The sequence below is a fragment of the Aegilops tauschii genome, chromosome 3 (assembly GCF_002575655.3).
Source record: "Aegilops tauschii subsp. strangulata cultivar AL8/78 chromosome 3, Aet v6.0, whole genome shotgun sequence".
In the NCBI taxonomy this organism is placed as follows: Eukaryota; Viridiplantae; Streptophyta; class Magnoliopsida; order Poales; family Poaceae; genus Aegilops; species Aegilops tauschii.
In genome coordinates, this window is record NC_053037.3 from 548,701,364 (window position 1) to 548,773,452 (window position 72,089).

Here is a 72,089-nt window from a genome sequence, read left to right on the forward strand (position 1 = left end):
CAGCGCGCCCATGCGTGGTATCCCTTGTTTGTTTGTCCTGAAAGTTACTGAGAGTGGGCCAATCGTTGATGGTTACAAACAGCAACGCGTGCAGGTTAAATTCCTCCTGTTTGTGCTCATCCCACGTACGTACACCGTTTCCATTCCACAGCTGTAAAAGTTCTTCAACTAATGGCCTTAGGTACACATCAATGTCGTTGCCGGGTTGCTTAGGGCCTTGGATGAGAACTGGAATCATAATGAACTTCCGCTTCATGCACATCCAAGGAGGAAGGTTATACATACATAGAGTCACGGGCCAGGTGCTGTGATTGCTGCTCTGCTGCCCGAAAGGATTAATGCCATCCGCGCTTAAACCAAACCATACGTTCCTTGGGTCAGCTGCAAACTCAGCCCAGTAATTTCTCTCAATTTTTCTCCACTGCGACCCGTCAGCGGGTGCTCTCAACTTCCCGTGTTTCTTACGGTCCTCACTGTGCCATCGCATCAACTTGGCATGCTCTTCATTTCTAAACAGACGTTTCAACCGTGGTATTATAGGAGCATACCACATCACCTTCGCAGGAACCCTCTTCCTGGGGGGCTCGCCGTCAACATCACCAGGGTCATCTCGTCTGATCTTATACCGCAATGCACCGCATACCGGGCATGCGTCCAGATCCTTGTACGCACCGCGGTAGAGGATGCAGTCATTAGGGCATGCATGTATCTTCTGCACCTCCAATCCTAGAGGGCATACGACCTTCTTTGCTGCGTATGTACTGTCGGGCAATTCGTTATCCTTTGGAAGCTTCTTCTTCAATATTTTCAATAGCTTCTCAAATCCTTTGTCAGGCACAACATTCTCTGCCTTCCACTGCAGCAATTCCAGTACGGTACCAAGCATTGTGTTGCCGTCTTCGCAATTGGGGTACAACCCTTTTTTGTGATCCTCTAACATGCAATCGAACTTCAGCTTCTCCTTTTGACTTTCGCATTGCGTACTTGCATCGACAATGACCCAGCGGAGATCATCATCATCGGGCACTGGTTCCTCTTGATCTTCAGCAACTTCCCCCCTTGCAGCATCATTGGGCACATCGTCTGGTTCCTCTTGATCTTCAGCAGCTTCCCCCATTGTAGCATCACCCTATTCAGGGGGTACATAGTTATCATCGTCCTCTTCTTCTTCGCCGTCTTCCATCATAACCCCTATTTCTCCGTGCCTCGTCCAAACATTATAGTGTGGCATGAAACCCTTGTAAAGCAGGTGGGTGTGAAGGTTTTTCCGGTCAGAGTAAGACTTCGTATTCCCACATATAGGGCATGGACAACACATAAAACCATTCTGCTTGTTTGCCTCAGCCACTTCGAGAAAATCATGCATGCCCTTAATGTACTCGGAGGTGTGTCTGTCACCGTACATCCATTGCCGGTTCATCTGCGTGCATTATATATAATTAAGTGTGTCAAAAACCATTACAGAACATCATGAATAGATAATTAAGTGACCAAATTAATAGAAGTTCATCATCGCATTAAAACCAACGTACATACATAGTTCTCATCTAACAACATATATATAGCTCTCCAGAGCATCTAATTAATTAAACCATACATTGAAACTATGTAAAACATTTCAATGCGAAAACAAATGCGATCATAATCGCAACCAAGGTAACAATTGATCCAACGGCATAATGATACCAAGCCTCGGTATGAATGGCATATTTTCTAATCTTTCTAATCTTCAAGCGCATTGCATCCATCTTGATCTTGTGATCATCGACGACATCCGCAACATGCAACTCCAATATCCTCTTCTCCTCCTCAATTTTTTTATTTTTTCCTTCAAGTAATTGTTTTCTTCTTCAACTAAATTTAACCTTTCGACAATAGGGTCGGTTAGAATTTCCGGTTCAACCACCTCCTAGATAAATAAAATCTATGTCACGTTGGTCGGCATATTTGTCATAAACAATAAATGAACCAAATAGTTATAAAAAGATAATATATACCACATCCGAATCATAAACAGGACGAGGGCCGACGGGGGCGGATACCAAAACCATCGCACTATGTAATAAGAAGGAAAAATAAAAGTAACAAAATTAGACAAGTATCTATCTAAAGTAAGATTTTTTTTCTTTCAAAAAGAAGATAAGAACAAGAGGCTCACCACGGTGGTGCTGGCGACGAGATCGGCGCGGGCGTTCGACGACGGTGAAGACGGGGACAGGACGTGACGGACCGCTAAACCTAGAAAAATCTCGGGGAAAATGGAGCTCGGAGGTCGAGTTTCGAGAGGAGAAAGATTAACTAGTGTGGCTCAGACATTTCATCAAACACCTCATGTGCATAGGAGGTGAGCTAGAGCACCCAAATGCCCTCCCCTCGCCAGCCAGAAAAAACAGAGCACTGTGGAGTGCTCTGCTGTGGCGATGGGGTATATATAGGCAACTCATTGGTCCCGGTTCGTGGCACCAACCGGGACTAAAGGCCTCTGGTCCCGGTTGGTGCCACGAACTGGGACCAATGCCCCCTTTAGTCCCGGTTGGTGGCACCAACCGGGACCAAAGGCCTTGTGCTGCCCCGCGTCAAAAGTTTAGTCCCACCTCGCAAGTTGAGAGAGCTCGAGAGTGGTTTATAAGCGTTGCTGCGCCCACCCTCTCGAGCTCCTCTCAACTGCAGGCTTTTGGGCCTAACCGTTCTCTTTGCCTGTGGGGCCTACTGGGCCTTCTACGGGCCTGAATCCTGGCCCATGGATGGGTTTCAAGTCGTATTCAGGCCGTGGTGGCCTAGTAGGTGGCATAATTATTTTTCTCTATTTTTTGTTTTCTCTTTTGCTTTATTTATTTTGTTTTGTTTCCACTTACAACAAAAAACTTATTTATTTTATTCCATTTTGTTTCTAATTACTTATGTATTTTACTTTATTTATTTTATTTTTATTTATTTTACTGCTGCTATTTATTTTATTTTATTAAGGTTTATTTATTTTAGTTACTATAGTTTATTTTATTAAGGTTTATTTATTTTATTAAGGTTTATTTATTTTATTTACTATAAAAAATGAACATAGATGCGCCTATAGAGAAAATTCAACCTAAATTCATAACAAAATTTCTATGAAATTCAAAGAAATTTACTGTGAATTTAGGTCAAATTCCCTGTATAAGGGCATCTATTTTCACTTTGAGAGGAGCTCAAAAAGGCAGAGAGGGACGGGCTTATAAACCGGTGTGAGCGCCCTTCGGTTGGCGAGGTAGGACTAAACTCTGACCGCTACTAGGACCAACCCTTTAGTCCCGGTTTGTGGTATGAACCGGGACTAAAGGGTGAGCCTCTGGTCCTGGTTCAAGCCACCAACCGGGACCAATGGTGGTGGGCCAGGAGCGAGGCCCATTGGTCCCGGTTTGTCCCACCAACCGGGACCAAAGGGGCCGGACGAACCTGGACCAATGCCCCCTGGCCGCACGAACCGGGACCAATGCTCACATTAGTCCCGGTTCGTGACTGAACCGGGACTAATGTGAATATTGCCCTGTGACGAAAGCCCAGTTTTTTACTCGTGATATGTTATTCAATGAGAACTATGTATGTACTTTGGTTTTAATGTGATGATGAACTTCTATTAATTTGGTCACTATCTATTCATGAGAGCTATATGTTGCCTTCAATTTCAGGGTCTTATAGCTCAAAATAATCAGTAAATGCATGAAAAATAACAAATGAAGTCAGAAAGGGTTGAAAATTGTTGATGTGGCTTTGAATGGTGCATTTTGAACATAGAAAAACTATGGAGTTCAAGTAAGTTTAAAAAAAATGAAATCCCTTTGTAGCAGACGAATTTCCGTATGAAACCCTGATACTTCGAAAGAGATTGTCCGTTTTGTACACGAAGTGCATCCGGTTTTTGCCGTAACCCTCTCTACGTTCTTACACATGCTATGTGGGTGAAATGATGATACCATGCCAACTTTTAACATTTTCATAGTTGATTTGAAATGCTTTTCAATTTCAGGGTCTTATAGCTCAAAATAATCAGTAAATGCATGAAAAATAACAAATGAAGTCAGAAAGGGTTGAAAATTGTTGATCTGGCTTTCAATGGTGCATTTTGAACACAGAAAAACTATGGAGTTCAAGTAAGTTCAAAAAAATGAAATCCCTTTGTAACAGACGAGTTTTCGAATGAAACCCTGATACTTCGAAAGAGATTGTCCGTTTTGTACACGAAGTGCATCCAGTTTTTGCCATAACCCTCTCTACTTTCTTGCAGATGCTATGTGGGTGAAATTGTGATACCATGCCAACTTTTAACCTTTTCAGAGTTGATTTGAAACGCTTTTCAATTTCAGGGTCTTATAGCTCAAAATAATCAGTAAATGCATGAAAAATAACAAATGAAGTCAGAAAGGGTTGAAAATTGATGATGTGGCTTTGAATGGTGCATTTTGAACACAGAAAAACTATGGAGTTCAAGTAAGTTCAAAAAAATTAAATCCCTTTGTAATAGACGAGTTTCCGAATGAAACCCTGATACTTCGAAAGAGATTGTCCGTTTTGTACACGAAGTGCATCCAGTTTTTGCCGTAACCCTCTCAACTTTCTTGCACATGCTATGTGGGTGAAATTATGATACCATGCCAACTTTTAACCTTTTTAGAGTTGATTTCAAATGCTTTTCAATTTCAGTGTTTTATAGCTCAAAATAATCAGTAAATGCATGAAAAATAACAAATGAAGTCAGAAAGGGTTGAAAATTGATGATGTGGCTTTGAATGGTGCATTTGGAACCCTGAAAAACTATGGAGTTCAAGTAAGTTCAAAAAAATGAAATCTCTTTGTAACAGACGAGTTTCCGAATGAAATCCTGATACTTCGAAACAGATTGTCCGTTTTGTACATGAAGTGCATCGAGTTTTTGCCGTAACCCTCTCTATTTTCTTGCACATGCTATGTGAGTGAAATGATGATACCATGCCAACTTTCAACCTTTTCAGAGTTTATTTCTAGTGCTTTTCAATTTCAGGGTCTTATAGCTCAAAATAAATAGTAAATGCATGAAAAATAACAAATATCATAAAAAATAAATAAGTAATTAGAAACTTAATAAAATAAACTTTAATAAAATATATAAGTATAAACAAAAAAAATAAACTTTAATAACATAAATAAAATTTATGAAACTAAAATTATCAACATATTTTCTGTTCAAAACATTATAAGCAACCTCTAGTATTACTGAAACTAAAATTATATAAAATTGATGCAACTAAAATTATCAAAGTTTTTTCTGTTCAAAATCATTAAAAGCAAAAAGAATTTTCATAAAGAACTTTTTTTGATAGAAACTTTAATAGCAAAAAGAATTATCATAAAATAAAATAAATAAGTAATTAGAAACAAAATAAAATAAAATAAATAAGTATTTTTGTTGTAAGTAGAAACAAAATAAAATAAATGAAGCAAAGAAGAAAATAAATAAACTGGGAAAAAAAATAAAAAAACGCCACCTACTGGGCCACCACGGCCTGAATACGACTAGAAACCCACCCATTGGCCAGGCTTCAGGCCCGTAGAAGGCCCAATAGGCCCAAAGGCAGATATAGTGTGTCTAGGCCCGAAAGCCTGCATTTGAGAGGAGCTCGAGAGGGCAGTGGGAGTGGGGCTTATAAACCACTCACGAGCTCCCTCAGCTAGCGAGGTGGGACTAAACTTTCGTGCCGCGATGCGGGCAGCACAAGGCCTTTAGTCCCGGTTGGTGCCACCAACCGGTACTAAAGGCATACATTGGTACTGGTTCGTGGCACCAATCGGTACCAACGCCCCCCCTTTAGTCCCGGTTTGTGGCACAAACCGGGACCAAAGGCCTCTTCTTCCCGCCCTTTGGGCTGCTGAAAAGAGGCCTTTGGTCCCGGTTGGTGGCACCAACCGGGACTGAAGGTGGGCTTTGGTACCGGTTCGTGCCACGAACCGGGACTAAAGCTTTTCCTATATAAGCCAGCACTTAGCATTTTTTTCAGATGTTATCGTCAGTTGCCGCCCGACGACGCCGACCTCCTCGACGCCGCCAGGCTGCCCCGCCGCCGTCGCCGTCGCCCGTGCCCGCGAGCCCACGCCGACGCCGTCCACCGCCCTCGAGCCCATGCCGTCACCGGCCGCGCCCCTGCGCCACGCCCCGACGCCGTCCCGCCCCGCCCCGACGCCGTCGCCGCCGCGCGCCGCCCCTGCCCCGACGCTGCCTCCTCGTCGCCGTCGCCATGCACCCTGTGAGCGCCGCCCCGATCCCCTCCTCCTCCTCCCTGTAATGGCCGCCGCCGCTGCTGCCGCGCCGCCGCGCCCCCTAGCTATTATATATGTGTAGTTTAGATTTGTAATTTAGTTGTATTAATTTGGATGTGTAGTTAATTTAGTTGTTGTAATTTAGATGTATTAATTTAGATGGGTAGTTTAGATTTTTTTGGTGATATTATTATTGAATATGCAAATGTTTGTATGTTCATATATATGCAAAGAATATATCTATTTTTTCATAGAATTTTTTTGATTTTTTTCTGTTGTAATTTTGTTCATAGAATTTTTATGATTTTTTTTGTTCATAGAATTTTCTTTGTCAATTTATGTATATGTTCATATTGTGTAGGAATCTGAAAATTGTGTATGATCAAAGTCATTTATGTATGTTCATATTTAGAAGAAAAAGAAGGAGAGAAAAAAGGAAAATAAGAAGAGGAAGAAGGAGAAGAAGAAGAAGAATAAGAAGAAGAGGAGAGGAAGAAGAGGAGAAATAAATAAGATGATGAAAAAGAAGAACAAAAAGAGTAGAAGAAGAAGAAATAAAGGAGAAGAAGAAGAAATAGAATAATATATTATTCTATTTTTTCTTCTTCTCCTTTTTTTCTTTTTTTTCTTCGATCTCCTCCTCTATTCCTTTCTTATTCTCCTCTTTTTTTTTCTTCTTCCTCTTCTTATTTTTTTATCGGGTATGTCGTTGTCGATATACGTACCCCCTCCTCGATAACTTTTAGTAAGTACTACTTAGAAATTGTTTAATAGAATTAGTTAGGAAAATAATAGAACTAGTTAAACTAGCTAGTTTATTTTTAGTAAGTACTACTTTATTCTATTTATAGTAAGGAAATTAATAGAACTAGTTTGTTTTTTTAGTTAAAGCAATTATTCCCGCATCGACATCGACGATGCCTATCCCGCATCCTCGTCGTCGACTCGGCGGAGGAGGCCGGCTTGATCAGAGGGGCCATGTCCGGGACTGGGCTCCGCCGGGCTGGTTTTGGGAGGTGCTACCTTCCGGGGGGCGTAGGTTGGTGAGGAGCCAGCCCGTCGTTGACCCGATCCTTGTTTGGTGGCGGTCGCGTGGGCCAGTGACGGTGTCGAGGCTTCCGGACACCGCGGAGGTGGTACGTCACCGTGTCAGCAAGGAGGACCAGCACGTCCGTCGCTACATGGTTGCGTTGGAGGGCAGGTTCGACAATACCTGACAGGTTCTTCAGGGATCTCACTGGAGCTATGATCCTATGATGGTTCCTTCCCTTTGGGTGTCCACCGCCCGCGCCGATACCCATCGGGCGCTACGGTTCTAGCTGTACTAGCGATATGTATGATAGTATTCGAGGTGTATTAGTGATAATATTCGACGATGTACGGACGCATGGAGATGATGTAGTTTTGCTTATAATTGAATGCATCCTAATTTGAATACTAATTTATTTTGCGATTTGATTTTGCTTATTGAATGCTCAAATTGGAAAACTACTCCTACTTTGAATGCTAAAATTGGAGAGCACTATGCAAGGCATATGCATATGATTAGTTGATAGCTTATAAGGTTTTTGTTTTCGCAGAAATCTAGGAGCCCCCGGCCCCTCCATCATCCCCGCCGTTGTCCCCGTCACCGACCCCCTCCGACATCGAGGTGAGACCAGCCAAATCCTCTTTTAGAAAGATAATTAAACGGTATTTCAGGTTGACTTTAAGTTTGTCGAGTCTCCACCATATATGAGAGGACGAAGAATCCCGACTGTTGTCGTGGGGGTAGCTTCGCCTTCGTTCCCGTGTGCTAGACAATTTGGTGTCATGCACTCGGGAACGAAAGGAGGAGCTACCATCACCGACGGTCGCAAATGTCAGAGAGGAATCAGTGAGGGAGAGTTCCACCATATATATATATATATATGAGAGGACGAAGAATCCCGACTGTTGTCGTGGGGGTCGCTTCTCCTTCGTTCACGTGTGCTAGACATTTTGGTGTAATGCACTCGGGGACAAATGGAGGAGCGACCATCACCAACGGTCGAATGTATACACCACGTGAGCTGAGAGTTTTCAAGAAAAGACTCGACAAACCGATAGTCAACCCGTGATAAATAATAATGGTCTAATTTAGTTTTTGTAGTACATATATTTAATTGTACAAGTTTAATCTTTGAATTATGAACGTATGAAATGTCATCATCGGACGACGAAAGTCTCCCGGGGGAGTGCGGGTGGTGCCACGACGATCGAGGTTTGTGCGACAGGCCTCACCAGGACGATGATCGGGGCTTCAGCATTAAGCTCGAGGAGACCTTCGATGTTGAAACGGTACGCAACAGCGGCAAGTGTTTTTTCGTAATTAAGCATGACTTCAACTATTTCAACGTGTAATTTTCATCTTTTACAATTCGAGTATAGCTTATCCCATGCCATGCAAGACGCTATGTCTTGGAGAAGATGGATTTTGAAGACCATGAAAATTTTGAAACGAAGAAAATTCACCTAAGGACCCATCATGACGTGGATTTTGAAGTAAATCTGTATAATGCTGAGAGCGTAACCCATTTTGGTTGCAAAAATTGGGAAGCATTTTGCAAGATCTATGGTTTTGATGAGAATATGCTTGTCACAATGGATCTTGGTGATCCTGAAATTGAGCAAGACAATATGGACATTTGGGTCCTTATTGATACGCCTCCAGTTCTACCGCTATGTAAGTTTCTCAAACATAGTTATTAGCTAATTTATATTGTTTATTTCAAAATAGCTGACAGCTTATTTCCATTGACAGCTTATTTAGATTGTTCAAACAATGTGCGGAACATGGTAGACAAAACCCACTACACCGATGGCTCCGAATTAACTTATCAGGAGAAAAATCATCTGGTCGGATTTTGTACTGATATTGAGAATTACAATATCTACAATCAAACTCCTCAACATTATGGTCAATACGTGCCACTAGTGCATGTGTTGAACTACGGTAACTACCATGGAGATACCCTGGTAAGATATTTTACTATTACGACATCCGTGCATCTTTTGCCTACACTAGTGCAGAACCGGGCTTTAGCGCCGGTTCGTAAGGGCCTTTAGTGCCGGTTCCGCAACCGGCACTAAAGAGTGGAGACTAAAGGCCCCCCCACCTTTACTACCGGTTCGGCACGAACCGGCGCTAAAGTGCCACCACGTGGCACGAGCCAGGCTCGGGTGCTGGTAGACCATTAGTACCAGTTGGTAGCACCAACCGGTACTAAATGTTTGGGGGGTTTTGGTTTTAATTTTTATTTTTCCATTAATTTTGTGTTTTCCATTTAATTCTTTTTTGTTTGCTGGTATTTTACGATACTACATATTGTACACATTATGCATATATATAAATAGATTTTCTCGTAGAACCGATCATATATATATATAATCGAATGCCTCACAACCACCATTAATTATTAACACATACACATGTATATATATACAATTTCTCCTACATGTTGCCTTGGTGCCTTTGGAGCACGATGACAAGTGGTTCATGGGGGCGGTAGCGGGTAATAGTATTCTCCTTTGGGATCTATGACCTGGTCGAGCAAAAATCCCGCTATTTCCTCTTGAAGTGCTCGTATGCGCTCCTTTGGTAGTAGCTGGTCCCGCACCTCTTTGAACTGTTAAGAAGGAGATCAATATGCATGTGTATTAGTTGTGTGACTAGATATCGACAATCATGTAAGATTTGTGAATAGTGTTCTGGCAAACGTACGCAGTCCTGTCTATCAAATCTGCTCCTTTCGGACGCCATCATGCGAATGTTCTCGCAAACGTAGTATGCACACACTTCAGTCCCCGGCGCTTGCTTCAGGGCCTTTACGAGAATAGAATTTAATCAGATAATAATTAATCAAGCATGTTAATTAATTAATGGTATTGAAACAAGAATTAAAGAGATGGTAGCTAGCTAGCTAGTACTACTTAATTACTTACCTTGGGTCGATACCAACATAGCTTTTGTCGCCATTTTCCTGGAGTCACCTTGATGTACTTTGCCCAAGCCCTTCCCGCCGGCAAAGAAAATTAATAAAGGGGTTATTAAAAATAGTTCATATCAGGAAATGACGAACTAAATAGGCCGAGATATAGTTAATAATGATTGAAATTACCTGTTGACTATCCCCTTCACGATGCTGTAGTCACTATCTTTTTTAAGTAGTGAGTCTAGTACTTCAACTTTTCCTTCGTCAACTCTAATGTCTAACAAGATCCAGTGGAAGCTGCATGCGCATACGTTTGCATGTATAAATTAAGCGGGCATGTGCATAACACCAATCAACTATAACCCTAAACCCTATACACTTATTAACATCTAGCTACTAAGCAAAAACAGAATTTGTAGTACAAGACAGTGTGACTCACTCAAAGTTGTAAGGAAGTAGTATATCTTCATTGCTATTGAGGCGCTTCAAGAACTCTAGCATGCATTTCTCTACATCTTGTCTACACCATTCCAATTTCCATGTGTATTCATTAACGGTATTTGGGTCAATGAACCCAATGCCATAGCGTCCAGCTTTTTTCATTTCATACATCTTCATCCTGCATAATGCCACAGAAAAGAATATATAGTGAGGATATATAATTACAGGTAATTAATGATCAATCAATGAGCACTAGAGCTAGCTTGAGACTTAAATTACAGAAAGAAATCACTTACAGACAATAGCAACTGACGATAGATTTGTCGAGTGCATCTTGATTGAATAACTGAAATAATTCTGAATACTCAAAGGACAGAGCTTTCTTATTGAAGTAATGATCTTCCTCGACTTGCACCATGAGGGACTCTCGATTGGAAATCTTGGTAATTTTCATGTACCAATCATGCAATTCATACATTCTCGTTGGGAGGTTCTTGACCTCCTCGGGCTCGACCAAAGGTTGGCCCGGACATATTTCCGTTTTATTTCCTCCTCTCTAAGCGGAGACATGGGCTCGATCTCGAGGAGTTGTCCAACAGTGATCTTGAGCATTTCAGCCTGCATTATATGCTCCTCGGTTATTACCACATCGCCCAGCTCGGGAACGTAAACTGTTTGCCCACAATAATATTGGGCGCGCGTACTCTCATGTGTTGTTGGCACAACAAGCGGGGGGGGTCGATTGCGCCGCCTGCTCTCCCAGCTGGGGAACGGTTTTCCCACATTTTTTGACAGCTGCTTGTTGGCTCGAGCTCGAGCTCGCTTCTTTTTGTAGTCGTGCTCGATGTGCCTTCCTGATTTGGCACTCATAGTCTGAGTCAACAGGCTTGGGAGCTGGTGGTCTAGCCATACGAATGAAGTGGTCAATCTTTTCCTCAGGCACTTTCCCCCTCGGCGGCGTTGCCAGTTTCGGTCGAAAATGAGCGTCCACTTCGGCCCGCACTATTGCATCGTTTTGCTCCTCGGTCATGTCGTAAGGCCTCTGAGGAAGAGGAGCGAGGCTGCTTGGACCATATTTATATCGCTTGTCTCCGCCTGTACTTTCTGTACTACCTCGACTCGTACCGCTACGCACCATAGCTGCGGCGTGTCTCTTCTGCGATTGCTTAGGCGGCGGAGACGGCTGACGTGGCTTAGTTGGAGCAGGAGGAGTTGCCTGATGCTGTGCCGGACTTGAAGCAGGAGGTGTGGCCTGACACGGTGTCGGACTTGAAGCAGGAGGTGTGGCCTGACGCTCTGCCGGACTTGAAGCAGGAGGTGTGGCCTGACACGGTGTCAGACTTGAAACAGGAGGAGTGGCCTGACGCTGTGCCGGACTTGAAGCAGGAGTCTGCTCACGCGTTCGTGGACTTGGAGGAGCGGGAGTCTGCTGACACGATGGCGGACTTCGAGGAGGAGTCGGCAGACGCGGTGTCGGTGGACTTCGAATGATGATGCAATCCTTTCTCCATAGGATGGTACGATGTATGGCCTCTCCCAGTGTGTGCTCGTTGTCACATCCAGAAATGTCAAGATCTAGCCCCGAATATGGGTCCACCACCTCATCAACCAAGACACGAGCATAGCCCTCTGGAATCGGGGCGCAATGGAAGGTTGCTTCGGGGGTAATTGTAAAAGCAATGGCGTCCGCCACCTTCATGGATATGTTCTTCATTTTGAAGTGTAGCTCACAGTTAGTGTTCTCTATGATGTCATCCACAGGGTATGTATCCAGAAGTGTGTCGCCCGGGGCAGAACCAACGCTGCTTCTCGGCATGGATGGGACGGTGCTATCCAATGCTGGATGATCATCCGCTTGCTGCTGCTGCTGCTGCTGAGACCCCTTTTCCTGGCTAAGTGAGTCGATCTGCTGCTACTGCTGCTGGAATTTGAGTGCCAAGTCCGCGTGCCTTGCTTCTAGGCCTTGAAGGCGTTCCGCGTCCTGCTTCCACTGCTCCTCCTCCAGCTTCCTCTTCTTCTCCTCCTCCATCTTCTTCCTTGCACGGTTCCTATAGTCGTCGTTCCATTCTGAAAAGCCCTCATACCAGGGAATAACGCCCTTGCCTCGTGTTCTTCCCGGGTGTTCAGGATTTCCCAGGGCGCGCGTAAGCTCGTCGTTCTCTCGGTTGGGCGTGAACACCCCCTTTCAAGCATCTTCTATTGCGTCAAGTAACTTTTGTTCTGCTCCTTTTAGAGTTGCCTTCTTCGAAACCAAGCCTGTCTTCGGGTCCAACGCCCCCCATGCGCATAGAACCAAGTTCTGCACCTGGGGGGGGGGGGCAGCTCCTAGTAACCGGAGTGACCCCTGCATCCTCCATCTCTTGCTCGGACTTATCCCACTTAGGCATTGCCACCGCGTAGCGACCTGGACCCAGCCTATGGAACTGCGTCTTTTTTGCGGAATTGGCCTTGTTTTTTCTCGACCGTTCCTTCGATAATTCTGATTCCTTGAATTTCACGAAAGCGGGCCAGTGTTCTCTTTGCTTCTCCAGTGTTCCCTTGAATTCTGGAGTCTTCCTTTCTGCAACAAGGTAGTTGGCCCATACAGTTTTCTTGTGGGTGTTGAATGCAATTGCCATCTTCTTAAGAGCAGCGTCCTTGACTTTCTGCACATCTGCATCAGTGAAATAATCTGGTAGGGTGAAATGTTCCATCAGAGATTCCCAAAGCTTTTGTTTTGCTCTGTCGTCCACCCAAGTAACATCTGGGCATTTAGTTTTTGGCTCTTTCCATTCTTGAACGGAGATCGGGAGTTGGTCCTTCACAAGAACTCCGCACTGACGAACGAACTTGTTCGCAATGTTCTTAGGCATGAGGGGTTCGCCACTAGCTTTGATGGAATCGATGTTGTACTTTACACCCTCCTTCAACTTTTTGCCCGGGCCGCGCTTTGTCCTGCTGTCTGTAGAAGCAGATTTGCTTGATCCGGAGGGCTGAAAGAAGAAAGATCGATTCGTTAATATATCTTCAAATAAAAAAACATGTGATGATCACTAGATGCCTGCTTATATAAATATACCTCGCCGGTAATCTTTGTTATTTCAAGATCAACACTGTATTCGTCATCATAATCATTGTCTGCGTCATCATAATCATAATCATAGTTCATGACTTCATCAGCTCGGTCGTCGAGATCGAATATCTTATCATCACCCTCCCCGGTATTGTTCAGATATTGGGAGCCGTCATTTGCTTCATTCAGATCATCTAGCCTGCTAGGGCTGCGTATGATCTCGAACAGGGCCTCTTCTCCCTCTCTGCCGGTATTGTCCGCCATAGCTTTTATTTAACTAATACCGAAGAAATATAAAACAATTTAGTATTCAAATTACAATGCATGGATACAATCAATAAGGAAAAACTGAATCATATAGTACATAATATGCATCGTCTCGAATAATATATAATCTCGAATACATCGTCTCGAATAATATATAATCTCGAATACATCACTGGCTAGGTAGCTAATAAAGCTCGAATACTATAGAAGAATCTAGGCCACTCACGGTTCCTGGGGCGCGGGCGGTGGACACCCAAAGACAAGGAACCATCACAGGATCATATCTTCGGTCATCTGCCCAAAGAACCTGCCAGGTATTGGAGAACCTGACGTCCATAGCAGGCATGTAGCGATGGACGTGCTCGTCCTCCTCCCTGACACGATGACGCACCACCTCCGGCGGGGCCGGCTCCCTCTGCACCGAATGTGGCACACGCGAACGCCACCAAAGGAGATCAGGGTCGACGACGGGACCCGAGGCCGGGTTCCTCACCAAGCGGCGCGCCCCTCCAGGTAGCACCTCCCAGTGCCAACCCGGCGGAGCCCAATCCCGGACATGGGTCAGCCGAACATCGTCGCGAACGGGTCGACGGCGAGGATGCGGGCCGGGCATCGTCGAGAACAAATACTATATGCCCGCAAAAGTAACATTTTTTAAATGATTGGATTGTGATAACTAAAATTATAAGAAACTGGAAAAAACATCGATCATCGTCTAACAATTTGACACTAATCTAATTCATCTAGCTAAAACTAATTCTAAAATTTCTAACATTTCTATATATATATATAACTAACATTTATATAACATTTCTAACATTTCTATAACCAAAAAACAGAAAAATTGCTAACATTTCTATAACTAAAATTATAAGAAATAAAAACTACCATTTCTATAACATTTCTAACATTTCTGTAACAATTTGAAATTAATCGAATTCATCTAGATAAAACTAACATTTTTAAAATTTCTAACATTTCTATATACTATTTGACATTAATCTAATTAATTAATTAATTCATCTAAAACATTTGTATAAAAAACAGAAAAAACAGAATCGTGTGTGTGTTTCTGTGTGCATGTGTGTGTGTGTGTGTGCGTGTGTTTGTGTGCGCGTGCGCGTGTGCACCCTACGGCGCCGGCGGCGCAGTGGCTTCGATTGGAGGGAGGAGAGGGGCCGGGAAGAGGGGCTCACAGCGCGGGCGACGGCGACGGCGAGGCGACGGGACGGCGAGGCAGAGGGGACGGCGACGGATGGCGACGGGGACGGCGACTGGGGCGGTGGCGACAGGGGCGGCGACGAGGGGCGTCGGCGACGGGGCAGAGGAGAAGAAGAAGAGGGAGAACGAACTGCCGAATTTTTTTGAAGTGTTTTCTTATATAGAACCCACCTTTAGTACCGGTTGGAGCCACCAACCGGTACTAAAGGTCTGTTTTGGCCAGGCGAAGCGGCGGGAAGTGCACACCTTTAGTACCGGGTGGTGGCACCAACCGGTACTAAAGACCCCCCTTTAGTACTGGTTGGAGCCACGACCCGGTACTAAAGGGGTGCGGTGGCGCAGGTGCGGTGCGAGCAAGTTTAGTCCCACCTCGCTAGCCGAAGGGCGCCCGCACCTGCTCATAAGCCCCGTTGCGGCAGCTGTCTCGAGCTCCTCTCTATTGCAGGCCTTGTGGGCCTACCTGTTCTATGCTGCCCTGTGGGCCTATTGGGCCTTTGCGGGCTTGCATCCTGGCCGAACAACAGGTCGGGTTTCTAGTCGTATGCAGGCCGCTGTGGCGCAGTAGGCGGGCTTTTTTATTTTCTTATTTTTTGCTTTATTTATTTTTGCTTTATTTATTTTTCTTTATTTATTTTTGTTTTATTTATTTTTGAGTTGTTTTTTGCTGTATTTAGAGTTTCTTTGTGAATATTTTTGCTTTAGGTACAAAAAATTACAAACTTTCTATTAGTGCCGGTAGTTTACAAATTTGAATAGTTTACATTTTGAAGTATTTGAAATTTGTGTGAATCACTAGTTTGTGAATAACTTAACTTTGAAAATAGATTTTCTGTGATTCTTTTTTCTTATGTTTAATATTAGTGTGTTTTATCATTATATTCAATTTGGTAATGCTTAGGTTATTTAAAAAATGAAATGCCTTTGTAACGGATGAGTTTTCGTCCGAAACCCTAATACTTCGAAAGAGATTGTCCATTTTATACACGAAGTGCATCCAGTTTTTGCGGTAACCCTCTCTACTTTTTTGTACATGCTATGTGGGTGAAATTATGATACCATGCCAACTTTCAACCTTTTCTGAGTTCATTTGAAATGCTTTTCAATTTCAGGGTCATTTAGCTGAAAAATCAGTAAATGCATGAAAGAATTTGTTTGCACATAAAATTTCTTCGCGTTTCAAATGCCAAAACACATAACTACCCTAACTATTACAGAGATTCCCTCCTGGGTGTGAAACACAGAAGAAAGTGATGATAGTGAAGCCGATCACATCCCAGATCTTTGGATGTGAAACTTTTTCTTCGCGTATGTCCCTTTGCGCCGTAGCCGTGGAAAATCTTCATCATTTAACTGGATGCTCGGGGTCAATATTCACTGTGAATGGAGCAATTTCATCAAACTTTTCATAATCTTCTGACATGTCTGACTTGTCATCCACTCCCACGATGTTTCTCTTCCCAGAAAGAACTATGTGGCGCTTTGGCTCATCGTATGATGCATTCGCTTCCTTATCTTTTCTTTTTCCCGGCTTGGTAGACATATCCTTCACATAGAAAACCTGTGCCACATCATTAGCTAGGACGAATGGTTCGTCTGCATACGCAAGATTGTTGAGATCCACTGTTGTCATTCCATACTGCGGGTGTCATATTGACCCATTTGCACCGAAACAAAGGGACCTTCAAACCACGTTCATAGTCAAGTTCCCATATCTCCTCTATGTAACCATAATATGTTTCCTTTCCCGTCTTGGTTGTTGCATCAAAGTGGACGCCACTGTTTTGGTTGGTGCTCTTCTTATCTTGGGCGATCGTGTAAAATGTATTACCATTTATCTCGTACCCTTTGAAAGTCATTATATTCGAAGATGGAAACTGGGACAGCGAGTACAGGTCATCTTCAATAGAGGCGTCATGCATGGTACGTGTCTGCAACCAGCCGGCGAAACTCCTGGTTTGTTCACGTGTAATCCAGTCATCAGACCACTCCGGGTGTTTGGAGCGTAGAAAATTCTAGTGTTCGTCCATATACGGAGCCACCAAGGCGGAATTCTGTATAACTGTGTAGTGTGCTTCAGTGAGAGAATGTCCGTCCATACATATTTTTTGATTCCCTCCTAGCGTGCCTTTTCCATCTAGTCTGTCCTTATGCCGCGATTCAGGAACACCAATCGGCTTAAGGTCAGGAATAAAGTCAATACAAAACTCATTGACCTCCTCATTTTCATGGCCCTTGGAGATGCTTCCTTCTAGCCTAGCACAGTTATGAACATATTTCTTTAAGACTCCCATGAACCTCTCAAAGGGGAACATATTGTGTAGAAATACAGGACCCAAAACGTTAATCTCTTCGCATAGGTGAACTAGGACGTGCGTCATGATGTTGAAGAAGGATGGTGGGAACACCAACTCGAAACTGAAAAGACATTGCACCAAATCATTCTCTAACCTTGGTATGATTTCTGGATCGATTACCTTCTGAGAGATTGCATTGAGGAATGCACATAGCTTCACAATGGCTAATCGAACGTTATCCGGTAGAAGCCCCCTCAATGCAACCGGAAGCAGTTGCGTCATAATCACGTGGCAGTCATGAGACTTTAGGTTCTGGAACTTTTTCTCTGCCATGTTTATTATTCCCTTTATATTCGACGAGAAGCCAGACGGTACCTTAATACTGAGCAGGCATTCAAAGAAGATTTCCTTCTCTTCTTTGGTAAGAGCGTAGCTGGCATGACCCTGATGTATGCCGTCTTTTCCATGCATATGTTGCTGGTCCTCCCGTGCCTCAGGTGTATCTTTTGTCTTCCCATACACGCCCAAGAAGCCAAGCAGGGTCACGCAAAGATTATTCGTCACGTGCATCACGTCGATTGCAGAGCGGACCTCTAGATCTTTCCAATAGGGCAGGTCCCAAAATATAGATTTCTTCTTCCACATGGGTGCGCGTCCGTCAGCGTCATTCGGAACAGGTTGTCCGCCAGGACCCTTTCCAAAGACTACCTTCCAATCCTTGACCATATCATGTACATCAGCACCAGTACTGTGGCGAGGCTTCGTCCGGTGATCCGCCTCACCTTTGAAATGCTTGCCTTTCTTTCTTACGGGATGCCTGCTCGGAAGAAATCGACGATGTCCCAGGTATACATTCTTCCTACAATTGTCCAAATATATACTGTCGGTATCATCCAAACAGTGCGTGCATGCGCGGTATCCCTCGTTTGTCTGTCCCGAAAGGTTACTGAGAGCAGGCCAATCATTGATGGTCACGAACAGCAAGGCCTTTAGGTCAAATTTTTCCCCCATGTGCTCATCCCACGCACGTACACCTGTTCCATTCCACAGCTGTAAGAGTTCTTCAACTAATGGCCTTAGGTACACATCAATGTCGTTGCCGGGCTGCTTAGGGCCTTGGATGAGCACTGGCATCATAATGAACTTCCGCTTCATGCACAACCAAGGAGGAAGGTTATACAAACATAGAGTCACAGGCCAGGTGCTATGGTTGCTGCTCTGCTCCCCAAAAGGATTAATGCCATCTGCGCTTAGACCAAACCATACGTTCCTTGCGTCATCTGCAAACTCCTTCCCGTACTTTCTCTCATTTTTTCTCCACTGCGACCCGTCAGCGGGTACTCTCAACTTTCCGTCTTTCTTACGGTCTTCTCTGTGCCATCACATCGCCTTGGCATGCTCTTTGTTTTGGAACAAACGTTTCAACCATGGTATTATAGGAGCATACCACATCACCTTGGCAGGAATCTTCTTCCAGGGGCGCTCGCCCTCGACATCACCAGGGTCATCGCGCCTGATCTTATAGCGCAATACACCGCATACCGGGCAAGCGTTCAAATCCTCGTACTCACCGCGGTAGAGGATGCAGTCATTAGGGCATGCATGTATCTTCTGCACCTCTAACCCTAGAGGGCAGACAGCCTTCTTTGCATCGTACATACTCTCGGGCAATTCGTTGTCCTTTGGAAGCATATTCTTTATCATTACCAGCAACTTTCCAAATCCCTTGTCAGATACACCATTCTCTGCCTTCCACAGCAATTCCAGTGTGGTGCCCAACTTTTTCTTGTCAGCTTCGCAATTCGGGTACAACAATTTCTTGTGATCCTCTAACATGCGCTGCAACTTCTTCTTCTCCAAATCACTTGTGCAGTTTCTCTTTGCATCGGCAATGGCCCGACCTAGATCATCAGCGGGCTCATCTGATGCCTCTTCTTCAGCTTCTTCCCGCATTGCCAGCTCAGTTTCTTCCCCCATTGTTGTATCATCGTGTTCAGGGAACCCATGGCCAGGATAGCTGTCGTCGTCCTCTTCTTCTTCATTGTCTTCCATCATAACCCCTCTTTCTCCGTGCTTGGTCCAAACATTATAGTGGGGCATGAAACCGGACTTAAACAGGTGGACGTGAATGGTTCTTGACGTAGAGTAATTGTGATCATTCTTACAGACTAAACATGGACAAGGCATAAAACCATCTGCCCGCTTGTTTGCCTCAGCCGCAAGCAGAAAAGTTTGCACGCCATTAATGAACTCGGGAGAGCATCGGTCATCGTACATCCATTGTCGGCTTATCTTCATTACACAACACCGAATAGACCAAATTAATACAAGTTCATACATAAAGTTCATACAAGACTTAAATGCAACAAACAAATAACTCTCTAACTAAAGAATTTAAATGCAACAACAAATGCGATCAAGATCGCAACTAAGGTAACAATTGATCCAATAGCATAATGATACCAAGCCTCACTATCAATGGCATATTTTCTAATCTTTCTAATCTTCAAGCGCATTTTCTCCATCTTGATCTTGTGATCATCGACGACATCGGCAACATGCAACTCCAATTCCATCTTCTCCCCCTCAATTCTTTTCAATTTTTCTTTCAAATACTCGTTTTCTCTCTCAACTAAATTTAACCTCTCGACAATAGGGTCGGTTGGAATTTCCGGTTCACAAACCTCCTAGACAAAAATATCTATGTCAACTTGATGGGCACAATTTGTCATAAACACGAAATGCAACAACTAGTTTTAAAAGAGAATATACCACATCCGAATCATAACAAGGACGAGGGCCGACGGGGACGGATATCAAAACCATGGCACTATGTATAACAAACAACGTACGGGTAAGATAATTATACGAGTAACTATATATCCAAATCACACAAATATCAATTTGGTAATGTAAAACATTCATGAACAAGAGGCTCACCACAAGGTGGTGCTGGCGACGGAACGGTGCGGGTGATCGACTATGGTTACGACGGAGATTTAGAAGACACTAAATAAACCACACCTACATATGCAAACTAAGTGTTAGTTTTGACCACAAATTGCATATAAATCAAATACTAGCACATATATTTTCTACCAAATTACTAAACTCATAAATTAATCACTATACAAATCATTGCAAGAGCTAATCTAGCAATGAGAGATGAAAGGACAAAGTTGCTAACCTTTGTGATCATTTGAATGGATGGGGGCCTTCAAATCTTGACAAATTTTGGGCAAAATGTGTGATGAGCTCGAGAGGAAGAGGGGAAGAACAGAGAGGAGAGGGGAAAGGGGAAGAACAGAGCGAGCTCGGGTGGACGAAGGGTCTATGTAGGACGACCTTTAGCACCGGTTCGTGCCATGAACCGGTATTAAAGGTGCTGGAGGGGCCCCGGACTGACAACATCCTTCCACCACTCACTTTAGTACCGGTCCGTGGCACGAACCGGTGCTAAAGGTCGGCCACGAACCGGTACTAATGAAAGCGGCTGGCTAGCCGTTGGAACTGGCACTAATGCACACATTAGTGCCGGCTCAAAGAAAACCGGCACTAATGTGCTTGACATTTGACCCTTTTTCTACTAGTGATACTTCAAAAACTAGTACATCATTGCTAACAAGTTATAACTATGTTTTTCAACAGAGAATCCCAGAGGATTGTGTGCCTCATTTGATGTATCAGAATGGCAGCCTTCGTGTTTTGAACATATATCCAGGTCATCCTACGAATCTCAACTGTCCATACCGGATTTCTCAAAGAAGTGGAGACATGCTAATCAATAAATGGAAAAATGTATGGACAGTCGTAAGGAGGTTCTTGGAAGCAAAAGGAAGCGAAGCGCAAGAATTGGAGACAGGATGATCTCCATTCTCCATAATGGAGAGTCAGGGTCCATATTGTTTTATGCTATTTTACCTTAAAGAGGGTATTTAGGTCCTACCTAATACTGATGATCATGTGCTAAGAACAAAGTAGGGTTGGTTCGATGACTATCAGGATGATGATCGTATGACTTGTTATTAATAACGAGTAGAAGTTGTATGATGATGATTAGTAGGACTTGTTATTATGATGATGCATGATGCGAGCATGAAGAGTTATTATATATCTGTGGATGAAATGAACATGGATTGGATTGAAGTGAAGGCAACATGCATGTGGTGCATGTCGAAAGTAGTACAATCCAAACTTGATCAAGTTAGGATTAGTATTACTTTCGACATGCACCACATGTTGCCTCACTTCAATCTAAGGCATGTTTAGGCATAGCAGTAGCAGTAGCGCGGAGATAAGAGAGGACACATCTCTCTATTAGCTACCTATACCAACCTAAATTAACCCCCAAAACCCCTAAACCACCTCCTTTCAAAAAAAACAGCCACTGAAATGCTGACGCGTGGAAGCTTATTGGTCCCGGTTGGTGCTACCAACCGGGACCAAAGGCCCTCCTGCCTGGGCTCGCTGGAGCGGCCACGTGGAGGCCCATCTGTCCCGGTTTGTATAAGAACCGGGACTAAAGGCCTAGGGCTTTAGTAACGACCCTTTAGTCCCGGTTCCCCAATCGGGACAGATGGGCCTTATGATCCGGGACAAATGGGCCTTTTTCTACTAGTGCCCGCACCCAGCAGTGCAGCGCCTCCGAGCTAGGCGCCACACATGTAATGTGCAGCGCCTAAGAGCTAGGCGCCACACATTTAAAGTGCAGCGCCTAGCGCGTAGGCGCTGCACTGTGACTTATCCAGCCACTTGGCTAGCCCCCCCTCCCCCACTCCCCCCACACCACACACTCTCCCACTCTCTCCCCGAGCTTTGCCCCCTCTCCCACTCTCTCCCCCTCTCAAATCCTCTCCCAAATCTTGCAAATTTGAAGAATTTGTTCGTGGATTTCGAAGTCAAACTCTCCCTCAAGGTAATATTCTCCGATCCCCTTGTTTTGATCCAAGTAATGTTCTCCCATTGCTCATTTGTTGCTAGTTTGGGGAAACCCTAGTTTTGTTTGGATCTAGAGATTTGCATGGAGATGTGAGATGTTTGTTTGCCAATTTCCTATGATTAGGCTTTGTTAGTATGCTAGGGTTATTCTTATGGGTGTTCTTATGTTGGTGCTAGGGTTAGGTTTAGGGCTAGGGTTATGGTTATGGTTATGGTTATGGTTAGGGTTAGGGTTAGGGTTATGGTTAGGGTTAGGGTTGTTGTTTGATATATATTAGGGTTTGTATTCCGTGTTAATCCTTGGATTAGTACTCATGGAAGCAATGTTACCTTGTGTTCTTTGAATGCTTATAGGGATGGGAAGAACATGTGTGTTTGTTCATCATGGGGACAAAGACGCCTTTTTGAAAGGCAATATAGAACCGGACCCGGATGAGCTTGACATGGTGTTTGATAGTAGTCCTAGCTATGCGGAGCTCTTGCAACAAGTGAGGAAAGATTTGAATTGGATGGACCCTATTGATATCGTTGAGTTGGAGGGAAGGCATAATGTTGGTTTTGGAATGCACATCCGTTGGAAGACAATGCGTGTCAACTCGGAGCAACGTTGGGTTGCATACAAGGAGATGGTGGGCGAATCACTAGACAAGGCTCTTGAGTTATTTGCAACGAAGAAGGTTGATTCAAGTTTGCATTTGGACTTGAACCAGAACCCCTCCCCTTTGGTTGCTAGTAGCCCCCCACCCTTGAAGCGAGATGAAATTGTTGAACCTCTTTTGACCCAAGAAGTGAGGCCAACATTGAGCCTGTTTACAAACAACCAAGATGAAGCTTTGCAAGAGGAAAATGATGAGTATGCGAACGATGACAATGAAGTTGATCTCCATGACAACAATGTGGGTGATCTTGACAAATATCATTTGCAAGAGACAATGGACCATTCCATCCCTTTTTCCCGTGCATATGCATCGGACTCGGATGACGTTGGTCCCGATGAACAAGTTGATGCGGAGGGGTTCACGGTAAAGGAGGCCGAAGCTTTCGAGAAGGTATTCGGTCGGGATCATCGGACTACAATGTTCAAGGATGTTAGTCTCGCGGATGAAGCCGTGGTAGATGGTGGCCAATGTGTACCTCTTGGGGTTAGGCCAAGCTCTCACCGTGATTTGGGGGACGACAAGAACCGGATTGCTAAAGGTTCTAAGTTCGAAACTTTGTTGGAATTGAAGATGTGGCTCGACAACTACTCGGTTATGCATTATCGTCCACACAAGGTGGTGAACTCGGACGTCAATGTGCGCTACACCAAACTGGCTGGAACAAACCAAACTGGTAGAACACCCGATGTGGCAGGTGAAGCTCAACCGCCCAGTTGCATATCAGTGGGCACCGCATATGCCAGAGATCCCTATCCCTAGTGCACATCGGATTCAGCCTGAACTCCATAGGGTTACCAAAACTCTCTCCTTTTCCATACGGCTCCCATTCCACCTGCAAAATGGGATAGAATGCAAAATTGATATCGAGTTACGATACAAGCATGATAATCACTTATGCAATGTCGGTTCACCTGCTCAGGCGTGATCGCGTCCAGCTCGCTCTTGTACAACTTGTACATGACCGAGGGATCATCCGTCGTCTCATTTAACACATCCCACTTGTGAGCCCAAGTGGGGAGCCGTAGTGGGTCATCTTTGTCGTCCCAATCCTTGTACTTCACGGTCTTCGGTCGTCCAACCGGCAAACTCTCCCAGCTCCATATGGAAAGTGCGAGCAGACAACCACCAATACCTCCAGTGTGCCTACAACAGGCTTCGTCCAACTGCACATAAAAGAGAACATGGTCAAATTTGCCGCAAGAGCGCATTGATAATGTATCAATGAAGTGAAATGGAAACAACTTCATACCTGTCGATACAAGTAAGCCAGTGTCGCCGAACCCCAACTCCATTTGCTATCGAAGACGGTCAACGCCTTGAGCCACATCCATGGAGCATTCTTGCATGTGCCATCAGCAAACATAGTCCTGGATATCACGTACCACATGTAGACACGAGCATATGTCTTCACCGTGTCCTCATTAGTATCCTCAGGGCAAGTACTGAAGTTCGATGTAATCTACGTGAAAGGAGCACCGGCTGCGACTCTTTCCTTCTTCTTGTCTTCTGCTTCTGGTTCCCAAGGCTCTGGAGGAACCATACCGATAAGGGCATGCATCTGCGCGCGCCACCCATCAGAATCGGTGTTCATACATAAAGGATTCCCATCGATAGGAAGACCGGTGATCATAGCAATATCCTGGAGCGTCACGGTCATCTCCCCGGTCCGAAGATGGAAAGTGTGTGTCTCCGGCCTCCAATGATCAATAAGCGCGGTGAGTGCTGCAGCATTGTTGGGTGGCGTCGACCGGCTGACCAACTGAATGAAAGGGAGAAGTCCTGCCTCCCTTACATACGGTGTGTACCGCTCATCATAGCGCATCCATCCAAGGGTGACCCCGTGAGACCGAAGCTTCAGAGGTGCAAGCTCCTACAAACAAACAGATCATAACATTACATATGGGGCATTTGTGTTTGAAATAAATACGAAATTCATAACACCGGCCACTTTCAGTATTACCCGCTGCTCCACCGGTGTTGTTTGTCCCAGTGATCATCGAGAAGCCAAACCATCCTAACAATTTGAACAAAGCATTCTTGTCAACACGATTATCTTTTCAATTCAAAAAAACTAAAGTAGGCCTACTAGATGCAACCATATCAATCTATGTATCCAACCATATCAAATCAAACAAAACTAATAAACTAGGGTTCCACAAATAACTAGGCCTACTTCATACAAATAACTTCATACAAATAACTTTTCCATAAACTAGGTCTACTTCATACAAATAACTTTTCCATAAACTAAACTAGGGTTCCACAAATCAAACAAACAAGGGTTGTAATACATGCAAAGTTCTAATACATGCAAGATTCAAATCTAATCTAATCAAACAAGGATTCCCCAAATCTTCAAAATATCATATTTTCTATGGATAGAAAGAAGGGGATCGGCGGAGAGTACCTTCTAGGATGGATTGGTGAAGAAATGCATGGACCAAATCGTTGGATCTGAAGGATTTGGGAGAGGGGATTGAGAGGGGGAGTGGAGAGGGCCGCCGCCGCGGCTTCTTCTGTTTTGTTATGTAACTGGCAATGGGGTGGGTGGGGGAGGAGAGGGCCGGCGCGGCTGGATCTAAGTCACAGTGCAGCGTCCGACGGCTAGGCGCGGCACATTACATGTGTGGCGCCTAGCTCGGAGGCGATGCACTGCTGGATGCGGGCCCAGGGGCTGCCACGATGGACAGGAGTGCAACGCCCCCGCGCTAGGCGCTGCACCGTAGGGTGTGGCGCCGGCGTGGCGGGCGCTACACAAAAGGGTCAGGGGCGTGAAATAGTTTCACACCCAGTTCATTCCATGAATTGATTTCGTCCAGAGGTCAAAATTGTCAAATTTGCCCGTGTTTGCAGCTCCCTCACTTTACGTTATCCAATGAGAATTTCAACCTCCACATGGAATCGTGTTGGATGCTAGTTGGCGATCGATCTCCCCAGACACGGGCGGGCGAGGCTGACCCAGGTTTCTCTATCTATACTATATATACACAGGCGCAACGAACATGGAAAAGAAACGCGGGGCAAACTGCGGTGGCCTGATGGTTGGTGACAAAATCTAATAGCGCGAGCGACGAGCAGGATATATATTCGAACACGCATGCAATGGATCGAACGGAGTAGGAATATATCAACAGATAAAGGAGATTCATCGTAGTACTAGATGGTGCCTCCTCGTCGGGGCCGTACGTGCGCACGTCCAATGGCCGAGGGGCAGCGGGAGCGCACAATCCGTCTACAGCGCATCGGCCATCGCGGCAAAATTTCGTGTTTTGATTTTTTTTTGTATAAAATCGAGATCTGACTCTCGTTCGATTTTTTTTCAAGATCTGACCCTTTTGCTACTGCTAAAGGGATCAAGATAGGTCACACAACCTATCGCCAGAGGTTCTGGCGGTGGCATGGACAGCACCCTACCGTTACCTAACGGCCAGCGCAACACCCTACCGCCGCAGGCATTGGCGGTAGGTTGCCTGACATTACCGCCAGGATGCGTGGCGGTAGGGTCCTCTGGTTTTGGGTTTTTACAAGTTTTAATGATTTTTTTTAAGTTTTATCACAGGTTTAACATAGTTTCACAAACAGCAAAATATGAGCTCACATATTAACAAAGGTGTTCCACATAGCAAATATCAAACAGTTTCACAAATAGTTTCACAAGTAGCAAATAGCAAACTTATCCACATAGTTTGACAACCCCAACTAACGCAAATAGTTTCGCAAAAGCAAAGCCAACAACCGATGCAACAAGTTCTTAAGACAAATTTAGAGAGCGGGGCGACATCTTCAGAGCTCCTCGTATGTTAGGCCTGGCCGTGGAGATAGATACGGCAGCGGATCCACCGGTTCAGACGGAGGCGGAATGCTAGTCGGCATCCGACCGTTCAAGCACTCCCACCTTGCGTTTCCCGCTGGAGTTTTCGCCTCCGCCCTTCCCCAGCTGATGATATCGAACGCCGATGCACTTGGGGGAGGCATCCTGGCTCTCTCCTCCGCATTGCTCTCGAAGTAGATTCTCCGGCATAAATTGCGCAGCTCCCAGTTGGAGTGCTGCTTGGCAGCTTCAATGGTCCCTTCCCGACGAACAGTGGTGATAGTTGGATCTGCCTCCATCTCTGCAATCACTCTCTTCCACTCCTTCACACTCTGCGACCAACACTTTACATCGTCAAAGATCCGCTCGGCCCTCTCCTGCCACCGCTCTGCCCTTGTCGCCTCTAGGACCTCGTCTGAGACAGATCCCACCGGCTGCAGCATCTCGGGGAAGGCCTCGTACACGTGGGGATAAGGGGGTGGGGCGGGTTGGGCGGGGCGGCTGGGTTTATAAATGCCCAAACCCTATCGCCAGGGACGCCGGCGGTAGGGATGGACAACCTACCGCCATAGGGCGCGGCGGTAGGGTCGCAGCATGTGTGTTAGGTTTCTGTGACCAAAACAGCCAGCGGCTCAGCGGTAGGGTGTGCAACCCTACCGCTGAGCTGCTGGTTGTTTTGGTCACAGGAGGGGGGCGTGTGGGGGGGAGGCACCCTACCACCGGGTGGCATGGCGGTAGGCTGTACAGACCTACCGCCTTAGTGTCTGGCGGTAGGGTGACCTATAGTGCATTTTTTGCACCTCCTCACTTCTCTTGTCTACAATTTTTGGCACACAACAATTAAACACTTGTAAACATGAAGCATATGCATGATATATCAAGCACACATCCACAAATCCATAAATAAGATAGGTTGGATACATAGCAAATAGACATCCACAAAGGTTTTCACCAAGTTATACATAGCAAATTAACGAACCAGTTTCACGAGCAAATCGATATGGTTCACGAAGCAAACATGCAAGTTTTTAGTTCAACAACACGGCAACAACTTCAGTCCTTCCTTCCCCTCTTCGCGGTCCGGTCCTCGTTGTTCTTTGATTGCTTCTCGGCCGCCTTCTTGCGATGAGTAGGACGCGCTTTCTGAAACGGGGATGGACTCTTCCAATCCTTCTTCGGCACATTTCTCTTCTCACGCTGGGTTGTCTGAGTTGGTGGAGGTCCGTCGGGATCATCGTACTCCTCCTCCTCATCGTCCTCTTCCTCTTCTTCACCATGTTCTTCTTCTGCTCCCTCTTCCTCGCCTTCTTCTTCATCTTCCTCTTCATCTTCCTCTTCATCATCATCGTCCTCGCCATCCTCCTCGTCATCTTGAACTGCCATAGACGATGAGGCGGCCTGGCTCTATGAAGCGAGGCTATGCATCGGTGCTGCAGGAGCAATCACATCAGTGGAGGAGGTGGCACACCCAAGCAGGCCCACAAGCTTGCGACATTTTTTGACGAACTTCTGCAATGAGAATGAAACAATAAGCACCATATGGATCAACTTCATGGTGAACATAAGCAAATGAACTCCATGTTACCTTCATCGTTCCCCTCAACTTGTTCTCACTAGCTCGAGTCCCGGGGATAGAACTAAGCGCATCAGAGGCATCAAAAATGCTTTTGTTCAGCTCCGAAGACTGCAATGGAATAAAATGAGTCAGTAGCACTAAAGTTGATTTCATCCAAACGTCGGTTGAAAACAGATAAAAACAACTTACCACTCTGTTCATGATGGGTCCGTACTCCCTAAATCCGCCTTGTAGCTCTCTGATGCTGTCATTGTAGGCTTCATTCTCGTCGTCGTCCTCGTACAGACTTTCGGCGTCTGCCGTCGTCCACTGTGGCCTTAGGCGCAGACGATGCTTGATGCCATCGTCGAACCACAGCAGGTGATCCGAGTACTCCTCCCAGTCAATCACTCTTCTCTCCAGATCTTTGCGAGTTTTCCACTGGTTCCATTCAGTCACGTATTTGGCATGTTGCTCTCCCCAATCGGTGATAGACTGATTCTTCTTCCTCCTTAGCCTGCAAAGCACGAGAAAGATTGTAAAACACCATTAGGAAGAATATGAAACATCAAAACAAAAGTTGATAAAGATGAGAACGGGCGATGGTACTCACAAGTGCAGGTCGTAGCCACCGGTATCTTTGACGATGCCGGCTGGTGGTGTACGTTGCGCCTTACCAAATTGCACGGCAACGCGCTGTGGCAAGTGGTACTCGATGGCATAGACACAAATCATGGGCACGATGCACCTCCAGAGAAGTCGGTCCTGCTTGCACATCACGTTCTGCTCGAACCCCCACTCTCGGTCGTCAGTATACGACCGCCAGTTAACCTAGCTCCAAAAGTCACTACTAGAAAAACTAGCATTAACGACAATTGCCCGAAAATGCTTGGTCGTTAAGTTGAGTCCCGCAGGTAAATCAGCCTACCTAATACCCACCTGTAGCTAACTATGCGGTTCTGACCTTTGTTTGCACGTACATGCACCCAAATTCGGTTTTGTAGCACACGCATATCCAACCTTTTCCACATATTTTAATGCTCGATTAAAAAGGAGTGGGACGGCTGAATATTGTTGGCACAAAGTATTGGCAATTTCAGTAGGATACCTCTGTAACAGAAAAAAAAAAGTAATCTATAATATCCCATCCACTGCGCCGCTTTCTTCTGTCCTTTCTGTTTAATCGGCGACACCTCCAGATCGCAACTCCCTTCTCTTCTCCTCTGCCTATCAGTGCTGCATCCTACACCTCGCCGGTCGCCTCGACCCCGACGCGTACGCGCTGCTGCGTGCATGTCACCGGTCGCCTCGACCCAGATGCCCTGCTACCTGCAAGTAGCCGGGCGCCTCGACCCGTCGCGTCCGCTCTACAGCTGAGCCGACAACTTGCCGGTCGCCTCGACCCCGACGTGTCCGCGCTGCTGCCTGCAAGTCGCCGGTCGCCTCCGCACTGTCGCCTGCACATCGCCGGTTGCCTAGACCCCAGTGCGCCCGAGCTACCTCCTGCATATCGCCATTCGCCAACGCGATTCCGTTGTACAGTACGTTGGTTGGTTTCCTCCTTCCTCTGTTTTGTTGGTCCTTCATGTACAGAGAACAGTGGGGTGGCTATACTTACGAAGGGGATCATGATAATACAGTAGTACAATATTATGGCATATTGAGAGAGATAGATGAGCTGCAAAATTTGGTTCTGTACTTATGCAAATCTTAATCTCTACTAAGAGAGCAATATGATGCCACTAGTTTATGTAAGCCTTAATCTGTAGTTATCCATATGCTTCCTATTTCAGCTTTTACCTCATGCATAAACAGTGACATAAGAAGTTATGTACTTACCTCTTTTCAGCGTTCAGTACATCAACATTCACTTATCTAATTTAATTTTACTTTGTACAACCTTTTTGCACACTTCAAACTAACCCTATACGTACAGGTTATCACAATGAGGCTCATATGCGAGAAGAGGAACTATGAAAAAAATATGAGTTAGCTACAAAAGGTACTACACAAAACTAAAAATATTATTCAAGCTATGTAGTTTAGGATGATATAACGTGGTCGCTTTCTTACATAGATACAAATGATGCGCAAACGAATACTCTTGTTCAGTGCATATTGGGATGCAGATGATTCTGAAAGTGAGTTTCTAACTAGTTTATACTGTATGGAGAATTTGTTTCTACATTTAATTGTTTTCAAGTTACTCATAATATGTTGTAGCAATGACAGATGAAGTTGATGCTATGAATTTTCTTATTTTTTTCCGAGCAAGTGAAACTGGTACTTGAAGAAAAGTCCAATGGCGTGGTGCAAGAAGTGTCAAAAATTAAGCGACTTATGTTTTGTATATCTCTAAGTGATAGTTCTCATGAAAGCCAGCATGAACAAGTTGTTCTCATACATATATTTTATATGCCATACTTTGTGCCAATTTATTTACATGCACTGACTTTCATAAATTACTCAACATTTTGTAGGACTGATGGTCCATCGTAAATATTTAGAAGCATCCAAAGGAATTGTAATCCCCGGTGAAGAATGACATCCATTCGAGCAGTGATGGTGTCCCTCAATTGAAGATTAATAAATATTATCTTTTCTAGTTGTCTTGTTTTCCAGTTAGACATGAGAAAGTACATTGGTCGTTAAGTTGTGCTTTTGACTTAGATTTTCTAATGGTATTTAAATTCCAGAATCATATGTCGGAATTTTGCTGTTAATAAAAGTGGTTATGATCCTTTCAATTCATATTCTTATGTTTCTATGTTAATGTGGTGTTACTATTCAAACGTTAATACTTCATAAAGTGATCACTGAATGGAAATTTATTACTAAATATAATTTATTCTGAAGGATATCATAATGGTGAAGAGAGTGGCCGTTATTACTATAAAGTGGTCGGCAGGGATACTTTGGTAACCATGAGAACATTATTACCAACCAAAAAAGTGGTCGTTAATACTAAGTGTGGTCGTTATTGCCCCGAGATTGACGACGACACATCATCCCGTCGTTGCATTAGTAACGACCACAAGATGTGGTTGTTATACTTTTAACAACGGAGCCTATTACGACCAGCAGATTGTGATCGTTAATGACCATTAACGACCACAATCCAACTTTTAGCGACCACATATACCATCGTTAAAAATCGTTTTCCTAGTAGTGAGTCGTAAGCTCAAGTGAAAATGTTGTCGACCACATTCGAAATATAGGTCTTATACCTGGAGAGGTGTCAGAGCATCAAGCTCGTTGATAAAGATCTTGTACAAGGCCTTGGATTCACCCGAGATTGTACCTACCACGTCTCAAGCGTATGCGGAGGTCGGGTATCGAGCATCGTCGCCATCTTCGCCATAGTCAGTCCATGCATGCGCTCTAAGCTTCTCCGGACGACCCACCGGGATTCGCTCCCACATCCAAATGGAGAGGCCCCACACACATCCACACATACCGGACGTAGCTTCCGTCCTCCGGGTTGCATCGTCAAGCTACAAAACAAGTGTAGATGATAAGATGCCAAAATCCAAAGCAGCGCACGTCCATGATATTTGAAACAATGATGTGATATTCACTTACGAACGGTATCGGTAGGCGATGCCGGCGGCCCCCCAGCTGTACCCCGCATCCAAGTCCGCCAGGAAGTCGAGATACATCCAGAGGGCAGTGTCCCCAGAGTAGTCTGGAAACACTACCTCCGTGAGAAGATACCACAGGTAGGCCCTGGCGTACTGCTCCACCACCCGGGGTTCGGCCCCTTCCGGGCACTTGCTCCGGTACTTCAGGAGCCAGGGCAGCGGGACGCCGGAAGTCCGGTTCTTCTTATCTGGGGGGCAGCCGCCGATGAGGGCGACAACCCTGTCGTGCCAGTTCTTCCTCTCCACTCGTCCTGTCAGAGAATAACCCTCGAGCGGTAGGCCCGTAATCATCCCCCAATCCTCGAGTGTAACCGTCATCTCCCCACATGGAAGATGGAAGCTGTGCGTCTCTGGCCGCCACCGATCGATAAAAGCCGTGAGAGCTGAGTGGACGAGCGTCGGTGGCTTGCGCTTGAACTGCAGGACGAAACCCAACAGGCGGGCTCTCCTGTAGAACTGCGTGTACCGCTCGTCGTACTCCATCTTCACGGTCGTCCCGTGACCCCTCATCTGCAGTGGCGGGAGCATCTGTCAAAATGAAGACCCAAACAATTAGTAACTTTTTTTCATCGATTCGAAATATTTGTTTTAAGAAAGTTACTTACCACTCCGTTCTCAATAAAACGGGCACGATGGCCCTTGTCGAACGTAGGGTCAAGCATAGTATACTTGATGCCAATGTCATCCGCAAGAGGTGACCTCCTAAAAAAATTGCATAAACATAAGCATAAGCATATCAAAAAAAATTTAACATGAACTAGGGGACATATAGATGCATAACAAAGGCTCATCAAGGTTCAAATGCATCATATCACATATTTCTCCAACAACATCCAACATGCATCATCCATATTTTCTTAAAAAACAAAAAACATGAACTAGGGTTCATCTTGAGGGGTTCACCATTTTTACCCTGACAAAATCCAGTATTTGCATCATCTAACATACACTACATGCAACAAATATCTCCAATATTCATCATATAATCATTTTTTTGATAACAAAAAAATATGAACTAGGTTCATCTCGAGGATTCATACACTACATATAACAAATATCTCCAATATTAATCATACACTACATCCACTACTTGCATCATAGCATAGGAACATGCATCATCTATCACAACAAATGCCTCCAACATGCATCATATAAAAAAACATTCAAATCAAATATGAACTAGGGTTCATCTTAACACAACCATACCAACTAGTGAATAGAGTTCATATCTAACACAATATAACATCTAGAATCAACCTAAATCAATCCTAGGGTTAAAAGAATATTCAATCTAGTTCAAAAAAGGAGTGATTTGAATCGAATAATGCGACGAATCGAAACGTGTTTGATTAAAACTAATTGGAGGGATCGAAAGAGCTTACTTTTGTCTCTTCGGGGCCATCTCGATCCGCAAAATCCGTGAAGAAACGAAGAAGATCGGAGGGGGGAGTGGAGGGGATGAGAGAGGGCGAGTTGGAGGAAATGCTCTGTTCTTCGTGGTGGGGGGGGCTGGGTGGGGGGAGAAGGGGTGGGGGCGGTCGGCCCGCGGTTTATATATGTCCACACCCTACCGCCAGGCGGAGCGGCGGTAGGGTGTGACGGAGGGGGCACGGAGGACGTTATCGCTGCTGACATGGATAAGTTTGCTACCGCCGCAGGTGCTGGCGGTAGGCTATAGGATCCTACTGCCGGGCCTCGTGGCGGTAGGAGAAAGAGTCAAATCACGAAAAATTTCAAACGGGGTCAGATCTCGATTTTATACCACAAAAGGGTCAAAACATGAAATTTTGCCGCCATTGCTGCTAGATAGAGTAGCTTGCATGCATCATGTCATGTCACAGCACTACACACGGGAGGGACGCAGCCACCTTTCCGGACTTTTTTACTGTTTTGACCCATTAACAAAACTTTAGCATGATTTGACCCTATTTTAAAACTTTTTTCGGATCTAACCCATTTCGAGACGTCAGTATTCGTGGCGTCTTGGTTACACCGGAGACGCCGTGGTCTCCGGTGTCTAGCCTTGGCCCACCTTACGGCGAAGCAAAGGGTAGACGCCACAAACCTTGGCGTGTAGGTCCTAAAGTTTAAATAGCATGCATGCTTGTACACACACATACGAACAAGAAGATCAAAGCAACGACGTCGCGATGCACTGTCCCCTGAGCCTTTCTGGAGGTCACCGCAATGGCTAGTGCTACCCCTCACACACACAAAAAAAAAGCAATGCCTAGTGCTAGTGCAATCGATGCGTTTGATGGCCGTGCTTTCCTGTCCGAGCCAACCAACGTCTAGCACCATGTTATGCATGTACTCGTATGCATACATATACATACGTATGTACGTCTTGGTCTGGCAAAAATCTACTGGAAAGACTTCAAACCTATGTGTAAAAGCATCAACAGCCAAACCTAAACGCTCACAGACACGTTTAAGCGCGTCAGCGAACAATGACAGCTCATACCTCAAATGTCTATTTTCACAACCAGGTACCTCATTCACAAATCCTTAAATACATACAATGTCATGCAACATAAACTCAAACTACGTACTACATCTCGATGTTGAACAAAGTATATGGTTAGTTCATTATACATGCCATTTGACTATCAAAAATTGACGTGTTCTACTACATACTAGTCTTTTCTTATTCGGATCTTGCTTTTCATGCGATTCTTTTTAGAGAAACAGCGGGACTCTGCTGCGTATTTTTATTAATTTTCAAAATAATAATACAAATGGGGAGTTCCAAAAAAATAGAAAAGCCATACAAAGAAGGTTGTACCAAAGAAATCTAATAAAGCTAAGAAGGAAAAAGGGCAAAAGCCTGTACAAGAACAAAAGGCAGAAAAACAGAAAGCAAATATACATTGGTACAAGAGGTTGCTATCATCTGAAGTTGTTAACCCATGCCTCGAAGCCGCTGTACTCTCTTCGCTTTGCTCTATAGGATCCACTGAAGTTCTTCTCTGAATTTGCGCATGCATGCATATAAACTTGGAGGTATTCTTTTGAAGATGTAGTCATTCCTTGTCGTCCAAATGGCCCAGGATACTAATATGATAATCTCTAATGAGAAAGGAACATTCAGTAGGATCTTGAGATGGTTGACTTCGTCTTGTATTCCTAGAAGAGTTGGTGTCCAAGTTGGACAAAGATATGTCCAGCATATTTGGGCAAATGGGCATTGAAAGAACAGGTGATCTCTTGTTTCTAAAACCTGCGGACTGCATAAAGCACAAGAATAGTCTTGTAGAAAAACTAGTTTTCTTTGCAGGAGAGATCTAGTATTTACCCTGTCATGTATCAGAAGCCAGTAGAAAAATCTTGTGTTTGAGCTGGCAGCATGTCTTCCATAGCCATCTGATCACAGGCAATACCTCAGGTGCAATGGTGAGCAGTTTGTAAACTTTGGAAACTTTATAATTTGGGGAGCCCTGTGGCATCTGCCAGCAGTCAGCCTCTTCACTGATGGCTAAACCTTGGATATAAGTTTCAAACTATTGAAATTGCTCATACGCTTATTCAGAGAGGGGCAAATGAAAGAGAGTTGTGAGGTCCTCAACTTGAAATAATCCGGCTATGGTTATGGATTGGCTTTGGGGCATTTCATGTAACGTGTTTGTATGGTCCTGGGATATGGGTATCCAATCCTTATGGACTAACTGAAAAAGTACAAGCTGTAAATCCAGTGTGATCCTTTTGTTCCGGGGGGAATCGCTTCTCATCATATGCTACGGGTACATTGGGTATATTAGCTGGCTTGCTCCATCTAGTGTCCGTCCGCGTCAACGTCTATATAAAGGATTACGTATGGGCAATATTGAAATTATACTTTCCAGTAGTATCGTTGCTATTTCTTTTGCAACTTTCTTAGTTGCTGGAACTATGTGGTATGTGTCGGCAACGACCAGATTGTAAACATGAAAAAGTAGGACCTTAGTGGGTTCTTACCCCCTTTATCTAATTAGAGTGGAAAGGTTCCGCGGAATTTTTACTCTTATAACGCGAATTGAATCTATTCGGTTCACTCTTATGAAGCAACACTAGAGCATGAAGGAAGTTCACCCATGCCCGCCCTTTCCCTTACCGTTTTTGTTGCAAAAATAGCGGTCGAAGACACAATACAAATCGAGCCGGATATGCTCACTGCCGAAGATGTCGGATCCATCGCTAGCCTCCTCCTCTTCTTTGGGGGGCAGTTCTCCTCTGCCGCTTCTCAAGGATGCTGGCATGGAGGGCTTCTTCACTTCTATCCAAGCCGGCGTCTGGCTCCGCCTCCGTGGCCTCATCCTCGATGGCTGCTGCGCCTTCTGCCGCGCACAACAACCATGTCGCACCTCCTCCTCTGGGTCATGACACATTCTGGCATTGACCTTCGACTCGAAGCCCGATGCGGTGGGGATGAGGCGCCACTGCAATGGTTGCGCCGCCAACCAGGGGTTGCGCAACCAGCCATTTAACGAGGCCGCGGTCATGCGCCTCGAGGGCCCGACACCGGCTGATACGTTTTAGCCCTAGTTGGGCGTTTAGGGGCCGAATAAGGTAGATCCGACTGTAGATTCTTTTACACATGGGTTTGAAGCCTTACCAAAAGATTTCCGTCGGACCAAGATGTACATATGCGTGTATATGTATGCATACGAGTACATGCACACAATGGTGCTAGACACGGTTGGCTTGGGCAGGAAATCACGGCCGTCATACACATCGATTGCACTAGCACTAGGCACTGTTGGGGGCCGTCATACGACTACATGCACACAGCACACAATGGTGCTAGACACGATTCTCCTTCATTGCTTCTTCTCATATGTATATGTTCATGCATGCATGCACGCTACTTAAATTTTCTGACCAAAACGCCAAGGTTTGTGGCGTCTACCATTTGCTACGTTGCAAGGTAGCATGAGGTGGGCCAGGGCCAGACGCCGGAGACCGCGGCGTCTATAGTGTAACCAGGACGCCACGATTGCTGGCGTCTCAAAATGGGTCAGATCCGAAAAAGTTTCAAAATAGGGTCAAATCGTGCTAAACTTTCATTAGTGGGTCAAAACATTAAAAAAGTCCACCTTTCCCCCTCCCTCCGTTCGTTCGGCCACGCGGGTCGGCCGTCCTGTGCAAAGGAAGGTACTACGATACAACAGCGCATCACACGTACGTGTACGTACGTACATGCCTGACCAATGACCACCATGCTTTTCCCAAGTTTTACCTTTGTGCCCCTACGCCCGTACGTCACTCTAGAGTCTAGAGAGAACGCCCAAGTGTTGAGGGCGTGACCTGATGCGCCCTGGTGCCGACGGGAACCAAATAGAGATGCAAATTAGAGGAAAAAGCTTCCGGGTTTAGGTAGGTGCAAACTGAAATAAATAAATAAAAATAACTAAGCAGCCTTGCTTCGTTCTTGGGTTCCAAATTTTTACACTAATTATTTGTTTTTCTTTTCAAAGAAAAATGTCCCTACTCTAATGAAGGTGTAGAAGTGCATGCTCTAGCCAATGCAACCAAAAAACCAATCTGATGAAAGAGACTAGGCAACACATTATACGTAGGAATTCATTCAGCATAGCCCTTGGTTAGTTACGCCATGACGGTGTCGGTGTGCTATTGACTTTGCTGGTTTCACGTTAATCAACTTAATTAAGCTATGGACCACTACGCCTCCTCCCAATGGGTTAACGGGTCAAAACTATCATCAACAAGATAAGGTGACAGACAGGGTAGTACCAAGGAAGAAAACAAGATAAGGTGGCAGTGATCAGGGGCGAGCTTGGTACCATCTGCGTCATTGAAACCGAAGCGAACAACCCTCCGCCAAACCCAAAAGAGTATTTTTAATAACCCTAGATGGATTAAGTGGTGCTGGGGTTTCTGCCATCCTCATTTCAACTTAAATTGAAACTTAAACATGATGCACACATGACTAGTTAGTCTAGATCATACCAGAATTAGGGTTGTGACAACTCATCCCCATTAAATAAGAATCTCGTCCCGAGATTCAAGACTTGAGGTAAAAAGACAGAGGGGATACAAAGCTAACACGATTTTTATGATTCAATTGCCCTTAAAGATGTCGACTCCTATATTATGCATAAACATAGCGGCTCGGTATTTCAAGTGTCGTCCAACGTAGAGTATGCCCGTAAGCAATTTTTAAAGGCTGGCACGACAAAGGAATTTCGCGTGCATGGTGGACGGTACGAACCAACCCCGATTTCTAAATGGACTTGAAGCCACCCCGGCCAGCCGGCCGGCCGTTCTTAAGCTCGCCCGTTCCCAATTTGTTAAGGAAAACACTTTTTTTTCATCCAACTGATTTCTCGCTGGCGCAAACCGCCTCACGCGTCGTCCGATCGAGCGAGATTGTACGGCTCTTATCATCGCGCGCGAGCAACCAGGGACGCAGGCCGCCCAGGCGTCCAGGCCGTTCAGCACTTCTTTTTTCTACCACTTGGTGCTAACCTATTGCAACATTGAAGTCATTACTCATGCATTCACTTCTCATCCTCACGACCTCACCCTTTCATCTCACATCCACCAGACTCCTTACGCGACGCTCCTCACGGCGACGAGCCAGCGAAACGGGAGGAGGGAGAGCGGAGGCGAGCGCATAGTCATCCCAGACCGTGGCAATGCTTCCATGACCATGACGACTTCGCCAGCCACAAAAATGCGCCAACGACTAGGCGACGAGGGATGCCATGACATCGTTGAGGACCGCGACCATGCAACGAGGCATGCTTCAATGGTCGTGGCGATGCTTCGACGACTACAATGACAACGTCGATGAATGGCGTGGCAATGCTTCCATGATCATGACGACTTCGACGACCACAACAATGCTTCAACGAGTAGGGCGACGAGGCATGACATGACGACGTTGACGACCGCGACCATGCAACGAGGCATGCTTCAATGGTCGTGGTGATGCTTCGACGACGACCACGACAACGTTGATGAATGGCCGTGTCAATGCTTCCATGACCATGACGACTTTGACGGCCACAACAATTCTTCAACGACTAGGGCGACGAGGCATGCCATGACGGTGTTGACGACCGCGACCATGCAACAAGGCATGCTTCAATGGTCGTGGCTATGCTTCGACGATCACGACGACGTCGACGACTGCGGAAATGCTTCAACGACCACCACGACGAGGCGTACCATGACAGAGTCGATGACCGCGGTCATGCAAGGAGGCATGCTTGAATGAGCTTTTGTGGAGCATCGCCGGTGTTGTTAAGGAGCGTCTTCTGACCGCCGGAGCATCACCAATGCTGCTATGCACTAGTAGAAAAAGGGTCATTTGTCCCGGTTCGTAAGGGCCATTTGTCCCGGTTGTTGAACCGGGACTAAAGGGTCGTTACTAAAGCCCTAGGCCTTTAGTCCCGGTTCTTACACGAACCGGGACAGATGGGCCTCCACGTGGCCGGTGCGGTGAGCCCAGGCAGGAGGCCCTGTGGTCCCGGTTGGTGGCACCAACCGGGACCAATAGGCGTCCACGCGTCAGCAGCTGGCAGGAGCTGAGGGGTTTTTTTTGAAAGGGGGTGGTTTAGGGGTTTTGGGGGGTTAATTTAGATGTTTCATATATTGTGTTAGTTAGCTAATTAATAGAGAGAAGTGTCCTCTCTTATCTCCGTGCTTGGTCGACGCTACGTAATATACGTATAGAAAGGACTCGACACGCTAGCTAGTAAGCAAATGAAGGAAACAGAAGATCGCCATGAACATATGCATACAGAGAGAAGTGATATCGCCTCTCCTTCTCCGAGAGATTGGTCGAACAACAAGTTTTCGTATATCTATCCGACGCTACTGGCTACATATATACAATATAAGATCTCTTACAATATAATCTCCTAATTATATATGAACTCAGGGTCCACATGGTATTCTCCGTCTTTATCGATCACGTGGTCAAGAAAGAATGCCGCCAATTCCTTTTGAATTGCTCGCGTACGATCTGGTGGTAGGAGTTCATCCCGCATCCGAAATATCTAATTTGAAGAAGGGGGTCAATACATATATATGAATGAATGAAAACTCAACACAAATGATGGTAATAAAATAAAATTGTGATTATTATTATTGACGCACCTCATATTGTTTGTCAGAGTAGCCCCGCTCACAGGTCGTGTGGCGGATGGACTCGCAAACGTAGTATCCACAGTAATTATTCCCGGCTTCCTGCCACAACCACTTTACAAGAAATAGAGGTCAATCAAACTGATAAGCAAGCATGCTAAATGGTATTGATGAAACTAGCGCGCGCTTGAATCACTAGAAGATGCGCGGAACATGCTAGTAGTACTTACTTTCGGGTGTTTAAATTGCAGCTTCTTCGGCAGTCCCGGAGCTTTTGAGGTGAATTTTGTCCAAACCCTGCCAGACAAAGAAAACAATTAATTGATATCAGGAAATGAACAAAGTTGCCGATATGGTGCGATAATGATCGATTTAACTTACTTCTCGAGCATTTCAGTCATGTCCGCATATTACTTGGGATCTTTTCGTCTCGAGTCTAAGACGGTTACTAGTCCCTTCTCAAGCTTAATCTCTAGGAGAATATAGTGGAAGCTGCGCACGCATGCATAACTCATCAATTACATTACTAGCTATAACCTGGACTAATAAGGGAAACCGAATATGCACAAGACAGTAACACTCACTTGAAGTTGTAAGGAAAGAGTATTATATCTTTGTTTTCATTTATTACCAACGATCGTAGCAAGCTGGCCTCGGTCTCTCTGGCCTTAAATTCGACCATATATTCATCTATGAGATTTGTGTTAATGAATCCAATATCACCGATTTGTCTTTTCTTCAATTCGGCGATCTTCAATCTGCATAATATAGTGAGGATAATTATAAATACATGCAATGAAAGAGCTGACCTATATATAGAGACTTAATGACAGAAGTAGTACTTACAGACAGTAGCAAGTGACCGTTAATTTATCGAGGGCATGTTGATTGAAAAACTGGAAGAACTCCTCAAATGGAACATTCAACAGATCAATTCCAACGAGGTCATGCTCCTCGTTAACTCTCAGCGTCAAAATATTCCTCCCCCCAGACTCTCTGCAGGTTTTCATGTACCAATCATGGAATCTTCGCATCATCGTTGTTTGAGATCTTTCATATTTGACGAGAGGCTTCCCATACTCGTATCTGTGTTCATCCACCTCCGAGAAATCATAATGTACATCGTCTGGCAGGTAATCTCCAAGATTGGTATAACCGGGCACCATCCTCGGATCATTAGCGATGATATCGCTAGACACCTTGAGCGGGGGGCACGATTGGTTCGCTTGTTCTCTGAGCTGGGCAATTTTTTCCCAGCTCGTCGTTCTTTTAACCTTTGATCACTGATAGTACTTCCCGACCGCTCCGCTTCGATAAATGACCTTTCAATAATGCGCTCATAGTTGCCTTTCGGCGGAGACTTTGGTGGTTTCTTCAGGGAAGCCAGAGTGCGCTTCGCTTTCACTGGATCTATCTTCTCCTCGGAGGTGGATGTTTCTTTGCTTTCACCCCTTCAAAGAAGTTCGTCACTTCGGCTCGCACGATCTTCACGTTTTCCTCCAGGGTCCTCTGGTATGGTAACTTCTCTGGAGTCTTCAGAGAAGGACCGAATCTGTATTGCCTCCCGCCTCTGGCTGTACTGCTAGACGCCGGAGCAGACGGAGCGGCTGCGGTTGTCTTCTTTCCTTTCTTACGAGGCGGAGGAGAAGGACTACGACGCGCCGGAGCACCCGGAGCGGCGGCGGGTCTCTTCCGCCCTTCCTGACGAGGCGGAGAAGGAGGAGGCTGGCTACTCGGGCGCGCCAGCGCAGGCGGAGAAGGAGGCTGAGTGTCCTGAGCACTCGCCGGAGGAGGAGGCGGAGTGCCCTGACTCGCCGGAGGAGGAGGAGGAGGCGGAGGCGTCCAGTTTGGAAGGTTGATGAGTTCCTTCCGCCATAGGCATGGAGTCTTCAGAGAAGAACCTAGCCGAGTCTCCCCATCACCCGTAGGATGGTCAAGCTCGAGGTCCTCAAATCCGTCCGTTATTTCATCCACCATCACCCTAGCATATCCTTCTAGAATCGGCCGGCAGTGGTAGGTTGCGTCAGGTTCAGGAGGTAAAACAGAGCCAACAGCCGCCTTGACTTTCAATTTCATCCATTGCGTCATAAGGTGGCAATGTTGAGACTCCGTGATAGCATCCATGGGGTAGCTAGCAGGAGCCGTGAAGACAGGCTCCAGCTGAAGCTGCTCAGTGGAAGCCACGCTGCTTCTTCGCTGAGATGGCGGGATAGCTTCATGGGAAGCTTCGGCAGGTCGTTTGATGCGATTTGCTTCTCATTCCTCTATCGCTTGTACCCTTGCGTGCAGCGCCTGCAGTTGGGTATGCTCCACTTTCTTCCTCCTCTCCTGGCATTTGTAACCGCATGCGTCCGGAAACCCAGCCTTCCACAGAACGGAGCCTGGCGTGCCTCGTGCCCGTCTAGGGTGCTCAGGATTCCCGAGGGCCATTGTGAGCTGGTCGTTCTCTCTGTCTGGAACGAACGTCCCTTGCTGTGCTGCCTCGATATACCCCTGACGCCTCATGACGGGTATTCGTAGTTGCTCGTTCGTCCAAACGCACTTCCCTGATACAGGGTCCAAAGTTCCGCCAACCCCGAAGAACCAAGTCCGGCAACGGTCTGGCCAGTTCAATGTCTCCGGTTCGACCCCTTTATCAATCAGGTCATTCTCAGCCTTGGCCCACAACGGTCGGGCTTTGAGGTAGCCACCTGACCCCGTGCGATGGTGATGCTTCTTCTTCGCAGCATTTTTCTTGTTTGTCGCTGACATCTTCTTACACTTGTCCAATGTCTTGTGGGCCACAAATGCGGGCTAGTGATCTCTGATCTTCTCATACCGGCCGGTGAATTCTGGTGTCTTTTCTTTGTCGACAAAGGATGTTTTCAGCTCATTCTTCCACCTCCTGAATAGTTCTGCCATCTTGTTAAGAGCATGAGACTTGATCAATTGCTCTTTAACTGGCTTCTCCAGATCCTCCTCTGGCGGTAGGGTGAAATTTGCCTTCAGCGCGGTCCAAAGATCATCTTTCTGCATATCGTCGACATAAGACACCTCAGGGTCTTCATTCTTAGGCTTTAACCATTGGTGGATACTGATCGGGATCTTGTCCCTAACAAGAACCCCGCATTGAGCAGCAAATGCTTCCTTTGTCCGGATGGGTTCAATCGGCATGCCATCGCGCGCGATTGCTGTGATCTCAAACCTTTCATCTGAGCGCAACTTTTTCTTCTGGCCTCGTCTCTTTACCGAAGTTGTGCTCGATCCGGAGGGCTAGAAAAAAGAAGAAAGACGAGAGTTAATTAATATGTGTACATATACCAAAACAATGAATGCATCAATTAGCTAGTCAGCACAGGCTTAACTAATATATATATATATATATATATATATATACCTGGCCGGACTCGGTTTGGTCACCGGAGCCGTCATCACGGTCTCCTTCTTGCACCGGCATTGGGTCACCAGAGTCGTCATCACGGTATCCTTCTTGCACCGGCATTGGGTCACCGGAGCCATCATAATCATAGCATGCTTCTTCACCCTGTCCTTCCAGACCATCGGTGTCATTGAGAAACGACAAGACGACATCACTTCCTTGTGCGATTATGTCCCCCAACATCACTTATGTTGCTTCGTCTCGGGGTGCTCCATAGTTTCTGCAAATATTTACAACACGGCAATTATTATTCAAACATGACAGATGGATATATTAGTGGCAAACGTAGAACTAGCTAGCTAATCACAATAAGGAATCATATTAGTGGCCTCGACGCTGCTTCTCTATGGTTTGGGGTGGCCTCGGTAACGCTTCAAGGGTTTGGGGTGGCCTCGACAACGCTTCAAGGGTTTGGGGTGGCCTCGACGACAACGCTCTTTTAACTTGGTAAATTTGGGTGGCCTCGAGAGAGTTTGTCGGGTAGGGGCGCGGCGGGAGGGGGTAGGAGACCGACATCGTTTTTTTCTAGGGTTTGGGTGTCCTCGAGAGTTTTGGTCGAGCGAGAGGGCCGGGGGGTGCTCCCGTGGTATAAGTTATCACGGTCGAGAGGGGGTGCTCACTTTTCTAAAAATCTAACTTTTGCATATATGAACATATATACACAGAGAACATACATACATATATACACTTTTTGAAAATTGAAGCAGGTGGATATATTAGTGGCAAACGTAGACCTAGCTTCTGCCGGGTTTGAGGTGGCCTCGGCAACGCTTCACGTTTGTCTAGCTAGTGTCAAAGCATTCAACAAAACCCCTCGGCGTTCCTCGACCCTCAACCCCTTGACGACCCTCGCCCCTCGAACCCTCGACGACCCTCGACCCCTCGGTAACCCTCGACCCTCTGCCCTAGTTCCCGACCCTCGACCACTCGGCGATCCTCGACACCCTCATTCCCTATAAAAAAGAAGAATAAAAAAAGAGGAGAAGAAGAAGGAATAGAGGAGGAGAAGAAAAAAATAGATTTCCACTCCACTCCTCTATTCCTTCTTCTTCTTCTCTTTTTTTTCTTCTTCCTCTTCTTATTTTTTCCGACATCCCCCCTCATGTCATGTCCGACGCCCCCCCCCCTGCCTCATGTAATGTCCGACGCCCCCCTCACTTTAACAAAGAACTACCTTACAATGACATGCTTCGCCGCGGGTGCTCGATCGGTGCGACGTGGACTGGGTGGAAACACTTTATAAAAATGCGGTGGTGGCCGGGCCGGGCGGTTTTCTTTTCCTTCTTCATTTTTTCCTTTGTTTTTTCTTATATGTTTGTTTTCATTTTCACTCTACATTTTCATACATATGAAAAAAATAAAGTTTCTATACAAAAGTGCACAATTTTTATGAACAAATTACAACATCTAAATTAACTACACATCTAAATAAATATAACTACACATCTGAGATTTTCCTAATCTTAAAACTAAACTAAACATAAACTAAAATAATCTAAAAAACATGTAAAATATCTAAAAATAGCATCTAAAAACATCTAAAAATCTAATAGCACGGCGCAGGGGCGGAGGGGCACGGCGCAGGGGCCGGCGCCGGCGGGGCAAGGCAGGGGCGCAGGGGCACGGGACAGGGGAGGGGCAGGGCAGGGCGCGGGACGCGGCGCCGGCGGGATAGGGGCGGGAGCAGGCTGGTGCTCACAGGGGGCGGCGGGGCACGGTGGGCGGCGCGTCGGGGCCGGCAGGGGCGCGAGGGTCGACGCCGTCGTCGGGGCAGAGGGCGTCAGCGGCGGCGGCGACGTTGAGCAGCCTGACGGCGTCGGTGGCGGCGGCGACGGCGAGCAGCCTGACGGCGTCGGTGGTGGCGGCGATGGCAAGGTGGAGCAGGGGCGTCGGGCGGAGACGGCGAGGAGGAGCAGGGGCGTCAGGGGAGAAGAAGTGATGGATTTCGCCGAAACTGCTAAGTGTTTTCTTATATACCCAGGGCATTGGTACCGGTTCGTGGCACCAACTGGGATCAATGCCCCCTTTAGTCCCGGTTGGTGCCACCAACCGGGAACAAAGGTCTCTTTTCAGCAGCCCAAAGGGCGGGAAGCAGAGGCCTTTGGTCCCGGTTGGAGGCACCAACCGGGACTAAACAGGGGGAATTGGTCCCGGTTGGTGCCACGAACTGAGACCAATTCACCCCTTTAGTCTCGGTTGGTGCCACCAACCGGGACCAAAGGCCTTGCACAGCGGCGTGGTGGTGGGAGTTTAGTCCCACCTCGCTAGTTGAGAGCGTTCGACACCTGTTTATAAGCTCGGTTGCCTCTTCCCTTTCGAACTCCTCTGAATTGCAGGCCTATGGGCCAAATGTAACACTGCTATGCCTGTGGGCCTTCTACGGGCCAGAATCCTGGCCCATTGATGGGTTTCTAGTCGTATTCAAGCCGTGGTGGCCTAGTAGGTGGCAATTTTTTTATTTTTTCCCAGTTTTTTTGTTTTCTTTTTTGTTTTGTTTCTACTTACAACAAAATACTTATTTGTTTTATTTTATTTTGTTTCTAATTACTTGTTTATTTTATTTTATGATAATTCTTTTTGCTATTAAAGTTTCTAACAAAAAAAGTTCTTTATGAAAATTATTTTTGCTTTTAATGATTTTGAATAGAAAATACTTCGATAATTTTAGTTGCATCAATTTTATATAATTTTAGTTTCAATAATACTAGAGGGTTCTTATAATGTTTTGAACAGAAAATACTTTGATAATTTTAGTTTCATAAATTTTATTTATGTTATTAAAGTTTATTTTATTTTGTTTCTACTTATATATTTTATTAAAGTGTATATTATTTTGTTTCTAATTACTTATTTATTTTATTTTATGATAATTCTTTTTGCTATTAAAGTTTGTAACAAAAAAGTTGGTTATGAAAATTCTTTTTGCTTATATTATTTATTTTATTTTATGATTATTTTGAGCTATAAGACCCTGGAATTCGTCTGTTACAAAGGGATTTCATTTTTTTGAACTTATTTGAACTCCAGACTTTTTCTGTGTTCAAAATGCACCATTCAAAGCCACATCATTAATTTTCAACCCTTTCTGACTTCATTTGTTATTTTTCATGCATTTATTGATTATTTTGAGCTATAAGACCCTGAAATTGAAAAGCATTTCAAATGAACTCTGGAAAGGTTGAAGGTTGGCATGGTATCATCATTTCATCCACATAGCATGTGCAAGAAAGTAGAGAGGGTTACGGCAAAAATGGATGCACTTCGTGTACAAAACGGACAATCTCTTTCGAAGTATGAGGGTTTCATACGGAAACTCGTCTGTTACAAAGGGATTTCATTTTTTGAACTTATTTGAACTCCATAGTTTTTATGTGTTGAAAATGCACCATTCAAAGCCACATCATCAATTTACAAACTTTTCTGACTTCATTTATTATTTTTCATGCATTTATTGATTATTTTGAGCTATAAGACCCTGAAATTGAAAAGTATTTCAAATGAACTCTTAAAAGGTTGAAAGTTGGCATGGTATCATCAGTTCATCCACATAGCATGTGCAAGAAAGTAGAGAGGGTTACGGCGAAAACTGGATGCACTTCGTGTACAAAACGGACAATCTCCTTCGAAGTATCACGGTTTCATACGGAAACTCGTCTGTTACGAAGGGATTTCATTTTTTTGAACTTATTTGAACTTCATGGTTTTTCTATGTTCAAAATGCACCATTCAAAGCCACATCATCAATTTTGAACCCTTTATGACTTCATTTGTTATTTTTCATGCATTTACTGATTATTTTGAGCTATAAGACCCTGAAATTGAAAAGCATTTCAAATGAACTCTGAAAAGGTTGAAAGTTGGCATGGTATCATGATTTCATCCACATAGCATGTTCAAGAAAGTAGAGAGGGTTACGGCAAAAACTGGATGCACTTCGTGTACAAAACGGACAATCTCTTTTGAAGTATCAGGGTTTCATACGGAAACTCGTCTCTTCCAAAGGGATTTCATTTTTTTGAACTTATTTGAACTCCAGACTTTTTCTGTGTTCAAAATGCACCATTCAAAGCCACATCATTAATTTTCAACCCTTTCTGACTTCATTTGTTATTTTTCATGCATTTACTGATTATTTTGAGCTAGAAGACCCTGAAATTGAAAAGCATTTCAAATGAACTCTGAAAAGGTTGAAAGTTGGCATGGTATCATCATTTCATACAAATAGCATGTGCAAGAAAGTCGAGAGGGTTAAGGCAAAAACTGGATGCACTTCGTGTACAAAACGGACAATCTCTTTCGAAGTATCAGGGTTTCATACGGAAGCTCGTCTGTTACAAAGGGATTTCATTTTTTTGAACTTATTTGAACTCCAGACTTTTTCTGTGTTCAAAATGCACCATTCAAAGCCACATTATCAATTTTCAACCCTTTCTGACTTCATTTGTTATTTTTCATGCATTTACTGATTATTTTGAGCTATAAGACCCTGAAATTGAAAAGCATTTCAAATGAACTCTAAAAAGGTTGAAAGTTGGCATGGTATCATCATTTCATCCACATAGCATGTGCAAGAAAGTAGAGAGGGTTAAGGCAAAAACTGGATGCACTTCGTGTACAAAACGGACAATCTCTTTCAAAGTATCAGGGTTTCATACGGAAGCTCGTCTGTTACAAAGGGATTTCATTTTTTTGAACTTATTTGAACTCCAGACTTTTTCTGTGTTCAAAATGCACCATTCAAAGCCACATCATCAATTTTCAGCCCTTTCTGACTTCATTTGTTATTTTTCATGCATTTACTGATTATTTTGAGCTATAAGACCCTGAAATTGAAAAGCATTTCAAATGAACTCTGAAAAGGTTGAAAGTTGGCATGGTATCATCATTTCATCCACATAGCATGTGCAAGAAAGTAGAGCGGGTTAAGGCAAAAACTGGATGCACTTCGTGTACAAAACGTACAATCTCTTTCGAAGTATCACGGTTTCAAACGGAAGCTCGTCTGTTACAAAGGGATTTCATTTTTTTGAACTTATATGAACTCCAAAAAATTTCTGTGTTCAAAATGCACCATTCAAAGCCACATCATCAATTTTCAACCCTTTCTGACTTCATTTGTTATTTTTCATGCATTTACTGATTATTTTGAGCTATAAGACCCTGAAATTGAAAATCATTTCAAATGAACTCTGAAAAGGTTGAAAGTTGGCATGGTATCATCATTTCATCCACATAGCATGTGCAAGAAAGTAGAGAGGGTTAAGGCAAAACAGGATGCACTTCGTGTACAAAACGGACAATCGCTTTCGAAGTATCAGGGTTTCATACGGAAACTCTTCTGTTACCAAGGGATTTCATTTTTTTGAACTTATTTGAACTCCACAGTTTTTCTGTGTTCAAAATGCACCATTCAAAGCCACATCATTAATTTTTAACCCTTTCTGACTTCATTTGTTATTTTTCACGCATTTACTGATTATTTTGAGCTATAAGACCCTGAAATTGATAAGTGACCAAATTAATAGAAGTTCATCATCACATTAAAACCAAAGTACATACATAGTTCTCATTGAACAACATATAGCTCTTCAGAGCATCTAATTAGACCATACATTGAAATTATGTAAAACATTTCAATGCAACAACAAATGCGATCATAATCGCAACCAAGGTAACAATTGATCCAACTGCATAATGATACCAAGCCTCGGTATGAATGGCATATTTTCTAATCTTTCTAATCTTCAACCGCATTGCATCCATCTTGATCTTGTGATCATCGACGACATCCGCAACATGCAACTCCAATACCATCTTCTCCTCCTCAATTTTTTTATTTTTTCCTTCAAGTAATTGTTTTCTTCTTCAACTAAATTTAACCTCTCGACAATAGGGTCGGTTGGAATTTCCGGTTCAACCACCTCCTAGATAAATAAAATCTATGTCACGTTGGTCGGCATAATTGTCATAAACAATAAATGTACCAAATAGTTATAAAAAGATAATATATACCAAATCCGAATCATAGACAGGACGAGGGCCGACGGGGGTGGATACCAAAACCATCGCATTATATAATAACAAGGAACAATAAAAGTAAGAATATTAGACAAGTATCTATCTGAAGTAAGAATTTTTTTCTTTCAGAAAGAAGATAAGAACAAGAGGCTCACCATGGTGGTGCCGGCGACGAGGTCGGCGCGGGCGATCGACGGCGGTGAAGACGGGGACGGGACGTGACGGACCGCTAAACCTAGACAAATCTCGGGGAAAATGGAGCTCGGAGGTCGAGTTTCGAGAGGAGAAAGATTAACTAGTGTGGCTCAGACATTTCATCGAACACCTGATGTGCATAGGAGGTGAGCTAGAGCACCCAAATGCCCTCCCCTCGTTGGCCAGAAAAAACAGAGCACTGTGGAGTGCTCTGTCGTGGCGATGGGGTATATATAGGCAACTCATTTGTCCCGGTTCGTGGTTGGAACCGGGACTAAAGCCCAGCCTTCTGTCCCGGTTCAAGCCAAGAAACGGGACCAATGGTTGTGGGCCAGGAGCGAGGCCCATTGGTCCCGGTTCATGCCTCGAACCGGGACAAATGGGTCCATATGAACCGGGACCAATGCCCACGAAGCCCCGGCCGGCCCCCTGGGCTCATGAACCGGGACGAATGCCCCGATGGGTCCTGGTTCGTGACTGAACTGGGACTAATGGGCTTGCCATGCCCGAACCAAAGCCCTGTTTTCTACTAGTGATGGAGCATCGTCGGGGCCGTCGGAACTCGTCGTTGCTGCAATGGAGCATCTTTGGTCTGCCGGAGAATCGCCGGTGCTACAACGAAGCATCACCAATATTGTGTTGGAGCATTGTCGTGCCACGGGGGCATCGTTGGTGCTGCAACGAACCCTCACCGGTGTTGTGTTGGAGCATTGTCGTCGCCGGAGCATCACCGGGTTGTCGTGTTGTTAGGCTTTTTTTTCCAGCTGTGCTTTGAGGCACTGCCGGAGCTACAGGCCGGTGCCACCACGAAGAACAACACGCTGCTTCAAGTGCTTGCAAGCTGACTCCATAGATGATGAGTTACTGAGTATGCAGCAAAAGCAGAGAGATACCGTGAAGTGTGCAGGTGATGTGAGCAGGCCGACGGCTACTGAGATGGCGTATAGAGTGATGCTACCAGGTGCAGTCTGCTGTGAAGCGCCAATTGCGCAGGCTTGGACCGCAGTCAAGCACCAGTTGCGCGACCTGGGACTGGCACTGCAGCGTGTGCTGGAGGAGTTGAAGACGAACGGACGGCTCTCATCTATCTCATCGAACGGTGTATGAAGCAGTTTATCTTCGGTTTGCATCAGCCGGATTACGCGTAGTAGCGGCCATTTTTTAATCTCGCCGTCGTTCCACCCTCTACATGTTCATCATTTCAGTTTTGTTTTCCTGTGTTGGACGGACGAGTTTGATCATGTGGTGCCAGAAAAACATATCCACTTCTCAGAATTCTGCCACGGCAGCAATCCCAGCCCTGTCATTTCGGGGCACTCAAATATTAATTGCACTATACGTATGCCAAGACAATATCATCGCACTGTGAATACTAGTACTACACAGTATGGACCAGATCCTGACGAAAAAAACCTGCCTAGACTACGGACCCAAAACCCAAAGTGGACACTCGCCGCTTCCTAAAAATAAGGCAGGGTACCGAGGAAGAAAACAAGATAAGGTGACAGTGATCACGAGCGAGCTTGGTACCATCTACGTCATTGAACCGAACCACCCTCCGCCAAAGCCAATATAATTTTCTTTTATATACATAAACAAGGGACAATTGCATCTTTGCCCCGAGTTGGTTCCCACCCCCGGGTTTTGCCCTTACTTTTCGGGCATGCTCAGTTTTGCCCTTAGTTTTTTCACTCCGTCAGCTCGAATGCCCTTCTGTCACAGCTCCGCTTGGTCAGTGCCGTTTGACCGTGACGGCTCGACGTTTTGAACACCGGTTGCCCCTGGGCCTTCCTTACAGGTGGGTCCACATAGAGTAGACAGTGTAGTTGCCATTTCCCCTCCCCCTCCCTCTGTCTTATCCTAGCCCCGAACCCTAGATCGGCGACGACAAAGGCGACCCAAACCCTAGCACTCGGCGACGACGCGGGCTCCCATAGAAACCGTGGCCTCGATGTCGTGAAGTCCTCATCGCCGGATCTACATCGCGCGGCGGTGATGGTGGAGACATGCTCTTCGTGCGGCGGCGACGATGCCATGAGGAGTGGCTGCACGACAGATTCAAGGCAGGAGATCCCGGCAGGGTAAGTTTCCAGATCCAGTACTTACTCATCTGTTTCCATGATTAGAAAGGTGCAGTCCATGACTTCGGTTGTGTTCACAATCGTAGGATGGATCCATCGCGTGCGTTCTTTCTGACAATTAGAATGGATACCACTCTTTTAGCAAAGGGTGGTACTAAGGGACAGGATGCAAGCTTCAGTTTCCCTCTAGTGGTGGACTGCACAAGCTTTTTCAATGATTTTAGGTCAGCAATCTATAGGAAATATCCTTGGGGTATGCATGATGCAGTTGAGTTTAGATTCTGGGATGTAGAGAAAGCAACTTGGAATCCTCTACAGTGTGATGATGAGTTAGGTGTAATGTTTGCTACATATGCTGATTCCAAAACTGCAAATGTTGAAACTACTGTAATTCAGAGATGTAGAGCAGAAGCAGCAACTACAGCAGCAAAGCCCCCTGCCTCTAAAGCAACAAATAAAACATATGCTGCAGGAAGTACTTCTAGGAGCAGGTCAGCACCCCCTAGTAGTACTTGCAATCCACCTGTAACTCCTACTGCAAATGTACCAAGGCAACCTGGCTGCAAAGACACTGAAATTCCTTTAGAGCCTATGATTGAGGAGGCTGAGCCTGATGATGTGCTAGGCTCAGATGAGGAGGATGAGAGGATGTTTCCAGATCTTGTGCAGAAGACAAATGAAGAGATAGATGAGGATTTTATTCCTGCTGAGTTTTCAGATACAGATTCAGAGGAGGAAGAAGAGAACATTGACATGGGACATTTTGAGAATGATGACGAGGACAGGCAAGATACAAAGGCTTGGACATGACTTTAGTTAGGAGAAGTCCAACTGAAGCAGAGGTGACTGCTATAGACAAGGAGAAGAGGGAGTGGAGATACCATGTGGATGTAGAGAAAAGAACATGCAGTTGCAGAAAGTGGCAAGTTACAGGCCAGCCATGCATACATGCTCTATTCTTCATAACATCATTGAGAGGGGAAGCTAAAGAAATAGACCAGTATGTGCACAAGTACTTCTCAGTTGAAATGTTTAAAAAAACATATGCTGAGAACCTGCCTGCACTTGAAGGAAAACAGCAGTGGGATATTGTAGACCCTGGTTTCAAATTAAGTCCACCTGTACATAACAAAGCTGCACCTGGCAGGCCAAGGAAGACAAGAATTAAGCCATCAAGTGAAGGAAAAGGACTTGGTCCTAGGAAGAGAAAATGCAAGAGGTGTGGTGGCTTGGGTCACTTACTGAAAACCTGCAAAAAAGCCATTGATCCAGCATTTGGTGAAGAAGATGCACACTGGGGAGCTGACAATGCTGAAGAAGACCCTCCTAACCAAAATGCAGACCTACATGATGAACAAGAAGAAGAAGAGGAGCCATACAGTGAAGATGAAGCTCCAGTGCAGCCTGCAGGTGCAGATGATGCTCCAGTGCAGCCTGCAGGTGCAGATGATGCTCAAGTAGAGCCCCATAGTGAAACAAATGAGGCAGCAACACAAGCTTCCACAGTTGCAGATGAAGTTCAAAGGTATTATTATTCCTCTTTGATTTATTTATGTGCTTTTACCTGCAAATATCTCTTGTACTGTTACTAACCAACTATTTCTTCCCTATTTGTTAGCACACCAAGGAAGAACTACAAGAAGGCAGCAGAGAGAGGAGCATCTCCAATGGCTATCAGCAAGAAGAGGAAGCTTAACACTTCTACAAGTCCATAAGAAGAACCTTGCTCAGTTACTGGCAGCAATGTAGATGCAAGAGTTGCTGCATGTGAAGAGAAAGTTCTCCCTCTAGTTGTTCCCCAAATCCCTGTGAAACTGACTAGGAGCAGGGCTAGGGAGATGACAATCCCAGTTAGCAACACAAGGAGCAAGAAGGCCAAATATGGAAAATGAGTACTAATGTGTTGTGCAAGTTTGAAACTGTTAGATTTGTTGTAATGTGTTCTTTTGGTTGCAGCAAGATTGGTTGTGAACTATGTTCTTTTGGTTGTTGAAGAATATCAAATGCTGCTTGTGAACTATGTCTAGTTGCAGCAAGATTGGTTGTGAACTATGTTCTTTTGGTTGTTCAAGAATATCAAATGCTAATTATGTTCCAGCAAGATTCATGTTTGATCTTTCTTTTCACAATACATGCATTTGGCTAATTGTTGCGTCCATAAAGCTTCATAACATAACATAACAACTGCTAGGTTCATACAACTTCATATGTTCATTACAGCTTAATAACATAGCAAGTGCATTTGAGCTACATAGATCATAAACTAATGTGCATTCTGTGCACAGACAGCCATTGATATTGCTAGAAAACAAATGAAAATGCGAGCAAACAACATTGTCCCTATGCGCATCATTTCTTTCATTTTCTTCAACTCCTTGTTCAATGCACGATTCTTCTTCGCAAGATCAATTGCTCTCTTCTCCAGGTGGTGACTTTTGATCCAGCTATGTTCGATCACTCCGTGCAATTCTTCAAAGGCAAGACCAACACGTTATGGAGGTGGTGGGTCAACCCAAACTGCCCATTCACATTCATCTGGCAACTGAATCAATAAATTTGATTAAAATTATCCTTGAAAGTTAAATTAGAAAATGGAAACGAAAATGCAATGCAAATGAAATCATACATCCAGAGGGCAACCCAAAAAACGACGTCCAGTGCTTACGCCTCCCCTGGCGACGCGACGAGCCGGGATTAGCCGGTGGCCCGGACAATGATGCTTCGAGCACGGCTCCAAGCCACAGTACGTCGAGTCTGCCAAGTAGAACTCAGAGCTGTGCTGAACAATGCCTACCCCATCCACCTAAATCAGGCCAAGATCCAGAAATTAACCCCCAAATCTAGCAAACCCTAGAAAAGCAGGGGAGCAGATGAGCTATAAAACATGTTCGGCTGTCGGCGACGAGTTCTCCGACGAGATGGCCGACGTCGCCATGGTCCTTCCCACCTCTCCCCACACCGCGATGTCACACCTCTCTTCCCAGCCGCTTCTCTGTTTTCTTCTGCAGCGGGAGCTAGAAAACAACTAAAAGGGAGGGGGTATCAAACCCAGGGGCAAATGTGTCCAAAACGTCGAGCCGTCACAATCAAACGGCGCTGACCAAGCGGAGCTATGACAGAAGGGCATTCGAGCTAACGGAGGGGAAAAACTAAGGGCAAAACTGAGCATGCCCGAAAAGTAAGGGCAAAAACCGGGGGTGGGAACCAACTAGGGGCAAGAATGGAATTGGCCCCATAAAGAAAGTAGCTTGGTATTTCAACTGTCGTCCAACATACTCGTACGACCATATAAAATTGAAAAAAAATACACACGAGTATGAATTTTTTTGACCCAACACCGTAGAACAAAATAAAATAGTACAATAAGTTACAGGTCCCCAAAGGGGAAAAACTAAGGCGAAACAGTTAACCAATGCCTGCTCGAGGAATGAAACCCATGTTTACATATTATGATCTATCCACTGGGCAAAACGAATTGCAAATTTTTGCTTGATCTTATGTCTAAGGAGCTTTAAGTCTTTCTTGAGGTGGAGTCTCCAAGACTGAACCGAATGTGGAAGTGCTCTGAAAACTTTATTATTCCTCTGTATCCAAATATTCCAACAACCCAAAATGATGATCTCAACAACAAACTGGTTTGGCAGGAGCTTAGTGGCCAATGTGGTGTCCTCATAAACTGATGTGCCTCTGCTTCTATTTGGAATCAAAGAATTCCAGCAATCCTGCGCAAAATTGCAGTCCCATAATAAGTGCATATATGTTTCCTCTGCTTGCTGATTAAAATTTGGGCAATATATATCATCTAGTTGCATGCCTTTTCTGCGGAGAAGAGCCCTGGTGTTAATTCTACAATGAGTTACCAGGCAGAAGAAAATTTTGTGCTTTAGCCTGCTTGAGCTATCCCAAATAATGCTGAAGAAGGGGCCTTCCTGATGCTTTTCCAGAAGCATATTATAAATGTGGATTGCTGAAGGCCTGCCTGCTGCCCCAATGATGCTCCATTTATCATTGGTGTGTGGATGTAAGGTTGGTGCCAAGGTGGGGAGCTGATTGAACTCATCAAATGCTTATTTGGATAGAGGTAGGTGAAAATGCTCAATCCAATTCTCCTTCAGAAAGAAATCTAGAACAGATTGCTCCTCATTGAGTGCAAATGGGTGTAGATGAGGGAGTGAATTTTGGAGATTCTGCTCAATCCAATTGTCTGTCCAACAGAGAATAGTTTGTCCAGATCCAATGGTGCACCTGCTAATTTGCTTAAACCGAGCTAGAAGGGCAATGTGAGATTTTCACCAGAAAGAGCCTTCAACTTTTCCTCTTGGCGGCTCAGTATGATAGTATTTCTCCCAAATCAAATTTATCAATGGAATGTCCTCTTTGTTAAGGAATTTAAAGAGGCTTTTCATTAGGAGCGCCTTATTGTGGAGAGAGATATCTAAAATACCTAGGCCCCCTTGCTTCTTTGGCCAACAAACCTTGGACCAAGCAATAAGTGTTGTTCCTCTGTCCTCCATGCCAAATTTCCTCCAGAGAAAATTCCTCAAGTATTTGTTGATTTGCTGTATAACTCCAATGGGTAGTGCTAGAGAACTCATGATGAAGATTGGCAGAGATGCAAAAACAGATTTGATAAGTAGCAGTCTTCCATCATAGGATAGCATAGTAGAACAGCCAGAAAGCCTTCTTTCAATTCTTTGCATCATTGGGTTGTAATCTTCAATTTTTGGTTTTGATGTGTCAAGAGGTAAACCCAAATAAGTGAATTGCTGACAACCCAAAACATGAAGCAAAGATTTGATCTATGAGTCAGGTACATTAATTGGCACCATGAAAGATTTTTCGTAATTGACTCTCAGTCCAGTAAAAGCAGTATAGTGCAAAATGAGATTCTTGACTTGTGCAATTTGTCTAACATCAGCAGGCAGAACCAGGATTGTATCATCAGCATATTGAATCACAGGAAAGTCTGGGCAAGCTTGGCTGACTATAGGAGGAAGGATTAACTGATTATGCATGGCTTCATTGATAATGGATTGAAGGAGATCAGCTGCCAGAACAAAAAGCAGAGGGGAAACAGGGTCCCCTTGCCTGACCCCTTGTTTGCAATGAAAGAATTTCCCAGACACTCCATTAAGCAAGACAGAAGAAGTGCCTGAAGACAGAAGCATTGAGATCCAGTTCCTCCATCTTTCTCCAAACCCTCTAGCTTGTAGAATGGCAAGAATTGCTTTATGATTGAGAAGATCAAAAGCTTTCTCAAAATCCAATTTGAGGAGAACAATAGGCTGCTTAGATTGCTGACATTGATGTAAGTACTCATAAGCCCACCCCAAACAGTCATGAATGGTTCTGCTCTTAATGAAGCCATATTGGTTGGTGTGCACCATTTTGAGAATAACAGTCTGGAGTCTATTGGCCAACAACTTGGTAATAATCTTGATGGAGCAGTTTAGAAGAGAAATTGGTCTGAAGTCATTAGCCATGACTGGATTGTCCTTCCTAGGAATGAGAGTGATGAAAGATGCATTTATACTCTGCAGAGATATTTTGCCATGATAGAAATCATCAATCATCTTATAGAAATCTTCAGCTATGATGTTCCAACAAGCTTTTATGAAGTCACCATTAAATCCATCAGGCCCAGGTGCCTTATCAAAAGGGAGATTTTTAACCACAGAATCAATTTCCTGTTTAGAGAAAGGAACTTATAAATCATGTAAGCCCTCAATTCTGTTAATTAGGTTTATCAGATTTAGAGGGTCTGATATCTCACCAGTCTGAGCCAGCCTCTCCTTGAATGCTGACCATAGCACTGCAGCCTTTGCATGATGCTCTGACATCTCAACTCCCTGATCATTTAAAAGGGATTGTGTGAAGTTGTGTCTATACTTAATGGTTGCCTTTGCCTGAAAGAATTTAGAGTTTTCATCACCAAATTTGACCCATCTGATTGTTGCTCTTTGTCTCCAATAAATACTCTGAAAGGACAACAGCTTTAGCAAATGCTCTTTCAACATATCCCTACCATTTGGTTCCACCTCTGAGAGCCTTCTATATTCCTCAAAATAATCCCACATCAGTATAACACTGTTGGTGGCCTGAATACTGAGAGCCAGATTTGAGATGCTTTTGCTCCAAATTTTAAGACCTTTCCTGAGTCTTTTAAACTTAGTAGTGATGGTTTTAGCACTATCACTGGCCTGAATGGGTTGTTGCCAATTTGACTTTACTACCTCTTGAAAATCTGGAAGTTGGAGCCAAAAGTTTTCAAACCTAAAAACTTGTGCTTTAGGAATACTAGTACCAATTTGGATAACAATGGGGCAGTGATCACAAATAGGTTTTGCCAAAGGAAGAGCCAAAGTGTTGTGGTAATGTGTGGACCAATTTTCAGAAGTGAACACCCAGTCAATTTTTTCCAGCAGAGGGGCTTGTTGCATGTTGCTCCAAGTAAAACTTCTTCCTTTCAAAGGAATCTCCACTAAAGCTAATTAACTTATTGCAACATTGAAATCCATCATATTATGCATGTCTCCAGCCCCATTATTTCTATTTGAAGGATATCTAATGTAATTAAAATCTCCTGTGATGATCCAATCAGTTTTAATGGGCATCTGAATATTTTTGAACCAGTCCAGAAATATATGTCTCCCTTCAGCATCACATGGCCCATAAATGTTTGTCAGGATCCAAGAATCCCCTGTGTGAACAGAGTGAAATCTAATGGAAATGGAGAAATCATTTTTAAACAGGCACTCTCCTTGAAACACAGAATCATTCCAGGCCACTAGCAAACCCCAGAAGCCCCAACAGAAGGCAAATGGTCAAATTTATTTATACGTCTTGGGCAAAATTTTCTCAAATAAGAACTATCAAAAGTCTCTCTCTTAGTTTCTTGCAGACGGATAACTGAGCCATGGGATTCCTCAATTTTATTAGAGAGGGCAAGCCACTTGTCACTTGAATTACTACCTCTCACATTCCAGTTCAAAATGTTCCAGGATCTATTCATTTCAGAGCAAGCAGACACAAGGTAAGAACAGATGCAGAACAGGAGCCTTTAAGAAAGAACAGGCATTCTACCATGTTACAGTCCCACAACTTGAAGCATCTCTGAGAAGTCAAGAGTACAGATAGAGAATTCATTACAATAAAGTCCAGAAGCATGTGCCTTAAACAAAGAGAGCTTCTCAGAACCAAAATAAAGCCAACTACATAGGTTCCCATCCATGCCTTCATAGACTTCAATCTTTCCATGCCGGTGGTTTTCCTCCTTTCTTGGCTTTCTTCTACAGGAGGTTTTCTTCAGTGTAGACTTTGGGGTCCACCTTGAAGTAAGAAGAGTTCAGATTCTTAATTATTTTTGAGTTGCAGACAAGAGGTTTAGCAGAACAGGCCATACAGGTGCTATCATGACAAGTTTTCTTTCTATATCCCTTATTTAAGTGCTGCAATCTCTCACTTCTTCTTACCTCAGATTCCACTACACGTACCCTGTCTTTTCTTTTACCTTTAGCAGCAGCAGGACTGCATAAGCTGACCTCCTCAGCAGCAGGAAGAGGTTGCATTTCCTCCATTCCAAGAGCCTGCAACTGAGAGCAAGAGGGGCCCACAGTTACAGGGCAAGAAGAGGGAATGGAGAAAACAAGATGCTGAGATTTCTGAAACCCTTCACAAATAATAGACCACATAGGAGATTGCAAGAACATCTTGGCCCACTCAAATTTATCAGGGGTTAATAGAGTAGTACAAATAAAATCCACCCAGTCATATGGTACCTGAACATCTATGTTGCTTTTAGAGCAATCTGAGAAGTGGTTCTCCCAAGCAGAGAAACAAGCCAAAACTTGACTACCAGAATCTGCAACAGAGTCATCAGGGGGGAAATTAGATAAATATCTTCCCTTGACAGTAAACCCTGGGGAAGCTGAGGAATTTGAGGAGGAGGTGCAAGTGACAGCCCTACTTGCAGATCCAGAGTCAGGCTTGGAAGAAGCATTTGAAGAAAAATTAAGGATTTCAATTTCCTCATCAACAAAAGAACTCTGGTCCTCCTCTCTGTTTTTTGCTGCCAAGATTTTAGCAGGAGAAGCTAATTGAATTACTGGGTTCTCTCCTTCAGTAAGATTCACGTTAAATAAAGAACCATCCTCCTCCTCCAAAAACAAGTTGACCTTCATCTGAATGTCCTCCACAGGAGAGATCTCCTGGGGTGACTGAGGCAGAGCTTGGTTAATATCAAAGCCAGCACTAACAGTTGGTTCTACAAGTGGCAGAATGTTTATGAATTCTAGAGGAGTCGCAATAACAGGCTGAGCAATAATAGGTTGAGCCTGGGGTTGAATAACTTCCTGATGCCACACCTGCATGGGCCCAAGGGCCAAGTTGAGGTCAGGAAGTTCCTCATGGGCCTGGCCCAATAAGTTTAAAATCACATTTCCCTCCAAGACTGGCTGAGCATTGGCAGCTGGCATGTCAATTTTCACCCCATTGGATCCCACTAAAAGAGTCAGTTCTCTATGCATGTCCATATCAGGAAGATTCACTTGTTGCTGCTCTTCCAAAGGCTGGAACAGATCAGCCAGCTCCATAAACTCTCCCTCTTCTATCTCTTGGTCAATGAGATCCTCATCATCTGCTGGCATTGCCTAATGACCCCAACCAGGGAGGTCACCATCCTCTGCCTCAAGCTCCTCTTCTGCTGCATTGATTTGCATTGCCTGGTGATGAAAGTTGTGAGGATCACCTCCCATAACATCTTGTGCCTGGTGCTGCTGAATAGGCCCAATAAAGTGATTAAGCTGGTTTGGATGGAAGAAATTGTTAGCTGGCTGTGGATGAGGGTTTCCATCTACAGGGATAGGATCTTCATCAGGTGGCCCAGCACCCAAAAGCTCCTGCTGAATAATAACCACTGGCACTAACCAAGACTCTGCATTTGGATCATTTGATTCCCCAACCACAATACTAACAGGAACATCTCTAAGATTTTCAACCCTTATTTTTTACCATCAAAGCAGCCCTAGTGCTTCTAGCCCTGTCCCAAAGCAACAGTTTACCAAAACTTCTGACAGCATTAGCCAACTCATGTATTTCCCTCTTATCAAAAGGGAAACCAACTAATAGAGCCCAGATATCTCTATCAAGCGCCAAGTTTCTCCAGTTAAGACCTTGGTTGTGCCTCTGAAAGATGATATGCACGTCTCCATGAACATGCAGGCTTTGTAGAACCAGAGCATCACGGTCAAAAGGCGAGTTTAATCTTACATAGGCTTGACCGAAAGGGCATTGCCAGATCTCTTGGAACCCTAGATGCTTGACTTGGTTAATGAACTCATCGATGATCTGTCGAACATTGGGGAAATGAACCTACTGATTAGGCATGGGCACAATGGTGACGATTGCCCAATCCTCATGCCGCGCTAGAGTAGGTTCCGAGATAACCCTGACTCTTGCGGGTCTTCCATCCACCTGGATTGCCTGATGATGCGGTGGGAGAAAAGGGGTCGGGTCGAATGGAAAGTTGGCCATGGCGCCAGGAACAAGCTCTCCTCCCTGTTCTGAAGATTGCAGGAGCCTGCTAACGGTGAGCGGAGGCGGCGGTGGAAGAGGTGGGGAACGGGCAGGGAGATGCTCTGTGGCAGGAGGATTGTTAGGTGAGGGGATAATGGAAGCTTGATTGCCAGGTGGCTCGATAGCAGACCTCGATTGTTGCCCCTGAATCGACCATTAACGGGAGCAGCAGCGGCAGGAGCAGATACTGAGGCAGTCAATTGATTTGACAACGCAAGGGAGCGGAAGCCTGAGCGACAGTCACTGGCGATATGGCCCCACCTTTTGCAATTATGACAACGAATTTTATTCTTACACCCCGCACGCTCGTGGCCCTTCAGCAGGCAACGGACACAAAAAAGATTGGGCTGGGCCACAACAACAGAATGGGCCGCCCGAACTAGACGCAGTCGTCGGGCCATTTTGAATCCGCTAATTTGCCGCCTCATTACTGCCCAAAGCTGGAAATTGAAGACGATCAAAAACCGTAGTAACTGCCACCGTTGAATGAGCTGGGCGGGATCTTTGGGGTTGAACCGGAGTTGTTGGATGCTGGTAGAATCTTGGCACCCGCATTGCATCGGCAAATGAATTCACATTTGTTGATCTTGAGACTAAAGTCCAACCATTATCTTGATCCGGATCGGAAAGAGAACGAAATTTCGGCCCATTGGAACCCCAGAGAAGAAATCCAAGATTGAATAAAGGCAGAGAAATGTTTCCTCCATTGTAGATCGCAAAGCCAACGTTGATCGAAGAAATAGAGAACTTGAAGAGATGATCACACAGCTTGCAAACTTTGAAAAGTGATGCACGACCACCAAAACATGAGAGAAGTATAGTACCTACAGACTCCTCAGTGAGCCTAATCTTAGATCTAGTGAACTCCGCCACAAGAAAGAATTCCCGTTGCCCTTGCTCCGCTGTGAAGTTGATCGGAAGATTCAAGGAGGAGCGGATGCGATCCTCAAAGGCATGTCCCCGATCAAAACGGAGATCTGACAGAGACATGGCTGGACTAGAGAGGGAGCGGCGAGAAGCTATGGTGGCCGTCGCAACCGAAGCGGCGAACAACGGAAGGCTTGACGGTGGCCGTCGCGGCCGGAGTGGCCAGCGACGGTAGGGCTAGGCGGTGGCCGCCGTGGCCGGAGTGGCCAGCGGCGGGGCTAGGAGCGCGGGGCTAGGAGCGCGAGTACGAATTTGGCGTGCATGGTAATGGTAGGAACCAACCCCCAATTTTAAACCGACTTGAAGTCAAGCCAAGCCACCACGGCCGGCCGGCCGTGTTTAACGTTTCTGCATCCCCAATTTGTTTATGTCGCCGTTCCTATCCTTTGAACGTTCATCATTTTGTTTTGTTTTTCTTCGTTTGGCGAGTTCGATCATGTGGTACCAGAAAAACTACTTACTCAGAATTCTGTCGCGGCAGCAATCCCAGGCCCTGTCTTTTCGGGATAACCAAATATTAATGGCACTGTACCTGCTGTATGTATGCCAAGACAATATCGTCGCACTGTGAATACACAGTATGGACCAGATCCTGACGAGAAAAACTGCGTAGGCAGCAGACCCAGGACCCAAAGTGGACACTTGCCGCTTTCCAGAAATAATCAGCATCTCTCTTTCTCCTCTCATGTGTCCCGTCAAACTTGTACACTGTATTTGTTTATCCTGTCGTGTTAATAGTGGTACACTATCGTCTGTTGTTTCTATATCATCGCCACTGCATTTGCATGATTGCATCTCCGAGCGCAAGCCAGGAAGCAAGCAGTCGGCGCGCAATAGGATCCTGCAAACATTTGACACATGGAAGTGGTTGTACATCTTTAGGGAGGACAAGACAATTATTCCCTCAACACAACAACAGATGTTGATTCCTGCCCAAAAGCAAAGCGGAAATGGTATCTATCCATCCGTCTGTCCGTCTATCTATTCCATCTATCCCTTCCCAAAAATGCACAGAGAGGGATGGGCTCAGAAGGGCATGCATATCAAGTTGATCAATCAATGAAATGTGCAAACGAACTGGCGGTGCAACTTGATCCGTGCAAAAGTTGGGAAAAGACCTCCTCGTCTCCACAGCTCGCGTTGCCAGCAAACAGGATAACGCAGGACGAGGTGCGTGTATACGCTATGCATATAATTGGTCGGGGGAGTCGGGCGGAGTGGAACAAAGCGGAGCCAAAGCCCGGTTTCGTGCTAAAGGCGTGGGCGATTCCACTCACATTGCTTTCTCCCTCCACTTCCCCTTCCTTTTCCTACGATGCAGGCAGGTCGCGATTACGGCCGCCTTTGAGAACTTCTGCAGAGTCATTATATTTGTGGCATAGGGAGCGTGCTACATAATGCTTCGAACCCAATCGACAGGTGGATCAAAAAAGTTATGCTGGGCCTATTAATTGTCGGGTGGTGAGTGGAAGGCCATATAGATTCAAATCCATATGAAAGTTATTTTGCAGTTTGAGTCGATACGACGACTGTGCCAAGGTTACTCTCGAACCCCATTTGAAACACAAGAACTTCCATTTCGGGCAAAATATGCGCGGTTTTCGTGTGGATATCTTGTGTAATTTTACGTGAAATATGTACCGCTTGGATAGAGTGGTCAAGTGAAACGTGCGCGACCAGACCAGATCCAGTAGAAAGGAAATAGGTGAGCCGACCCACTTGTGCGGCCGTACGTACTTCCCCTCGATCAAATTCAGAGTACTGTAGCGCACGTACACACATATGATATTCTATCCCCGTAGGTACGTGCATGTGCCATGATCAATGCCATTTTAATTTTATTTTTCGAGTTGGAATGATCAATGGCATTGATTTGGTGAAAGTGCACATACATACTCCTTTCGTTCCAAAATAGATAACTCAATTTTGTACTAACTTTAATACATAGTTGGGTCATCTATTTTGGAACGGAGGGAGTATATACTTCGTACTGTGAGTACTCCATCGATACGTAGGTGGTTAATTACTTGTATAGTATAGCCCATCCAGCACCAGCAGGCAGTGGCCGAGCTAGCTTCCACATTCTTCACTCTGGGCGTTACGCGCTCCTTCACCCCCGCACCTCCGGCACTCCTCCCTGATAGACCTTGGGATCGAGTAGGCTAGATCATCGGTGGTTCTACCTTCTGTTTCTCCAGACGAACTCGCGCCAGTGGCCATGGTGGAGGGGCAACGGCGTGAGCGCGAGTGTGCGTGTGGTGGCGGCGGTGGAGCTTCCCGTCGTATCACGCTAACCCTAGATCGGTAGGGATGTAGGTGGGGTTCTAGACGCACGGTGAATCACCTATTTTCTGCGGCCGTCTCCCCCACCCTTTATATAGCGCGGCGACAGGGGCCCACCAACCATGGTTTGGTTGGGCGCCCCCGATCAAGGCGCGGGTCAAGGGCCCGTCGAGCCGTTGGGCTCGATCGGGAGAAGATCAACCTAACATTCCCCCCCTTGATCTCAACTTTACTTTTAACCTTATACTTTCTAGTTTATTTGTTTCATCACATATTGATACATAGAGCATGTTTCATCGTCACAGCTTAATCGCCGATAGAATCATACAGCTACAACATACGTTTTGTTCAGAAACAAATTCTGTTCCTTTTGGCCTATCCAGGAATCATAAGGCTTTCCCTTAAACCCATGCCGGCTAAGTGTTCCTTGAACACATTGGGTGGTAAGCCTTTCGTTAGCGGATCCGCAAGCATATCTTTTGTCCTTATATGCTCGAGACTTATAGTTTGATCCTGGATTTTATCTTTCACAACATAATACCTTATCTCTATGTGGCAGCATTACTCGACTTGTTGTTGTGAGCGTAAAATACTGTGGGCTAGTTGTCACAGTACATCTTTAGTGGTTTGTGAATACAATTTACCACTTTCAAGTCGGGTACAAATTTCTTTAGCCATATCGTCTGCCCCGCTTCGAAGCATGCTATGAATTCTGCATACATTATGGATGATGCGACTATTGACTATTTGGAGCTTTTCCACGAAATAGCTCCACCAGCGAGAGTGAATACGTATCCTAACGTGGATTTTCTATCATCTTTGTCCCCCGCAAAATCTGCATCGGAATACCCTTTTATCTCTAGGAAATCACTTCTCCTGTATATTAGCATGTAGTCCTTCGTGCCTTGTGCATAACGCAACGCTTTCTTTACCATCTTCCTGTGCTCTATGCCTGGATTCTCTTGATATCTACCGAGTACCCCGGCGATAAAAGCTAATTCAGGGCGAGTGCACACTTGTGCATACTATAAGCTGCCAACTGCCGAAGCATATGGTACTGCTTTCATTTGATCGATCTCGTACTGGTTCTTGGGACATTGGAATTTCCAAAAACTATCGCCCTTAACTATAGGAGCAGGTGTGGCTTTACTCGCATGCATATTATACTTTTTAAGAACCTTTTCTAAATATGCTTTCTGCGATAGTCCTAAGACTCCATTGTTTCTATCTCGGTGAATTTCTATGCCCAAAACATATGATGCTTCACCAAGATCTGTTATGTCAAAATTCAAGGATAAGAACTTCTTTGTTTCTTGTAGTAGACTAACATCACTGCTAGCAAGCAGAATATCATCCACATACAAGATTAGGAAAATATGTTTCCCATTTTTTAACTTTGCATAAATGCAGTTATCCTCAATATTTTCTTTAAATCCAAAACTTTTAATCGTTTGATTAAACTTTAGATACCACTGTCTAGAGGCTTGCTTTAATCCATAAATGGATTTCTTCAGGCGGCATCCCATATTTTCCTTGCCTTCCATGATAAAACCCTTGGGTTGTTTCATGTAGACATTTTCCTTTAAATCACCATTCAGAAATGCCGTCTTAACATCCATTTGATGTAACTCTAAATCAATGTGCAACTAATGCCATTATGATTCTGAAGGAATCCTTACATGAGACTGGGGAAAAAGTCTCATTGTAGTCTATCCCTTCTCTTTGAGTAAATCCTTTTGCCACGAGTCGTGTTTTATAATTTTCTACATTCCCTTTAGATTCATACTTAATTTTGTAGACCCATTTACAGCCTATTGTTTTGGCTCCTTTAGGAATTTACTCTAAGTCCCAAGCATCTTTGGAACTCATCGATTTCATCTCGTCTTCCATTGCCTTCATCCACTTTGATGAATGAGGGCTTCTCATGGCTTCTTCATATGAGGTGGGATCTTTTTCCATATGAACCATTTCTGTGTTATAAACTTTAAAGTCAGTAGAAATAGCTGACTTTCTTGGTCTTGTAGACCTTCTAAGAGCCTCAGTTTCTGGCACATTCTATGCCTCAACTTCTGGCACTTCTTCTAAAATTTGTTGCTGCACCTCCCTTTCATGCTCAACAACGGATTCAGTCAGCTCCTGACGGACAGGTTCCGGGTCTACTCCCATAGTTGTCATGGGTTGAGTTGCAACTGGTAGTGAGAAAAATGGCTCCTGAATCATCGGATTAGGTGCATGCACCCTCTTCTCCTCAAGATCAATTTTCCGAGCTACCAAGCCCCCCCTCATCATTTCGTCCTCTAAGAAGACTACATGTCTTGTTTCTACAAACTTTGTATATCTGTCTGGGTAGTAGAAACGAAACCCTTTGATCTGTCTGGATAGCCAATGAAGTGGCAACTCACTGTTTTGGGATCTAACTTTGCAATGTTTGGATTAAACATTTTGGCCTCAGCAGGGCACCCCCACACCCTGAAGTGTTGTAGGGAGGGCACCCTTCGTGTCCATAGCTCGTACGGTGTTTTGGGCACTGACTTGCTTGGTACTCTATTGAGAATGTGAATGGCGGTTTTAAGCGCCTCCATCCATAATCCCAATGGCAAGTTGGAATAACTCATCATGCTGCGCACCATATCCATAAGTGTACGGTTGCGCCTTTCCGTTACACATAAGGTGTATGGTCGGTACTAGGAAAGCATAATAGCTACTCCATACTTTTCTCACAGTGGGACACATTAAACGCACATGAGTCATCATATCTTTCTCCTGTCATACAGGATAAGTCCTTTGCCTACATTTCTCCCGCCATACAGGATTTGTGACATAATACTATGTCAACTTTACCCGGTTACGCAGGTATTTTCCCAGAATTTTTCCGCCATGTGGTTTTTATCATAATCATCTTTTCCCGCTATGCGGGTAATTCCCTGTAAGGGACATAAATGCCGGAATTGGCTCTTTTGACTGCATATTCAATCATCAAATTCAGAAATAAATCCGAATGCTCTTTAACACACATGCTTGATCCAACGTTGGTCAAATTAAACATGCATGTTGCTTGTTTCATTTCAAATCATGTTGACTGAAAAAATCTTATTCATAGAGAGTACATGAAAGACATTCGTCAACCAAGACTCTCAATGATCTATCTCTTTTCTTTTGAAGCCATTCTTTAGAGAGAACATACTCCCTCACGTTATGACCTTTCTCGGTCATCTTTCGGGTCACAAGTACCCAGCCATTCGCCTTCACGAATGAAAGCATGGAAAACTTTTAGTCTGAGAAAACATAGCCAATAATCAACAATAATGGGCATAAAAATAACCCTACGTTGGTCTGGTTAAAAAAATGCACATTAAACTTTTGAAACTTTCTTTTATATTCTAAATCACCATTGTGGTAGAATTAGAATAAACATCATCCTTCTACATTAATTCCATATCACCGTTGGGCGAAAATGGAAATAATGCATACAATTCATAAACAATGTGATGATAGTATTTCTATTAAACAACTTTGCTAAGAATAAATCATCATCATCAACTTTATTGCAGCGGGAACAAGAAATATACATTTTTCTATTTCAAGAGCATTTCTTGATCTTTATCCGTTCTCTGAAAATTGATCACTTTGATACAAAAATTATCCGAGATTTAAACTTCGAACATAAGACTCATAGAATTATAGCACTGTTACCATCAACGTTGGTCAGAAAATAACAATACCATATTTTAACTATCTGCATCTTATTTCACCCATAGGGGAAAAACATTGCTAAGAACATTTCTTCCAATTAAATTTTCCCGTTGGTTCCAATTTAATTGAATAATAAAACTTTTACTTTACAGTGGGAACTTTACAATATTCTATTCAAAAACAATTATGTACTCTTTTACTCTTTAAGCAATTTTAACCGATTGGTTCAAAAATGCATTAAAGAAGTAACAATTTAATCTTTTACTTTGTTCTATTCACTTTTAAAAGAGCACTTTTATTTTTATTTGCAGTGAAAAAACATGAATAAAAAATTCATGAACTTTTTATTCTTTACAGAAACTTTTCTTTGACCGAATAAAAAATCACGAACTTTTTAATTTTCTTTATAAAATTCATGAGCTTTTCTTTTTCTGAAATTTTTCTATTTTCATTTTCAGAACTTTTTCTGTTTACTTTTTTATTTTCTAAAACAAAATTTTCATTGGAAAAATTTGTATAGAAAAACTATTGTAAATATGCCCAAAAAACTGGACAAATAAATAAAATAAAAAACGAGTAGAACAGCGCCAGCCTGCCCTCTTGCCCGGCCTACGGCCTGCAGCAGCACGCTCGCGCGGGCCGACCTCGCCTCAGCGCGGTCCCGCCGCCCAGCGGACCTCGGCCTCGCGCCGCCCAGCCAGCCCAAAAGGCTCGCGCGGCTCTAGGGTTTGAATCTGAGCCGTCCATCGCGATCCAACGGTCACCCGGACCTTTCGCCTGATCAAAACTCAGATCCCGGTCGCGCGATGGAACCCTAGCCTCATTTCCCCGTCACGCGCCGCTCCCTCCCTCTTCTCTGTTCCTCTGCTCGTCGGAGACAGCAGGGAGAGAGTGGGTTGCCCCAGCCGCCGGCGACGGCGTCGCGCCACCGCGCTGCGTGGGGCCGCCCTCTCGTTTTCCCTTCCCTTTCCTCCTTCCTGTGACAGAAAGAGCGACCGAGAGGGGCGGCCAAGCCCTCTGCTTCCCTGCAGCCGGGTTGGGGCTCCGCCGGCGACGGCGTGAAGCCACCGCACCGCGCGAGCCGCGCGCGAGTCGGCCTTCCCTTTTCCATTCGTCCCATGCACCGAATCCAGTGGCAAAGAGAGGCGAGTGAGGCACGACGGAGCCCTTCCCAGTGTGTCTGGTGAGGATCTGTGGCGCCGTTGCCTCCCCTTCGGCGGTGACGCGTTTCCCTTAGCGGAAGCGCGCCGCCGTCGAACGGCGTGGCTGCGGTGCCCCTTTTCCCTTTGCAGGGTGTGTTCTTCTTCCGAACGGCTCGGCTTGCCGATGCCCGTCCGGATCGAGAGGAACGGCGCGGCCTTGCGGCGGCGCTTACTTTTTCCGTTGAGGATTCGTTCTTTGCCCTGTAGATTAGGGTTCTTTGAGGAGGGGTTTACTTGTCCTGTGATTTCTTTCTACCGAAAATCTGAGCCAAAACCTGTCTGATACCATTGATAGACCTTGGGATCGAGTAGGCTAGATCATCGGTGGTCCTACCTTCTGTTTCTCCAGACGAACTCGCGCCAGTGGCCATGGTGGAGGGGCAACGGCGTGAGCGCGAGTGTGCGTGGGTGGTGGCGGCGGTGGAGCTTCCCGTCATATCGCGCTAACCCTAGATCGGTAGGGATGTCGGTGGGGTTCTGGACGCACGGTGAATCACCTATTTTCTGCGGCCGTCTCCCCCACCCCTTTATATAGCGCGGCGACAGGGCCCACCAACCATGGTTTGGTTGGGCGTCCCCGATCAGGGCGCGGGTCTTGGAAGGAGATCAACCTAACACTCCCATCCCCCTGTTCTTCGGCCAACGGCAAGTTGAGGAAGGCGACGAGGGAGGGCATGCAGATGCAGCTACCACAGCAGCAGCGACTGCATGGATGGATCCGGGTGGAGGGATTGGACGGAGCGAACGTGGCGCGGTCCCGCCCCGCCGCGCGCCCGTCCCGTATTCTCTAGCCTTGTTGTATTCTGAATTATGTTACAGTACTAGGGCCCTTCGTTACGCCCCGGATTTCCCCGAAGATTTGACAGTTTATATCTTATCTATATGTGGGGTTCGTTCGTTCGAAATTTCGTGCGGAGAATTGAACTGCCGTCACGCCAAGCATGATGAGCCAACACGGGCCAGACCGACGGAGGAACGAAGTGGGGTGTCATACTGATGCACGGGCGCTGGTAAGCAGGCACTAGAGCGGTCTTCCTTTGATGCGTAGCTAGCTAGCCAGGAGCAGAAAGTCATACGTGCTGCAACCCCCTAGCTGCCTACCTACCTTCGCACAATAGGAGTAGCTTCTTAACTACCGGTGGCCTCACCGGATCAATTGCATGCACAGTGGGAGCACTCCGTAGTTACACTTGCCACTACTCGAAATGTTGTTCGTTTCGTTCAAAACCCTAGTCCGAAATTACCCGTGCCTACTGGAGTGGAGAGCGCTATACCTGTTTCTTGCGCTTGGCAGTGCGCTCAATTACTACAGTATCTGCAAGTAGATCACGTCCCCGTCGCAAACCCAGGGACAACAGTTGGTAGCTGCTCCCGCTCGCCAGACAATCTGGGAGGCAGAGGAATCCCCAGTGCAAGTACGTTCGGTCAAAGATACTGCTCCAGTATGTCCAGTCCGTTGGTGTTTAATCAATCCGAAAATCGGCTAATGCGGTTGGATGATGGTGATCGGTCGTTTGTTGGTTTTTTTTTTCGATGAGGTCGTTTGTTGTTTGTTCGAACATGAATCAATGATCATGTCGGGAAGGTTGAGCTGCCAATCTCCAAACAGCCTGAATTTCAGGAGGCGTGCAATTGACCAGAAATGTGTGTGTATGTTTAGATATTCCTCGAGCAGACAAATACTGCGCTAGTAGGCACTGCCAAACCTGTTTGGTCTGCTGTTCTGCTGCACCAGTCACCAGCTAACACTACTAGGGAAAAGCCTAGCAGCAGCGCGGATTTTAGGTATAGCAATAGCGCGGGTACACGCGCTACTGATACGGCACTACAGCTAACCTGTAGCAGCAGCGCGTGTCTGCCCGCGCTACTGCTATACAAGCGTAGCAACAGCGAGCTGTATAGAAGCGCGCTACTGCTAATAGCTCTAGCGTACTTTTATAGGCCGCGCTACTGCTAGTTGCACGCTGCTGCTAACTTTTCTCCCTCGCTACTTCTAATTTTATTAGTTTTTGTTTTTTTTTCTGTATATTTATTTTGTATTTGAACATGCTTTATACAACAATCTTTAGCACATACAAATTTCATCATCATACACATACAAATGGCTGCGAGACCACACATGTAATCATAGCATATACATACAAATAGTCTCATCATAATCATCATCCAACACAAAGTGGTCTCTCGTCATCATCTTGAAAATAGCGATACATGCAAGTCTCGAATACTTGCATCTACAACGTCATCCATCTAAACAATGATATACGCGAGAAGTGCTATCACTATGAGTGATAGCAGAACTATGCAGTACATGAGGCGGTGGTTATGATGCCTCTCTCTCGCGCTAGCCTGAATCTCAAGTAACTAGCTTCCGCTTCTTGTCTGCTTTTGAAGCCTTTATAGCTGGAGCCCGAGACCCCCTCCACTTGCGCCTGACACTCATACCACTCGTCGTACACTCCCGGAACCTTCCCTTCGTACACGACATAGCACTCCTTCGCCATCAAGA

The 72,089-nt window shown here is 45.1% G+C and overlaps 1 long non-coding RNA gene across 1 annotated transcript; it reads right to left on the minus strand.

Annotated features, from left to right (window-relative positions):
* Nucleotides 1-23,753: 23,753 nt before the first annotated feature.
* On the minus strand, nucleotides 23,754-24,410 carry LOC141021044 (uncharacterized). The gene is made up of 3 exons (XR_012181044.1): nucleotides 24,342-24,410; nucleotides 24,004-24,255; nucleotides 23,754-23,924 (listed from the first exon to the last, which is right to left on the minus strand). It is a non-coding gene; the product is annotated as an uncharacterized lncRNA (long non-coding RNA).
* Nucleotides 24,411-72,089: the final 47,679 nt, after the last annotated feature.